Source organism: Maniola hyperantus, chromosome 2 (assembly GCF_902806685.2).
Source record: "Maniola hyperantus chromosome 2, iAphHyp1.2, whole genome shotgun sequence".
Classification (NCBI taxonomy): Eukaryota; Metazoa; Arthropoda; class Insecta; order Lepidoptera; family Nymphalidae; genus Maniola; species Maniola hyperantus.
The window spans coordinates 9,624-81,712 of record NC_048537.1 but is presented as its reverse complement, the minus strand read 5'-3'; the positions used below and the strand labels follow the sequence as shown (position 1 = coordinate 81,712).

Sequence of the window (72,089 nt, the reverse complement as noted above, 5' to 3'; positions counted from 1 at the left end):
ACCTGCGGTGAACAGTTCCCCAGCGTTTCCGTCAGTTTAGCCGGTCCGTGAAAAGCCCCGGACGGGCGCAGTGGAAACTCGCCCTAAGCAACGAATTGAACGGCGCAATGGACACAAGTATCCGATATTTGCGTTCTGATCTCTCGCCTGACATTACACATTGTGCTGTTACATGTAATCGCTTTAGTTGCTTTTCGCAGGAACTTTCCCAGAGAAACGCGTAAAGCGACGCGACCTGCGCGTGCTGCGCGACATCTTCTGGGGTTAGGTTTTCACTCGTGTCCAGATTCCAGTGTGTGACGTCACGTACTTCCTTAACAATAAAACATCACTATTCATCACTACCCACATTATAAATCGGAAAGTGTGTTTGTTTGTCCTTCAATCACGTCACAACGGATCAATGTAAGTTTTTGCACGGATATAGTTAAAGATATAAATATAGTTAAGGTTAGTTAATACTTTTTATTTCTGAAAATCAAAGAGTTTCCATTGGATTTTTAATACCTAAGGGCCTACAAATTTGCCGCGAAGTGGCCGCGTAGAGGCAGCGAGGCTGCAGCGCTGTAAATGCGCTGCGCTGATTACGAATCTACTACCTCGTCGAAGGGATGAATATAGCAAAAAAATGTTCCAGAAAACTCAGTACTCAACATGTCTAGACTGAATGTGACAAAACATATGAGGTATTATCTTTCAAATAATAATTCACATGCAGACGAGAAATAGCTTCTCCTGAATTTTACGCAGACAAAGCTGCGTGAAGAGCTTGTAATGTCATGAAACTAGTCATCAAAAGATAAAGCGGAAAAATAAATAAAATCGAGTGTAACTGTGATACGAGAGCTTTTCATAATTAATCCTGTTATTTTTCCGCTCCCTCCTCCCGCGCCCGACCCGGTCCGGCCCCCGCCCGGCCCCCGCCCGGCCCCCGCCCGGCCCCCGCCCGGCCCCCGCCCGGCCCCCGCCCGGCCCGGCTCGGTCCCCGCCCGGCCCGGAGCCGGCATGTAGCGGATCTTTGTCCCGATCCAATATTCTCTTTGAGCTGATGTAACGTATAATGTCGGATGAATGTTAAATTCCATGTTATTACATTCTCCTACTTTCATTTACGATTTTATTGAGTCGGCCACGTTTAACATCGTCATAATATAATGTCCTCGCTAGACGCTAGGCGTTCGATAGGCGTCCCCTAGGCGGGACGCAGGTAGACGAATTACTACTTTATAAGTCATACAGATAAAAATGTCTGAGTAAAGCTTATTCTTTGTTACAAGTACACAAATCCATTTGTATACACAAACAAGTTAACTTGGCAACAAAAGTAATAAAGCTGACATAAAGCAACGAACGTGAAACAATGGCGATATATCACAATTATATGATTTGCTGAACAAAGCAGTAAACATGAGACACTGCAGCACGCGGGTTGTATACTGCCGCGCTTTGTGTATGGACTGAGAGCCAGCACCCCAGCACCCCAGGACGTTTCTCTGCATATTGTCCCCAACACTCGGACGAACGATCAGCGAATCGATAAAAATTAATAACATAAGATTTTTATTGGCGATAACGATCAGCCTTAAGCGCGTGCCAGACCTTCTTTATTTTAAAAAAGCCGAAAGTTTCTCTGCGGACTGTCACCAACAGAGCAAGGAACGATCAGTGACTGTGAAGTTTGGATCGTGGTGGCTTTGGGAGATAACAGATAATAAAGGTGTCAAAAATCTTGCGTCAAAGCACAAAATTGGAATAATACCTATTGCAAATCACGTCATGCAGCCAGACACTTAGTATAGTGGCCACCCCCTACCATTACCTGTTATCTCCAACCTTCATAGTCGCTGATCGTTCCTCCCAGTGTTGGAGACAATACGCAGATAAACTTTCAGCGTTTATAAAATAACGAAGGTCTGGCATACGCGGGCTCTCTCTCTACAGGTACACCGGTTTATTGCTTGTTTGCACTGACAGTAGTGGAGATTAAAGCCCATTTATTTTCACCTAGCATTTATTTCTGAGGCAGTCATGCTCAGAGTTCGCGACAAAACGTAGACATGAGGAGATCCGTGGAGGAAGCAAAATGATGGACACGGCTCAACGAGTCGCTGTGCTGGAGTGGCGACCAGCAGATACACAGCATACCAACGAGTCGCTGTGCTGGAGTGGCGACCAGCAGATACACAGCATACCAACGAGTCGCTGTGCTGGAGTGGCGACCAGCAGATACACAGCATACCAACGAGTCGCTGTGCTGGAGTGGCGACCAGCAGATACACAGCATACCAACGAGTCGCTGTGCTGGAGTGGCGACCAGCAGATACACAGCATACCAACGAGTCGCTGTGCTGGAGTGGCGACCAGCAGATACACAGCATACCAACGAGTCGCTGTGCTGGAGTGGCGACCAGCAGATACACAGCATACCAACGAGTCGCTGTGCTGGAGTGGCGACCAGCAGATACACAGCATACCAACGAGTCGCTGTGCTGGAGTGGCGACCAGCAGATACACAGCATACCAACGAGTCGCTGTGCTGGAGTGGCGACCAGCAGATACACAGCATACCAACGAGTCGCTGTGCTGGAGTGGCGACCAGCAGATACACAGCATACCAACGAGTCGCTGTGCTGGAGTGGCGACCAGCAGATACACAGCATACCAACGAGTCGCTGTGCTGGAGTGGCGACCAGCAGATACACAGCATACCAACGAGTCGCTGTGCTGGAGTGGCGACCAGCAGATACACAGCATACCAACGAGTCGCTGTGCTGGAGTGGCGACCAGCAGATACACAGCATACCAACGAGTCGCTGTGCTGGAGTGGCGACCAGCAGATACACAGCATACCAACGAGTCGCTGTGCTGGAGTGGCGACCAGCAGATACACAGCATACCAACGAGTCGCTGTGCTGGAGTGGCGACCAGCAGATACACAGCATACCAACGAGTCGCTGTGCTGGAGTGGCGACCAGCAGATACACAGCATACCAACGAGTCGCTGTGCTGGAGTGGCGACCAGCAGATACACAGCATACCAACGAGTCGCTGTGCTGGAGTGGCGACCAGCAGATACACAGCATACCAACGAGTCGCTGTGCTGGAGTGGCGACCAGCAGATACACAGCATACCAACGAGTCGCTGTGCTGGAGTGGCGACCAGCAGATACACAGCATACCAACGAGTCGCTGTGCTGGAGTGGCGACCAGCAGATACACAGCATACCAACGAGTCGCTGTGCTGGAGTGGCGACCAGCAGATACACAGCATACCAACGAGTCGCTGTGCTGGAGTGGCGACCAGCAGATACACAGCATACCAACGAGTCGCTGTGCTGGAGTGGCGACCAGCAGATACACAGCATACCAACGAGTCGCTGTGCTGGAGTGGCGACCAGCAGATACACAGCATACCAACGAGTCGCTGTGCTGGAGTGGCGACCAGCAGATACACAGCATACCAACGAGTCGCTGTGCTGGAGTGGCGACCAGCAGATACACAGCATACCAACGAGTCGCTGTGCTGGAGTGGCGACCAGCAGATACACAGCATACCAACGAGTCGCTGTGCTGGAGTGGCGACCAGCAGATACACAGCATACCAACGAGTCGCTGTGCTGGAGTGGCGACCAGCAGATACACAGCATACCAACGAGTCGCTGTTCTGGAGTGGCGACCAGCAGATACACAGCATACCAACGAGTCGCTGTGCTGGAGTGGCGACCAGCAGATACACAGCATACCAACGAGTCGCTGTGCTGGAGTGGCGACCAGCAGATACACAGCATACCAACAGCTCGAAGAACCTTGAAAGACATTTGTCTCTTCGTTTCTCAATCGAACCGCTACGGCACGGAGAACCGCTACGGCACGGAGAACCGCTACGGCACGGAGAACCGCTACGGCACGGAGAACCGCTACGGCACGGAGAACCGCTACGGCACGGAGAACGCCGCGTCGTTCCGGCATCGAACCGCTACGGCACGGAGAACGCCGCGTCGTTCCGGCATCGAACCGCTACGGCACGGAGAACGCCGCGTCGTTCCGGCGTCAGTTTTCCTCTACACTTTTAATATGGGCACCTTTAAGTCAAATTAAAAAATATATAAGTAACTAGCTTATGCCCGCGACTTCGTTTGCGTGGACCACACAAATTTCAAACTCCTATTTTACCACGTTAGGGATCGAATTTTCAAAAATTATTTCTTATCCGATGTCTACTCCATAATAGCAGTTATTTGCATGTCAAATTTCAGCTCGATCCGTCCAGTGATTTGAGCTGTGCGTTAATACCTCAGTCAGTCAGTCAGTCAGCTTTTCCTTTTATATAATATAGACTATTTTAAAATTTATATCAATGTAGTTGGAGCAATACAGTCGAATAGATAGTCGACCTACCGAAGTACGTCGCAACTTGCACGTGTGGAGAATGTAACTGTTATCCCGCAGACACAATCGCGCGTGGGCCGGGTTGGGCCATTGTTTATTTACACACGGACGCCGCAGTGGACGTGTCTATATATTTAATGTTCCCTTTGTCAGGCGGGTGTCGGGTGTCGGGTGTCGGGTGTCGGGTGTCGGGTGTCGGGTGTCGGGCCGACGCAGTAAAGTGTCAGGTATCACTTCACCTACTTTTCAATCAAACATCTTCTTTACCGTCGCATGCTCTCAATTTTTTATCAGGGTTTGCTTTTATTTCAAGTTTGTATTCGATATGCGCGGTGATAGCTTCGATTAAGAGCTTCGGGAGGTCGGGGGTTCGATCCCGGGCGCGTCGCGCGTCGCGCGTCGCGCGTCGCGCGTCGCGCCACGCTTCATCCCATGCGGAGTGGTCTCTGACGCTGAGGTAGGTATATGCACTTAGTTATATACATATTTACATCAAGGGATGAGTCAGCACAATCTTTGACCACTTAATAACAAAATTCTCTTATTGACATCATCATCATCATCATGATCATTCTATCAACGATTCACTATTGGGAACAAGTATCCTCTCAGAATGATAAGGGTTTCGGTCATAGTCCGCCACTCTGACCAAGTGTGGATTGGCAGACTTCACACACCTTTGACAACATTATGCAGAACTCTCACGGCATGCAGGTTTCCTCACGATGTTTTCCTTCACCGTTACAGGTAATTAGTTTGCTTAAAAAGACTTATATTTATACTTTAAAAAAAACTGGTATAATATTATGTACTATGAAATACAACCCATTGGTGTTGAATATAATTCAGTAGGTCGATTTCGTAAGACCTGCATCAATCACTATTACAATCTCAATTGTTGTGATTGGCTTAATTTGTGCGATTCTTGTTGCAACAAGGCATTGCAGCCAATAGTGAGCGAGCGTCAACCAATCAGAGGTGATTGCGATCGTGACATTGTAGCTGTCATTGTACCGCAATTGAGCAGCTGGACATCATTATCAGTGTCTGATACGAGCCAATACAGCTAAGAGGTAACTTAACAGATGGTTGGGCGTTAGTTTCAACGGGAACTTCGTTACCCTGATGCGTCCCAAGCACCCAGCCCTTCATCCAGCACCCAGCCCTTCATCCAGCAGCCAGCCCTTCATCCAGCACCCAGCCCTTCATCCAGCAGCCAGCCCTTCATCCAGCACCCAGCCCTTCATCCAGCAGCCAAGCGAAACACGTAGAGTTACTCACATGTATATTCCGCTCTGTTCTATGAGATGACACAATATATCTCGCTCCAAACAGCCGCGACCTTAATATAATCCCCATGTGTCGCCGATATCGATAGCGTCTTATCGTAAGCCGTGATTACATCACACATTACGATACTAATCAATTCAATTGTAATACATTGTTGTACATCTCTGCATTGTATATAGGTACCTGTGTCATTGTTGAGAGTCACGACCCTTTCCATTGACAGAGGACTCTCCGTCACTCGCTCCATACAAACCTAATTTCGTTCACATTTGAATTTATAGAATAGACTATTCTTTAAAGAAAAACTAAAACCATTAAAACTACAAGAAATTTGGAGCTAACGTACAAGAACAGATAAGTTTTAAAGAAAATTTTAACCACAAGAAAATGAGACAAAAATTTGTTCAGACAAGTTTTTCGCGTTCAAGTGCGAGTCGGACTCAGGTCTGACTCGCACTTGACCGCTTTTTTTAAAAGTAAAGACGTATCTAAATAATTAATACACTCGTGTCTTTGAATTCCTCGCTACGCTCAGGATTCTATTTTTGGCCCATAGAATTCTTCGCTGGCTCGGAATTGAATACAAACTTCGGCACCAAAATAAAGCCCTGCAGCCTTGCATGACAAATAACAATTTCCCTGGACTAGTGCTCTTTCCGGGGAGCAGGCCGCTGACCCGCGGGGGTCGGCGCCTGCATCTCGAGACTAACGGAGAGCCTCTTAGCACTGGAGAGTCCCGACCCTCTTCCGAAGCCCTCTCGACCTCGTTGCCTGCCGCCTGCCGCCTGCCGCCTGCCGCCTGCCGCCTGCCGCCTGCCGCCTGCGACACACGACACACGACACACGACATTGGCTGTCGACGAGCCGCCGCTATCACTTTACATGTTTTACTTTAACGTTAAGTGGCGGCTTCGGATTTACTGAAGCTCTTGACTCAGGAACAAATCCATACTTATCAACTAAACATTGTGTAGGGGGTAGGTACCTAGAAACACACTAGTCGAGGCTATTAAGTATACAACTATTGATGAAGTTCAGCTGTTCTCGAGTTTTTGTGAGACTGACAATTAATTAATCATTCATTTTTACCCTAGTGTCAATGATGCGTCGAAGCAATCAGTTGAGCTTTCAGTTGGTTTGTTAGCAAGTCGACCCATTCGCAACTCGTCCCGTTTAATATTAATTACATTCGCAACTCGTCCCGTTTAATATTAATTACATTCGCAACTCGTCCCGTTTAATATTAATTACATTCGCAACTCGTCCCGTTTACTATTAATTACATTCGCAACTCGTCCCGTTTACTATTAATTACATTCGCAACTCGTCCCGTTTACTATTAATTACATTCGAAACTCGTCCCGTTTAATATTAATTACATTCGCAACTCGTCCCGTTTAATATTAATTACATTCGCAACTCGTCCCGTTTACTATTAATTACATTCGCAACTCGTCCTGTTCTTAGCTCCAGGCTATATGTCTAAATAAAATAATGTTAATTTGAGAAAACTTCAATATATCTCAATATAATAATAGAGCTACATCAATATAACATTCAGAAGAACAGCATCCACGCAACACCCGCTATAGTACACCTTCCTGTTATACTTGTATAGTGTATAGTGAAACTCCAATCCGACTTGAAATCGCCAATCTGACACTCGGCTGACACGAATTGCTACTGATACAGTAGAGAAGGAGTACAGGAGGGAGGGAGGGAGGGAGGGAGGGAGAAAGGAATTTATTTAGCAGAACGATTGCCAATTACAATAATTGAGCGATCCGGAGTCCGGACTGCTCCGCGTGGAGGGCCGCCAGGAGGGGGTCCTATTGTGCCAGCCACAGCGGACAGTCCCATATTTGAAACGCATACTAAGATTATAGTTCACAAGTGATTAAGACGGTATTTTCTATTCGGGATCCGGAGTTCAATCCCGGCCCTGTATCTCTAACCGTAGTCAAGAGTGAATAGGCATCTTCTAGACAAGCGCGCTCCATCTTAGGCTGCATCATCACTTGCCACCAGGTCTGATTGCAGCCAAACGCTAAACTATAAATTTAAAAAAACTTCGGAGTTATGTGCTTTCTGTCCTTCATCGAGATGCTGACGGCGTGGTCGCCGCCGCCGATACCGGCGTGTACAGACAACAATGAGAGGCGCACATCGAGCCGGGCTGATTTCATCTCGAGAGGAGCCTGTCGAGTGCCGACACGAGGACCACTTCACTTGCTCGACGACGACGAGACGAGACCAACAGTGAGAGCTCGTCATTAGTACTTAATAATAATGATTCAAGATTTAAAATCTGTAGAAATATATAAATGCAAATAATACCTAATTACCTCCCGCCTGCTCGTTTGCTCGCCATTTTTATTTTTAAAAAAATATGGGCCTAGTAGGAGAGCTCAGAGTCACTCAGCGGGCGATGGAGAGAACTATGTGCGGAGTTTTTCTATGTGATCAAATCAGAAATGACGAGATCCGTAGGAGAACTTGGGTTGGGTTTTACCATCTTTTATATTTAGGTATAAAGTGACATTTGTGACGATCATGGCTCTAAAACAATCTGCATTTCAAATATTATTGTACTTTCAATTAAGAGAAACTAATTACCACGATTCTTCTCCTCTCCGTGTAATTGCTCATTAAATTCCTTGCGCCGTAAACACAGGACTGGGTCCGAGCTCCGTGACGTCATTACATCTCACGCCGACAGCCGAGGTGGGTTTTGGTAGATTGTCGACTCGTCTGCAGCGGCCTCAGCCCGTTGGCCAAGATTATTAATTGTCCTTTGTATAATTACAACTTAAATAAAAGTGTATTATGTAGCCACAAGGACTTAGCTAGGAATTGATTTCGTATGAAAGTTCGTCATTTTCAAGCTATATTTTTGAAAATTGGCGTTTTTCCCAAATCCTCCAAACTCCTCCCCCCTCCTTCACTGATTTTCAAAAATTCCACTCGAGCGAAATCGGGGCGGGCCAGCTGGTTACATACAAAATTCAAGTGAGAAGCTCACATTCGAGTATTGTGAGAATGATTAGCTAAATACTTACTAAGTAAAAGTTGAGAGAAACAAAACAGGAAGGCATATTTGCTGAAGACCGGCAAACTTACAAACTTGGAATCTACAGCCGAGGCTGAATTGAGCAAGTTGACACGTTGGCAGGTTGGCAGGTTGGCAGGTTGGCAGGTTGGCAGGTTGGCAGGTTGGCAGGTCGAGTAGTATGGACGTTAAATTGGGGAACATCTCGGCGACCGGAAGAAACTCGTCCGAATGGCCGAGTTGCCCCTTGGACGTGGGATTGGCAGAGGTGGCGGGGGGTGCGCGGGGGGGGGGGGGGCGTCCACAACTCGCTCTACAGACCTCTCTACTAAAGTAGGTATATACTTGCGTTTCCTGAAATAATGTCCTTTAATATTGTGACGTTGTAAATTTTGAACTACTAACTAGCGTCTCGCTTTTAATAAAAATCTATTTTGTTCAAAGTATGTTGGTGCCACCTAGCATCAAGGTGCAGAACTACGCGTGGGTCGATGTTCAGAGTTCATTCGAGCCACAATAGATGGCGTTTGCTTCGTTGTCAATTGTCGTAAAAATAAAACAAAATAATTAAAATAAAACCATAATATCATTTGTTTATTGTTAAGTCATTAACAAAACGGTTCTTATAATATATCCTTAGGTTCCGCAAATATTCAAAAATGAATTGGCTTTATGATCAAACTAGCTGAGAGCGGCCACACTGGGGTTGCGTCTGGCAACACCGATTGGTGAGATTTAGAATTTTTCTGGAGTCAACATGTGAAGACGAATTTTTTCGTTCCAGGAAAATCTCATTCTTTTTCGCCCATGGCTTCGCCTGGGAAAATACAATTGTTATAAATTTAGTCATCCTAACGTATTTCAATATTTCATCAGTTATGTTCCAGTTATTTTACTTTCCCAAATAAATGAGGAAAATGGGTTGTGGGAGGATTCCTGAAAACCATTGGTGGCCAGGAGTTCAATAGGGATATTTTGCGTTTTCGTTTCCAATTTTGCGTTTTCGTTATTTTTCAGTATTTATTTCTTTTCGTTTCTTTTGCGTTTTGCAATTTACATTTTACGGTTTTGCACATTCACGTTGGCAACTTAATTTCTGTGGATAAGACTTGGTGAAAATCTTTGTAATGAAACATTTCGGTTGTGAAGAATCAAATAAATTGAGTTTTGGATCTTGGCCGATGCCGTCCAGCTACATTGCAGTCTTCGCACCTACAAGTAAGCAAATGTTTGTATCCTGGAACAGTTTAGTGAACCTTCTTAGTGTATGGGTACAGTAAGAACCCTGTCTTTACTACTGAGCTTTTATTTTGAAACAATTTTATGAATTTTACTGTGTCATTGTCTATTCCATGCCAATGGCATCTTAAATTTAAAACATAGATTTTATGTACTATCTACCTAAGGCATTCTAATGTATCTAAATTAAGTCTTGGCATTAAGCTAGAATAACTAAGCATTATTAGCCATCATTATGTATTAAGCGACCCCGGTAAAAGTTACATTAAAAACAATTTTGCCTAACATCTAGCAGATTTCATTTATAACACCTCATATACATTACAAGGGAGTCGACGGCTAGCTTCTATTCTTTACTAGGTAGATAGATCAAGTAAAGTAAATTTTTTTTTTTTTCCTCTAATCTTTGTAAGGTGGTAGATTATTCCGTATCCGGGTATATTTCCATTCCGCCCAATTTACCACCCTTACAAATGGCGCCCGAACGTTTTTTTTATATAGTTATTTCAGTATATTTTGAGAAATTTTGTGAATTTTATGAAATGTACTCCGCTGATTGTACAATTTTCTAAGTAGTGACACATTGCAAAGAGTACAACTTTGTTGCCTGTTTACTTTTGTAATTGTAAAGGTTGTAACACACTGTGTACTCATAAAGGTGATACTGCACCTTACAATCATTTATTCAATTTTGGGAAGTTTTATTTTGTTATATTTTGTTTACTATAGTAATAATATGTGCTTGTATTATTAACAATATTTTGGAATAGGAACATAATTGATAAAATAGGTTAGGATAGACTTAAGAATATTGTTTTTGTTGTGTATTTTGCTTGTGTATATTTAATAGTTTAAATAACTTCTTTTGTGTTTGTGTTTAACCAATTTGTATAAGGCTAAACATAGACAGTTACACAAGCTCGATATTTTGTTAAATGTGTTTTGACTTAACACAATGGAACAGACTTTTGCCCAGTTTCATTCACTTTTGAAGGACGAATTGTGTTATGAGGTATCCATTCGTTCCGAAACTCCAGCGCCTACAGTGCTAGGTTTAAAGAAACAGTTAAAACAATTAATTCAGGAAATTCCTTCTGAATCAATTTTAGAGACGGATTTCACTTCTGAAAGTGAGTTAGGGGTTATTACTAAAAAACTTCAAGACTTAGAAGATTTATTTTATCGATCGATTTTAACTTGAATTTAAACTTAACTTGAATGTTCAAATCCGGGCACGCACCTCTAACTTTACGAAGTTCTCTGCAATTAAATATCACGGCGAAGGAAACCATTGTGAACAAATTTCCATGTTCTCAAAGGTGTGTGAAGTCTGTCGATCCACACTTGGCCTGCGTGGTAGACTATGTCCAGACCCGCTGTCATTCTGAGAGGGGAGCCGTGCTCAGTAGTGAGCCGGCGACACGTTGATGATGATGGTTGAGGTAAGTTAGCTTTTATAATATTTTTTTTATAATTTTTTTTTATAATTTTATAATTTTTTTGTTTCTGCAAAGTAAGAAAATGAGGCCGCTATAACAAGACTTGTGCGAGTCCGACTCGCACTTGGCCGGTTTTTATCTTCCTCAGTAAACGTGTTTTCACGGAACAAAATGAAAATTTCATACTGGTTGATATACTTAAGGATCCTCTTTTTGAAAACTCTTCAAATAGTGAATAGGTATCTCCTTGGCAAGCTCGCACTATCTACGCTGCACCATTCCCTCGCGCCTCGCCAGCTGGCGGATGTGGCAGCATGCCAGCATGCAGCATGCCAGCATGCAGCATCTCTGCGGTCTGCAGTGTGCAGTGCACGGCACCTTAGCCTCGCGCTGTGCGGAGACAGTTGGCGTCATCCGTCCCCGCGCCGAGTTGCAACGCTGAATAGTGCATTGTGTTCACCATCACGCAGAGATACAGCCACGAGTCTGTGTGGCCCGCAGACTGCGGACCGCATTCACTTGGTGCACAAAAAGATAAAGTATAACTTTTTTTTTTCAAACTAAAATTGCAACGCGGCGGTGGCAACTGTTACCCGCGCCTTCTGTGAGCTTTGTGCCACCTCGACTATACCAAATTATAAGATAAATTAAAACAGTAAAATAAATAGTGGTTTTAAGCAAAATTATGTTGACCAAATGAAATAGAGTAAGTACCGTGGCATTAACTCGTTGGACGGATTCGGAAGGTCGGTAAGTACCGTGGCATTAACTCGTTGGACGGATTCGGAAGGTCGGTAAGTACCGTGGCATTAACTCGTTGGACGGATTCGGAAGGTCGGTAAGTACCGTGGCATTAACTCGTTGGACGGATTCGGAAGGTCGGTAAGTACCGTGGCATTAACTCGTTGGACGGATTCGGAAGGTCGGTAAGTACCGTGGCATTAACTCGTTGGACGGATTCGGAAGGTCGGTAAGTACCGTGGCATTAACTCGTTGGACGGATTCGGAAGGTCGGTAAGTACCGTGGCATTAACTCGTTGGACGGATTCGGAAGGTCGGTAAGTACCGTGGCATTAACTCGTTGGACGGATTCGGAAGGTCGGTAAGTACCGTGGCATTAACTCGTTGGACGGATTCGGAAGGTCGGTAAGTACCGTGGCATTAACTCGTTGGACGGATTCGGAAGGTCGGTAAGTACCGTGGCATTAACTCGTTGGACGGATTCGGAAGGTCGGTAAGTACCGTGGCATTAACTCGTTGGACGGATTCGGAAGGTCGGTAAGTACCGTGGCATTAACTCGTTGGACGGATTCGGAAGGTCGGGGGTTCCATCGGGGCGCGTATCTCTAACTTATTAAAGTTTTAAGCAATTGAGTAAATATCGCTTCGTTTAACGGCGATGGAAATCATCACGAGGAAAGTTGCATACCTGAGAGTTCTCCATAATAATCTCAAAGGTGTGTGAAGTCTGCCAATTCCCAAGTAACAATATTCAGAATGTCCACCCAGCAGTTGCCTGGGTGTTGCAGCGAGTCATAAATAACCTCTGCAGGTATTGCAGCTAGTCATAAATAACCTCTGCAGGTATTGCAGCTAGTCATAAATAACCTCTGCAGGTATTGCAGCTAGTCATAAATAACCTCTGCAGGTATTGCAGCTAGTCATAAATAACCTCTGCAGGTATTGCAGCGAGTCATAAATAACCTCTGCAGGTATTGCAGCGAGTCATAAATAACCTCTGCAGGTATTGCAGCGAGTCATAAATAACCTCTGCAGGTATTGCAGCGAGTCATAAATAACCTCTGCAGGTATTGCAGCGAGTCATAAATAACCTCTGCAGGTATTGCAGCGAGTCATAAATAACCTCTGCAGGTATTTCGAAGTAAGGCATTACTTATGTGAATGAGAGCAAATGTAGCAAATCAGTCTGGTTTGCTACAGGTTGGCAACCTCCGTCGCCTGCAGCTGTGTGTGGTTGCCGTTATATGCCACCTATACAACCTCCGCCGCCTGCAGCTGTGTGTGGTTGCCGTTATATACCACCTATACAACCTCCGCCGCCTGCAGCTGTGTGTGGTTGCCGTTATATACCACCTATACAACCTCCGCCGCCTGCAGCTGTGTGTGGTTGCCGTTATATACCACCTATACAACCTCCGTCGCCTGCAGCTGTGTGTGGTTGCCGTTATATACCACCTATACAACCTCCGCCGCCTGCAGCTGTGTGTGGTTGCCGTTATATACCACCTATACAACCTCCGCCGCCTGCAGCTGTGTGTGGTTGCCGTTATATACCACCTATACAACCTCCGTCGCCTGCAGCTGTGTGTGGTTGCCGTTATATACCACCTATACAACCTCCGCCGCCTGCAGCTGTGTGTGGTTGCCGTTATATACCACCTATACAACCTCCGCCGCCTGCAGCTGTGTGTGGTTGCCGTTATATACCACCTATAATTTGATTGTTTTTGTGTTTGAGTGTTTTGATAATTATTAGATATTGTTTTTTAAAATTGATTTAATTAAATTCTAAAGCTTTACAGTGAAATGAGTAAGTAGGAGTTACAAAACCCTGCGTGCGATATAAGTTTACAATGTTAGCGCGCAGTCTGTTCAGCGGTTTAGGTTCACAACGTAGCGAGCTGCGCCGACTTGTGTGTGAACAGTTGCGGCGCTTCTTTGATGTTATCCTCCTGTTACACCGCGCCCAGATGGGACGACTGCGCCGCACAGTTCCACGCGGTGTTGGCGAGCTACTGGGTGTCAATACATCACCTCCACAACTATTTATCGCGAATATTTTATCAATCATCTTTTAAATATTATGCATGCATGATTATGATTATGATTTACGCGTATATTTTAAATAATTGGCTGCATCCAGTTTACATGCGAACTTTTAAGCGTGGTAACATATCTAGGGAAATGGAGTAGCATCATAAATGCTCGCGCGCTACATGCTTCTCTGGACGCGACATGCGCGGCAACGAATCGCGCCGAACTCGCCCCGTTCTGGACTCGGCCTAACAGCCGCTCGGCGCCTTTCAACACCGCACAACTCCACGCTTCTCTGGACGCGACATGCGCGGCAACGAATCGCGCCGAACTCGCCCCGTTCTGGACTCGGCCTAACAGCCGCTCGGCGCCCTTCAACACCGCACAACTCCACGCTTCTCTGGACGCGACATGCGCGGCAACGAATCGCGCCGAACTCGCCCCGTTCTGGACTCGGCCTAACAGCCGCTCGGCGCCCTTCAACACCGCACAACTCCACGCTTCTCTGGACGCGACATGCGCGGCAACGAATCGCGCCGAACTCGCCCCGTTCTGGACTCGGCCTAACAGCCGCTCGGCGCCCTTCAACACCGCACAACTCCACGCTTCTCTGGACGCGACATGCGCGGCAACGAATCGCGCCGAACTCGCCCCGTTCTGGACTCGGCCTAACAGCCGCTCGGCGCCCTTCAACACCGCACAACTCCACGCTTCTCTGGACGCGACATGCGCGGCAACGAATCGCGCCGAACTCACCCCGTTCTGGACTCGGCCTAACAGCCGCTCGGCGCCCTTCAACACCGCACAACTCTCCACTCTAGCGTAGTTGTGCACAATACATTTCTACTTCATACCAACTACTAATATGATTTCGTTTTATTTCATATAGGAACGTAGTTCTAAATTCTCTATTTTAATATGTACCTACCTATATGAAAAACAGTAAAGCGGTGATCGTTTCGTGAAGGTAGGGGGTTTGATCCCGGGTACCACTAACTATTCAGAACGATGTGTGTTGTAAGCACCGACATATTATATTGCACCTACGTGGTTTTAAGTAATTAAATATCACTTGTTTAATGGTGAAAGAAAATATCGTGAGGAAACCCGTATGCCTGAGAGTTCTTTATAATGTTCTCAGAGGTATCTGAAATTTGCAAATCCGAACTTGGCCAGCATTCTTCTCATTTTGAGAGAAGGCCTGTGCTCAGTAGTGTGCCAGGGAAGGGGCGATCATGATGATAATGATGCTTTAAATTTCCAATGGCCAAAATGGGTTCTCAAACTACTACCCATAATACCCCAAAAAAAAAAAAAAAAAAAAAAAAAAAAAAAAAAAAAAAAAAAAAAAAAAAAAAAAAAAAAAAAAAAAAAAAAATTATAAATGCGAAAGTGTGTATGTTTGTTAATTTATCATACAATTACGCCAAAAAAAAGCAAAGATTTGACGAGGTATAGCTAGAGTGACATAGGTTAATTTTTATCCTGGAAAATCAAAGAGTTCCCCCGGGATTTTCAAAAACCACCCAAAGTCACGGGCATCAAATAATATTACAATGAAACAAAATATTGAATTGATTGAATACATCGTACATTGAGTGTTGAAGTGCAACATGAATAATACATTCTGTAAAAGCTGAGCACTTATGTACATCGCACAACGGAATATAAGCCTCCTACATAATATATTTATTGTTGAGTAGGTTTCCGGCGGCGCGGCCTGCTGAGTTGAGAGGCGCGTCATTTCATCAGCACTGAACCCCACATATCTCAGTGAGTGTTGAGTGGCTGTGTACTCTACACAATACACTGTGTACTCATGTCTTGAAATACTATTCGCAGTATACGATGCGGCATTCAATTCAACAAACTCTACCAAATACTGAATAAAACCAAACCAAACCAGTTTCATTTATGCCTATGCCATGCCCTCGGTTTCGTCCGCTGTAATCACTACCCATATTGTAAATGCAAAAGTGTGTTTGTTTGTTTGTTGGTATTTTCTTCAATCGCGTCGCAACGGACGTGTATATCCAATGACCGAGAGAGTGACAACTTTTATCCCGAAAAATAAAAAAGTTCCCATTCGGGATTTTAAAACTTAATTCTACGCAGACGTGATAAAATTATGGTTATCCATTGGGCTTTTAGAGTTTAAAAAATATCAGCAACCACACGGATCAAATTTCATAACATTACTCAGAAAAGTTTAAATAAATTAAACATATAGTTTAATTTTCCAAATCGTATTTGTATCGTATTAAAAAATGGCAATAACCGAATTAAATTTTGAACAAAATAATACAACGTTCATAGACTGTAAGATGCTGCGGTAAAATCTTAGCACACACCCTCATGCCTTGTACGTTTAGGTACACAATGTAGCATAGACAGAGAGTTACGGATATTGCATGTGTGTACAGAAAGTCGACGCGTGTCGTATCGTGCGATCTAAAGCTCCGCGCGCCGATACCGACACCGACACCGACACCGACACCGACACCGACACCGACACCGACACCGACACCGACACCGACACCGACACCGACACCGACACCGACACCGACACCGACACCGACACCGACACCGACACCGACACCGACACCTCATCCATTAGCAAACAAAGCGGTCGCCGGGAAACGACACGAAGCGCCGACATACAGTTCCCCGAGCGAGTGACTAGGGCGAGTTGAGTGGCGCGAGTACACTTGCTGCGGAGGGCCGCCGGGAGGTGCCGGGAGGGTACAGCTTTGTATGCTGGAACTGAATGCCCAACCCGACAGCTTTAAGGTTCCAAATATATAAAAGGAAAAGGTGACTGACTGACTGATCTATCAACGCACAGCTCTAAGTTTTGGACGGATCGAGCTGAAATTTGGCATGCAGATAGCTATTACGACGTAGACATCCGCTAAGAAAGGGGTTTTTGAAAATTCAACTCCTAAGGGGGTGAAATACGGGTTTGTGTAGTCGCAAGAGTAAGTGGTGGTAAGTACCACCAGATGAGGTCCCAGTGAAAAGGTAACTTAAATTTGAATAAAAAAATAGGGCTCGCGTTAGATCGAATATATAAATCGTTAATCAAAGCTTTGAGAAGTCAGGACCGTTTATTGTTTGTGTATCGCTTCTTGCTATTCAGAAGTTATCAAGATAAATAATGTTTATAATACTTCTATTGAACAACAATGAATAAACATTAAATATTCTTTCACAAAGGTTTACAAAACATGATCTTATAATTAGCGGAAGTAATAAAAACCGGCCAAGTGCGAGTCAGGCTCGCGTAACGAGGGTTCCGTATTACAGTCGTATTTTTTTGACATTTTGCAGGATAATTCACTATTATGCATAAAAATAAATAAAAATCTGTTTTAGAAAGTTCAGGTGAAGACCTTTCATATGAGATCTCACTTGATATAGTTATCTTACTTCGAAAATTGAAAATACTATCAGTTCATGACCACAATTTAATTTTTTTGTGTGATATAACCACAAATTCACGGTTTTCAGATTTTCCCCGAACATCAGCTATAGGACCTACCTACCTGGCAAATTTCATGATTCTAGATCAACGGGATGTACCCTGTAGGTTTCTTGACAGACAGACAGACAACAAAGTGATTCTATAAGGGTTCCGTTTTTCCTTTTGAGGTACGGAACCCTAAAAATGGTGGAAATATTGACGATTACTTATTTCTCGGAAGTTGCGTATTTCCTTATTGACTGCGAGAAGCTTTACACGGCCCGGGGGCAGTCCGGGGGCAGTCCGGGGGCAGTCCGGGGGGCTCTTTTTATTCAAGTTTCGCAAGTTGGAAACGTTTGGAGCTCCTCATATAATAACATTATACAAAGCTCGAATCCTTCGCGCTTCTTAATGTGACTTTGAATGGCACCCAACAATACTACTTTATTCTTGAAGCGATAAAATAATTTATGCATTTGACTTGGATTTTTTGATTATAACTGATATGTAGTTTAAGGTAAAAAGTAACAGAATATCAAATGGTTCATATATATGTATAACACAATTAAATAAACATGAAGTGCAACGCACACCGGCAGAGGCAAGGCGCAAGTCTAAGCACGCTTGTGCACGGCGCGCCTCCTCCGTTCGTTGTTTTCAATATTATGCCAAATATACCCGGACTACGAGTATGTTAACGTGTTGTGAGTTGTCCCATATTAAAACTAAAAAATCTTTTCATTTACGTTAATCTATGTCTACGCGTGAAAGCCTTCCACCAGACCTGTCTTGTTGGGAATCATTTATTTTTACTAACCCAAATCGAATTCCTGAATTGAACTCGGGAGTACATTCTCACAGAACGACAGATCAGCGGCAGAGAGCCAAAAGTCATCATGAGTATATTTTTCTTTACAAAACTGATTAAAAAGCCTTGGAGGACTCTGTCCTCGCCGGAGTGAGCCGAGTGAGCCGAGTGAGCCGAGTGAGCCGAGTGAGCCGAGTGAGCCGAGTGAGCCGAGTGAGCCGAGTGAGCCGAGTGAGCCGAGTGAGCCGAGTGAGCCGAGTGAGCCGAGTGAGCCGAGTGAGCCGAGTGAGCCGAGTGAGCCGAGTGAGCCGAGTGAGCCGAGTGAGCCGAGTGAGCCGAGTGAGCCGAGTGAGCCGAGTGAGCCGAGTGAGCCGAGTGAGCCGAGTGAGCCGAGTGAGCCGAGTGAGCCGAGTGAGCCGAGTGAGCCGAGTGAGCCGAGTGAGCCGAGTGAGGCCGGGAGCGACGACCCGCGAGCTGGAACGACGTAACGAAGTGTCGTCGGATGCTGGATGTATCCCTTTTGCTGTGAGATGAATCTGTGCGCGAGCGGAGCACAATGCGCCCAATCTCGAACGACGAGACGAGTCGCGGCGCAGAGCAATGCGCTACAGAAATTACTGTTATTAGTACTATTAATTTTAATTTATTGGTGTGACACGTGTCGGTAGTCAAGTCAATACACAAAAGGTACGATGAGAACTAGTAGGAAGTAATTGTTCAATTTTATTTTTCAGGGTAAAATAATCGCGATAAAAATGAAATTTTTAAGCGTAACCTCCTGTTATTGTATATCAACCCAAAGCAAATCAACACATGTTCATGGCGAGGAAGTATAATGTGAGCCAATTTAAAGTTGAGCAGTTTGGGTGTGATGTCCACGCAGCGCTGCAGCTGGCTGCTGCAACAGAACTTGGAGAGTGTTGTCTCCTTAACTGTACTAAATTAATATACCGTACTAGATGATGTCTGCGACTTCGTCCGCATGAATTTAGGTTTTTGAAAATCCCGTGAGTACTCTTTAATTTTCCGGGATCAAAAGCCTATGTCCTTTGCCAGGATGCAAGCTATCACTATATCGAATTTCATCAAAATCGGTTAAACGGATGGGCCGTTAAAAGCTAGCAGATAGACAGACAGACAGACGGACAGACAGACAGACTTTCGCATTTATAATATTAGTATGGATTAGTTGTTTTATAATTAAGTACTTTGTAAATCACTTCTAACAATGTTTACTTATACAGGCAAAGTAAACGTAGTTGAGTCAGCATTGTGCGGTGCGCTACTCTGTGGCTCCGTGTCATCTCGCTGCAGGGTTCATTTTCTTTTCATCAAGGTATCTTCACGCTCGGCGGACACGTCTCCGCGACCCTCCCCCGCCGCCCGCCCACCGCGCCCCTCCCACGCCCCACCGTCCCTCTCAATTTAAAACTGTTTTAATTTTTTCTCTGTCTCCATTTAAAGAAAGCTTTCGCCGAGTCATCGGCTCCTCGGACATTTGCATGGCGCGGCCAATGGCGCGTCCTGCTGCGCGATAATGCCAGAGATGTTGTTTCGAATATATCTTTATAAAAGGATAACTTGTTTTATTATATTCCCGTTATTTTGAAATGTTATGGCCATGCTAGATTTATGTGTTTTTAAATTTACTTTCTACTCTATATCAATAGAATAGCGTAAAAAGTCATTGATTTAATTCAGATTTATTAGAACAAACTTGGAAAATTATGTTTTGGAAAGTAAACAACGGTTTTATTCAACTTCAGATTAGTGCTGTGGACCTGTGCTCACTTATCCACCACGAATAGTAATTCGTAGCTTATAGTAGTAGCAGCAGTATAATAGTAGTCGCTCTGCTACAAGCTACAAGCTACAAGCTACAAGCTACAAGCTCTACGAACTGACATTAGAGCCGTGATACTCGTCAAAACCAAACTTTAGAGCAAAAGCACTCGCTTATGCGTTTTCCGAGAATTATGCACAATTCGTTTACTTAGTTAAATTTTATCACTTTAAATAGATTAATATAGATTCATCATTAATATAAAAGGAAGATTATAGTTCAGACTGCACTGTTAGGCAGTTGAACTGTACACTGCACTGTTACTTGTTAGGCAGTTGAGCAGTACAGTGGAGGCGGCGAGATGCAATCGCCGCCAAAAGCTTTGTGTCCTCAACAGAACGCTTACGTAAAGTTTTGTCTGAATCGTTGTGTTGTACTCGCGGCGGAGTCGGTCCGACGATCGCGTGTCACGTGTCACATTCTGTGTCTTATGTTTATTTTTCTGTCCTTTGTCTCAACTCATAACGTTTTAAAATCCAGTAGGGATTCTGATATCTTAAACTTCGAATTATTTGGGAAGAATCAATAATCAGGAATGGTTATAGCTAGACTGAAATGTGCAAATTGTAAAATGGAATCGTTCCCACAGGGACCATGATTGTTGGACTTAGTCATTATTATAATTATTGTACTTCAAGTTGAGTAAAATGGTAGACTTGGGGTAAAGTTTCATAAAAATAAAGCCCAAGACAATACTTTACTAAGTATAAGTAGCTAGTTAACCACTACATAGCTTTTGCCCGCGACTTTGCCATCTTGAGCCCTGGTCGAGTTGTATTTCAGATTTTAGTTCATTGATATTGCAACAAGTCCAAGTCTAAAAATGTTCTGTCGAAGTTTTTCGAGTTTGTACGTTCGTGTGCACTCACAAATAAAAACAAACAATACACCTCTAGAAGTGACTCATATTATTTACTGTTGTTAAACTATATAGTTATGGTGTTGTCAACACCATTAAGACAGTAAGAGAATATGAGTTATTGGATACACTGGAAAGGACACGAAGTATTCGATATCAGCTCATTAAATGACTCCTCTCAATTTGTCTAGGAGTGTGCTCATACCCCCCCCCCCCCCCCCCCCCCACCCCGCACTCTCTTGCCTCTCACCCCCCGCTTCCTGCGTTTCTCCCGGGCACATAAACTGCCTGCGATTAGCTAACGGCACTGTTGTTCGACATCCGATACCCATTCTTTAGACGATTCATTGAAACAAAACAAAAACGAAACGCCCCGCGATACTTTGAACCTCCATTGAAGCTGCGATAATTAGACCTTCTCTATTAGGAATTACTTAGGATTCACATTTATATCTATATTTACATAAGGAAAAGCTGACTCACTGACTGTCTGATGTGTCGACGCACAGCGCAAACCACCGCGGATCGAGCTGAAGTTGGCATGCAGATAGCTATAATATTGTATATATGCATTATATTATATTTAGGTGCAAAGGAAACATCTTCAGGGTGGACTATTAATTTCGAAAAATGCACCAGAAGAAACTTTAAAAAAAAATTAAATTTGCATTACAAAAGCGTCCTTCGCCTCCTATACAACAGACTCAAACAACTGCCGAAAATCCTGTGACGGCCTAAGTACTTGAATAAACATTTTTTTCGGATTTTGACTCTTAAGAGGGACTCTCCGTCACCCGTTCCGTACAAACGTAGTTCGATTCTCATTTGAATACTAATCAATCTAACTCGATGTAGACACTTTCTAGAAATTTTAACCTTTGCCTGCAGTTTGCCAGTTTTTTTTATAGTTTTAAAATTACTCAAGTTAAAAAATTTGAGACCGTGTAACTTTGAAACTGAATATTTATCGGATTTGTAGGAAACTACCCTAGAATAGTAGAGGGGGATTCCAACATCAATGGAAACTACAGACAAAGATAGTATTTCCTACAACGTATCTACAATTAATGTCATTGAGTTAGTATTCAAGTGAGAGACAAAGTACGTTGGTTCGGAGCGCACTGCGAATGAACCTGAAATTTTTCTATTTTTGAATCTCAGAACTACCGATAGTTGGAAAAATACAAAATAAATAAGGTACCTATATATCAAGTAGTTAGGTTTGTTTGTAAGGACACTTTAAAAACTACAAATCTACAATCGGCAGTAGTGATTCTATCACAACATTAAAATGCAAGTTATCTCTCTGACCCAAAGTACCGAAAACGGAATGTGAGCCGTAGCTCCGTAGCATCCCTTGTACAGAGTGAAGCTACGAGCTAGCAGGCAGCAGGTACGGCTCACAGGACGTAGGCTCTCGCGGCCGGCTCAGTCCGTAGTCGAGCGTAGATACGCGCGGACGTGGCTGCGGGCTTCCGGGCCAAAGTTGCGAAGGCTTTCGCGCTGTTTGCGAAAAAAGTGTGACTTTACGTGAAAGTGTAAACAGTATTGTGTCACTGAGTTTGTGTTTAATGTTCGACAACTTTACATAGGTAAGTTTAGTCATTTTTTAAGTTCAAGTTTGTAAAAGTTTTACTTTTAAGTTTTGAACCACTGAAATTTATATTTTTACAATTATAACTAAGATATATTTAGAGTAGTGTATCAAGAACGCTGTGACAGTCTCTTGGTAAGACATAAAGTAAATTCTATTCTAATCACATTCAGTAAAACTTACCGCAGATTTTAATCTTTACCAAATAATATTACTTAGTACTTATAATATAAATGTTTACAAGCAGTCTAATTAATGCATCTCAACCATATTATCTCAACACACCAGGCAAAGTAAAACAAATCGTAATATCGTTTAAGACAAGAAAGTCACTTAAGTAGTATAAAGTAAAGCACAAAACTGCTGACTACTACTTTAATGCTTTACTACTAAACTACTAGTACTAGTAGTATAAAGTGTAGCACGAATTGATATTTAAACGTACTAAACTAATATCAAGTTTTTACAATAGAAAAAGTGACGTTCATAAAAGATTCTTACGTACTAACACTTAAAATTCACTAGTAGGTACTAAACCAGAAAAGTCAATTAGGATTTAGGATTAAAATAAAACCACCACTTACATTTTTAAATAAATCTTGTAATGTAAAGTTAAACTCAGTGACACAAAAGCTTTAGTCAGCGAGACCGACACTTCCATGACTTATGTGATTCATTCCATCGGCTCTGGACCCGGCCATGAAACGGAACGGCTTAGTGGGAAATCGATTCCATTTTACGATTAACTTACAAATTTCGAAAACTGCGAAATTTTTTGTTATTTAAAAATACGTATAAAATTGAATATTTTCTTCGGAAAATAAAATAGTTGATAAAATTATTCAAAACTAGATGATGCCCGCATGGATATAGGTTTTTTTAGGGTTTCATACCTCAAAAGAAAAAACGGAACCCTTATAGGATCACTTTGTTGTCTGTCTGTCTGTCTGTCAAGAAACCTACAGGGTACTTCTCGTTGACCTAGAATCATGAAAGTTGGCAGGTAGGTAGATCTTATAGCTGACATTTGGGGAAAAATCTGAAAACCGTGAATTTGTGGTTACATCACACAAAAAAAATTAAATTGTGGTCATGAACTAAAATTAGTATTTTCAATTTTCTAAGTAAGATAACTGTATCAAGTGGAGTATCAAATGAAAGGTTTTCACCTGTGCATTCTAAAACAGATTTTTATTTATTTTATGTATCATAGTTTTTGAATTGTGCTGCAAAATGTCGAAAAAATACGACTGTAGAACGGAACAGAGCCTGACTCGCACTTTGCCGGTTTTCTAATCCCGTGGGAACTCTAGAATTTTCCGGGATAAAAAGTAGCCCATGTACGTCCACGGGGTTTAAGCTAACTCTGTACCAAATTTCATCAAAATCGGTTGAATGGTTGGGCCGTGAAAAACTAGCAGACAGATAGACAGACACACTTTCGCATATTTTATAATATTAAGTATGGATAGGATAACTTGCTGAAAAGTAATTTTATTTAAGTTTATCTATATCCTGTTACTTATTCATAATATAGTGTAACATTACATTCTAGTTCCCCCGGGGCGGGGGTTTGAAAACCTAAATCCACGCGGACGAAGTCGCGGGCATCAGCTAGTTACATAATATCTAAAAGTTTCGTAATTCGATCCCATTCCTTGCCGCTGACGTTATTAACCAAGTCGCTACGAACTCCCGTAGCGCCGCTACACACATTCGTAACTCCACTACGACGCTACGGTAAAGCTACGACGCTAACTCAATAACACAAGTTATTTCATTTCTCACCGGTTCTTTACCACAATGTGATGACATCCCTGGCGCAGTGGTAAGCGCTGTGGTTTTATTAGTGGGAGGTCCCGGGTTCGATTCCCGGCGGAGGTTAGGAATGTTATAATTTCTAAATTTCTGGTCTAGTTACCACTCTACCAGCAAAGACGTGCCGCCAAGCGATTTAGCGTTCCGGTACGATGACGTGTAGAAACCAAAGGGGCATAGGTTTAATAAAAACTGCCCTTCCAGGTTAGCCCGCTTCCATCTTAGACTGTATCATCACTTACCACCAGGTGAGATTGCAGACAAAGCTAACTTTTATTTGAATAACAAAAAATTATACATCGCTGTTATATTGAAAGCGGCCATTGAGCAAATTCATACTTCCATACTAATATTATAAATGCGAAAGTGTGTCGGTCTGTCTGCTAGCTTTTCACGGCCCAACAGTTCAACCGATTTTGATGAAATTCGGTACAGAGTTAGCTTACATCCCGGGGAAGGACATGGGCTTTATATCTCGCAAAATTCAAGAGTTACCGCGGGATTTTTAAAAATGTAGATCCACGCGCACGAAGTCGCGGGCATCAGCTAGTGTTGTATAAGTGTGATATATAAGTGTGATATATAAGTGTGATATATAAGTGTGATATATAAGTGTGATATATAAGTGTGATAGTATCACCATCTCTCAATGTCATTATGAGCTGCTCAAAAAGAAGTAAACAATGTTACCACAAAATTAGCTATGGAGGGTAAGTAGATCGGAACGCAAATTAGTTTACAAAGTATCGCAGCATCAGTTGCATGAGGCGAGATGAGATGAGAGGGAAGTGGCAGCAGAGTGCAAGTAGTGCAAGTAGTGCAAGTAGTGCAAGTTGCCGGGAACTGACGACAGAGGCAGATGGCGCCTCGGCGCCTCCACTCAATTATAATATTCCCCAACAACCATCGCTTACCCATTTTTACTCAGACCTCATTAAAATAGTAAATATATAAAGTAGGAGTTAGTTTATTAATTATTCCTTACACAATTTTGGAAGGATTATTATAATTATCAGTGATTATAATTTTACTGACTCGCTTCTGCTCGCGACTTTGTCCGCGTGGACTACATAAATTTCAAATCCCCATTTAACCCACTTAGGGGTGGAATTTTAAAAAATCCTTTCTTAGTGGATACCTACTCTGTATAAAGAACACACCCTTCAAATTTCATGTCTCTAGGACCAGCAGATTAGTCTGTGCGTTGATATATAAGTCAGTCAGTCAGTCAGGACTTTTAATTTTATATAACAACTAGCTTACGCTCGCGCCTTCGTCCGCGTGGACTTCACAAATTTCAAACCCCTATTTAACCCTCTTAAGGGTTGAATTTTCAAAAATCCTTTCTTTGCGGATGCCTACGTCATAACAGCTATCAGCATGCCAAATTTCAGCCTGATTAGTCCAGTAGTTTGAGCTGTGCGTTGATAGATCAGTCACTCAGTCAGTCAGACACCTTTTCCTTTTATATATGTATTTAGATATAAAATATAAAAAAAGTACAGATGATTTTTGGAGCGGTGATAGCAAAGTAGCTGAGACTTCGACCCGCTCGCTGTGCGAGAGGTTGGGGGTTCGATCCTGGACACGCACTTTTGCGGCTTCTTTTGCGTGTAATTTTGTTTGAAATCGTAATAGGTTGAACAATGAACAACAGTACCTAGGCTGTAAGCACTTCCCATTTGTGGCGTCAATTGAAACAGGCAAAAACTGCATTTTGTAGAGATTATAAAGAGAACATTTGTTTATAGTATAATACAAATGTATAAATATTAAACATCAAAGTTACGTGAATTCAATGAGGCTAATTGTGCTGACACAACACAAGTTGCCGGTGTTGCTAGCGGGCGCCGGGCGCCGAGCGCCGGGCGCCGGGCGCCGGGCGCCGGGCGCCGGGCGGCTCTCAGTTTCACGATCGAGTGCTCCTCCTCCTTCCCACTTCCCGCACGGGGCTTCCCGCTTGCTTGCACTGAGCGCCGCACACAGGAGGCTCGGGTTACACTACACTAATTGTGCTGACACAACACAAGTTGCCGGTGTTGCTAGCGGGCGCCGGGCGGCTCTCAGTTTCACGATCGAGTGCTCCTCCTCCTTCCCACTTCCCGCACGGGGCTTCCCGCTTGCTTGCACTGAGCGCCGCACACAGGAGGCTCGGGTTACACTACACTAATTGTGCTGACACAACACAAGTTGCCGGTGTTGCTAGCGGGCGCCGGGCGGCTCTCAGTTTCACGATCGAGTGCTCCTCCTCCTTCCCACTTCCCGCACGGGGCTTCCCGCTTGCTTGCACTGAGCGCCGCACACAGGAGGCTCGGGTTACACTACACTAATTGTGCTGACACAACACAAGTTGCCGGTGTTGCTAGCGGGCGCCGGGCGGCTCTCAGTTTCACGATCGAGTGCTCCTCCTCCTTCCCACTTCCCGCACGGGGCTTCCCGCTTGCTTGCACTGAGCGCCGCACACAGGAGGCTCGGGTTACACTACACTAATTGTGCTGACACAACACAAGTTGCCGGTGTTGCTAGCGGGCGCCGGGCGGCTCTCAGTTTCACGATCGAGTGCTCCTCCTCCTTCCCACTTCCCGCACGGGGCTCCCCGCTTGCTTGCACTGAGCGCCGCACACAGGAGGCTCGGGTTACACTACACTAATTGTGCTGACACAACACAAGTTGCCGGTGTTGCTAGCGGGCGCCGGGCGGCTCTCAGTTTCACGATCGAGTGCTCCTCCTCCTTCCCACTTCCCGCACGGGGCTTCCCGCTTGCTTGCACTGAGCGCCGCACACAGGAGGCTCGGGTTACACTACACTAATTGTGCTGACACAACACAAGTTGCCGGTGTTGCTAGCGGGCGCCGGGCGGCTCTCAGTTTCACGATCGAATGCTCCTCCTCCTTCCCACTTCCCGCACGGGGCTTCCCGCTTGCTTGCACTGAGCGCCGCACACAGGAGGCTCGGGTTACACTACACTAATTGTGCTGACACAACACAAGTTGCCGGTGTTGCTAGCGGGCGCCGGGTGCCGGGTGCCGGGCGGCTCTCAGTTTCACGATCGAGTGCTCCTCCTCCTTCCCACTTCCCGCACGGGGCTCCCCGCTTGCTTGCACTGAGCGCCGCACACAGGAGGCTCGGGTTACACTACACTAATTGTGCTGACACAACACAAGTTGCCGGTGTTGCTAGCGGGCGCCGGGTGCCGGGTGCCGGGCGGCTCTCAGTTTCACGATCGAGTGCTCCTCCTCCTTCCCACTTCCCGCACGGGGCTCCCCGCTTGCTTGCACTGAGCGCCGCACACAGGAGGCTCGGGTTACACTACACTAATTGTGCTGACACAACACAAGTTGCCGGTGTTGCTAGCGGGCGCCGGGTGCCGGGTGCCGGGCGGCTCTCAGTTTCACGATCGAGTGCTCCTCCTCCTTCCCACTTCCCGCACGGGGCTCCCCGCTTGCTTGCACTGAGCGCCGCACACAGGAGGCTCGGGTTACACTACACTAATTGTGCTGACACAACACAAGTTGCCGGTGTTGCTAGCGGGCGCCGGGCGGCTCTCAGTTTCACGATCGAGTGCTCCTCCTCCTTCCCACTTCCCGCACGGGGCTTCCCGCTTGCTTGCACTGAGCGCCGCACACAGGAGGCTCGGGTTACACTACACTAATTGTGCTGACACAACACAAGTTGCCGGTGTTGCTAGCGGGCGCCGGGCGGCTCTCAGTTTCACGATCGAGTGCTCCTCCTCCTTCCCACTTCCCGCACGGGGCTTCCCGCTTGCTTGCACTGAGCGCCGCACACAGGAGGCTCGGGTTACACTACACTAATTGTGCTGACACAACACAAGTTGCCGGTGTTGCTAGCGGGCGCCGGGCGGCTCTCAGTTTCACGATCGAGTGCTCCTCCTCCTTCCCACTTCCCGCACGGGGCTTCCCGCTTGCTTGCACTGAGCGCCGCACACAGGAGGCTCGGGTTACACTACACTAATTGTGCTGACACAACACAAGTTGCCGGTGTTGCTAGCGGGCGCCGGGCGGCTCTCAGTTTCACGATCGAGTGCTCCTCCTCCTTCCCACTTCCCGCACGGGGCTTCCCGCTTGCTTGCACTGAGCGCCGCACACAGGAGGCTCGGGTTACACTACACTAATTGTGCTGACACAACACAAGTTGCCGGTGTTGCTAGCGGGCGCCGGGCGGCTCTCAGTTTCACGATCGAGTGCTCCTCCTCCTTCCCACTTCCCGCACGGGGCTTCCCGCTTGCTTGCACTGAGCGCCGCACACAGGAGGCTCGGGTTACACTACACTAATTGTGCTGACACAACACAAGTTGCCGGTGTTGCTAGCGGGCGCCGGGTGCCGGGTGCCGGGCGGCTCTCAGTTTCACGATCGAGTGCTCCTCCTCCTTCCCACTTCCCGCACGGGGCTCCCCGCTTGCTTGCACTGAGCGCCGCACACAGGAGGCTCGGGTTACACTACACTAATTGTGCTGACACAACACAAGTTGCCGGTGTTGCTAGCGGGCGCCGGGTGCCGGGTGCCGGGCGGCTCTCAGTTTCACGATCGAGTGCTCCTCCTCCTTCCCACTTCCCGCACGGGGCTCCCCGCTTGCTTGCACTGAGCGCCGCACACAGGAGGCTCGGGTTACACTACACTAATTGAACAACTACTTTCACGGTAAATGCACTTTATTGGTCTTCAGCCGAACTACCTTTCAACTAAAAAGAAACCCTACAGTGCCTAATCTAACTTTAAAAGATAATCATGAACATATTTTGTGATTCACTCACGATAGTTAGACGCTAAAGGACTGATCTAAATATATAAAAGGAAAAGGTGACTGACTGACTAACTGACTGACTGACTGATCAACGTATAGCTCAAACTAATGGACGGATCGGCTGAAATTTGGCATGTAGATAGCCATTATGATGTTGGCATCCGCTAAGAAAGGATTTTTGAAAGTTCAACCCCTAAGGGGGTGAAATAGGGTTTTAAAATTTGTGTAGTCCACGCGGACGAAGTCGCGAGTATAAGCTAGTTGGTATATAAGCGTGGCATTATTGAAGAATGAAATGTGTCTAGCTCTCGCCTCGGTAGCGCAGTTCGAGGAGTGTCAGAACATAGAACTATGGCTGGCCCCATAGTTCGAGGAGTGTCAGAACATAGAACTATGGCTGGCCCCATAGTTCGAGGAGTGTCAGAACATAGAACTATGGCTGGCCCCATAGTTCGAGGAGTGTCAGAACATAGAACTATGGCTGGCCCCATAGTTCGAGGAGTGTCAGAACATAGAACTATGGCTGGCCCCATAGTTCGAGGAGTGTCAGAACATAGAACTATGGCTGGCCCCATAGTTCGAGGAGTGTCAGAACATAGAACTATGGCTGGCCCCATAGTTCGAGGAGTGTCAGAACATAGAACTATGGCTGGCCCCATAGTTCGAGGAGTGTCAGAACATAGAACTATGGCTGGCCCCATAGTTCGAGGAGTGTCAGAACATAGAACTATGGCTGGCCCCATAGTTCGAGGAGTGTCAGAACATAGAACTATGGCTGGCCCCATAGTTCGAGGAGTGTCAGAACATAGAACTATGGCTGGCCGCATCTGTGCGAGGGTGCATATACTTTCAGCCGATTTGTTTTCTAACAAGTTTCATACATTTTTTGTGAAGCTGAAACTTGCTGACTATGTGACTGGCTTTTGGCCCCGGCTTCTGTTGCGTGAAACTTTGATCAATAGGTATCTCTTCTAGTGTGTTCATTTTCATCCAAGTATACTATTGTATATTATTTACAATCATTATAAAAAGTAGTGCTTGTCTGTTGATCTTTCGTTACCTACACATTCGTGCACCGCTCATACGATTTTGTACGGTTATTATTGGAACTTAACTATAGAGAATCGGGTACAAGCACAGGTAATACAAACTCAGCTGGTTATACTTAACTTTTTTTCATAATGTGCCAGTATCACTTTTTTTTAATAGATATAGCGAGCAAACGAGCAGGCGGGTCACCTGATGTTAAGTGATTACCGCCGCCCATGAAAAAAACGAGTAAACACTTAAAATTAGTAAATAAACTAACTCTCAGCTACATATAATAGTAGACAAAAAAGAACTATGAATGAAATATTAATAAATGCTTGCCTCTGTACGATCCCATTCTGCGACAGTTCGACACTGGAGTCGGCTAATGAAGTGTACAATACTCGGCGAGAGAGGCAATAGCATCGAGCGCCGGCTGAAAACTTACTTAGCACCGCACCGCACCGCCCCGCACCGCGCCGCACCGCCCCGCACCGCGCCGCACCGCCCCGCACCGCGCCGCACCGCCCCGCACCGCGCCGCACCGCCCCGCACCGCGCCGCACCGCCCCGCACCTCGCCGCACCGCCCCGCACCGCGCCGCACCGCCCCGCACCGCGCCGCACCGCCCCGCACCGCGCCGCACCGCCCCGCACCTCGCCGCCCGGGCAGAGATGACAAGCTCTCCACTCCGCATTGAGCAATTGAAATGAAATGACCCGCATTGTTGTGTCGTGACCTCGTCCTCTGATATTGCCTTTTGTCGCTATTTGCTTTGTCTCTATCGGACTCAAGGCGAGACTGGAGACAAAGCACCGCGGCGGTGACGTCACTCTCGTAAATGCTATAATTACATTGATTGCGAGCCGAGTAAGTGCAACCACATCATCATTATCATCATCTAAACCGACACTGCTGGTATACACCACGACCTTGCGCCGCCGCCATCCAGCGGCTCCCTGAAACTCGTCTGATGTAGTCTGTCCAGCTAGTGGCGGTTCACTCAACGGTGCGCTTTTCGAATTATGTGCCCTGCTCATTTCCACTTCAGCTTCGCAACCTGTTATGTCAGTTACAAGATTTTTAAAAACCTAAATCCCCGCAGATGAAGTCGCAGGTGTCACCTAGTATGCAACATCGCACGAAAGCCCTCACGAGATGACATCAACAAACAATATGAGGCAGAGGATTGTGAGGCATGAGGTTACCTAGCATTGTTCGTAGTTCAGTGCCTCGTGAACCGCTAAGTACTGCCTATAGGAATTAGGAATGCTACACGACCGTCGGACTGCCGGCCGTCGGACTGCCGGCCGTCGGACTGCCGGCCGTCGGACTGCCGCGGCCGGCCGGCAGAGTGCTCGACTGCTCGCATTATGTTCGGGATGCCCCGAACGTGCACTAGTTCTCGCCGGTCGGTGTTCACCACTGCCAGGGTCGTCAGGTGACTCGGTCTCCACTCGGTGAGGAGCAGCGCTCTTGAGCAGGCTGGTGGCCCAGGGAGGTTATAATGAAACACTAGTATCCTGGTATAACCCCTCAGGCCAGTCGCAGGCTGCCTTGCCCTTCCAACTTGTTCGCAGACTGTTACGGAAGGGCCGGCCGGGTCCAGTACCCGCCTATTTATCATTGGCCATGAAATATTATTGTATGGTAGGCAGCGTGCGACTGGGAAGTAAGGGACGCTATATTATTGTATGGTAGGCAGCGTGCGACTGGGAAGTAAGGGACGCTATATTATTGTATGGTAGGCAGCGTGCGACTGGGAAGTAAGGGACGCTATATTATTGTATGGTAGGCAGCGTGCGACTGGGAAGTAAGGGACGCTATATTATTGTATGGTAGGCAGCGTGCGACTGGGAAGTAAGGGACGCTATATTATTGTATGGTAGGCAGCGTGCGACTGGGAAGTAAGGGACGCTATATTATTGTATGGTAGGCAGCGTGCGACTGGGAAGTAAGGGACGCTATATTATTGTATGGTAGGCAGCGTGCGACTGGGAAGTAAGGCACGCTATATTATTGTATGGTAGGCAGCGTGCGACTGGGAAGTAAGGGACGCTATATTATTGTATGGTAGGCAGCGTGCGACTGGGAAGTAAGGGACGCTATATTATTGTATGGTAGGCAGCGTGCGACTGGGAAGTAAGGGACGCTATATTATTGTATGGTAGGCAGCGTGCGACTGGGAAGTAAGGGACGCTATATTATTGTATGGTAGGCAGCGTGCGACTGGGAAGTAAGGGACGCTATATTATTGTATGGTAGGCAGCGTGCGACTGGGAAGTAAGGGACGCTATATTATTGTATGGTAGGCAGCGTGCGACTGGGAAGTAAGGGACGCTATATTATTGTATGGTAGGCAGCGTGCGACTGGGAAGTAAGGGACGCTATATTATTGTATGGTAGGCAGCGTGCGACTGGGAAGTAAGGGACGCTATATTATTTTTACAAATTGCTTTGTTTTACATTTTGCATTTGGGGAATCCCGTTGAGCAGAAATGGGATACCCGTAGGCCCTTCTGTGAAATTGTTACTTACATTGGAAAGTACTTACAAACATTTAAACAATGCATTTCGGGCCTCGGGCAAATACGCGGGTCCCTTCGAAATAGCTACTTACAATAGCGCATCTTTAAATTCACAATACACTATCCTACACAATTTAAAGTTACACGGTTCTTATTATTAGGTGTATAAAGTTCACTATTGCGTAGCACAATCACTCACTCAATAAAGCCACCGCGCGTCGTGCACACATTATGCATTATATTATTACGTAGCTTTATTTAATTCAAATAAATAAATAAATAGTATTTATACAGGATGTGAGTTTATACCATTGATGTTGGAATCCCCCTCTACTACGCCCACATCCGGTGCTGGCTGTAGATGTATGGAAAAACTCTCTTTCAAATTGGTGTTTTCAAAAACTGTGAAATGTGGTACAATCAGCAGCAACGCTAGGTTTGCACCCGCGTCTGTTGCGTCTGTTGCGACGCTTGGAACTTTACCGCGCGCCGGTTCGGTATACAGATTCTATTGAGAAGAGTCGGCAAGAAACTCAACGGTTGCTCATTTCAAATATAAAAGTTACAATATGTAACAACTAACGATGTAGTGCACCATCTCGCGGGCAACTCAACGCTCGGCGGGCCGCTGCCACGCTGCTTGCGCACAAGGGATACATCTGTTCATACTTCCCTCTCTCTGGGCAAAGCTGGTGTCATTAACAGAAAGTGTATGTTGTCGTGCAGGTGCAGCTGCAGGAATGTGACGTCACCGCGTGCCGCCACGATGCTCGCGCTGTTGCTGACGTCACTCAGCCTCACGCTCACAAGTAAGTCGCACTTGCACTAGCCTGTGCCCGCGACTGCACCCGCGTGGACCGAGCGAGTTGCACGCAGGGTTGCTGGGTGCTGGGTGCTGGGTGCTGGGTGCTGGGTGCTGGGTGCTGGGTGCTGGGTCTCGATGGCTTCGTCAGCTCGGGACAATCCTTACTCTGACTATCTTTACTATGTGGTAATATGTACGTACATATTATGTGTAGAGCGTTGAAATTTTCGCAGAATGTATATTTCTATTGCCGCTACAACAACAATTAAAAATAATTTCAAAATCGCCACCATGAAAATTTAAAAATATTGTAAAATGTTAATTCTTATACGGTGGTACAGAACCCTTCGTGTGCACAAGTCCAACTCGCACTTGACCGATGTTTTTAGGTCAAACATTTTTTGGATTTTTCCAACTCCACTTTTGTTGCATGACTTTTAAGTGGCTTAATGTTACTTACGAGTTGTTTGCGAAAAGAATGTTCGCAACTGTATGACGGGGACACGGGGCCACGGGGCTACGGGGACACGGGGCCACGGGGACACAGGGACACGGGATGCCGCGCGCCGCCCGTGGGGCGGGGAGGTACGCGCGGTTAGAGACTGATAGATCAGTACCCGTAGTACAAGATTTTACGTCTCACTAAACCAAACCAAATTCGAGAGTCGAATCTGCTAGATTATACAATAAATATCCATTCAGGCTTTTCTTTTTCGTAAGCGTTCCTCTGTACTATAGTGTAGTTGTGGACCGGCGATATACTTGTGACGTCAGCGTGGCGGGCTCCCAGTTGATAATGATGACAATGTTGATGAAGATGACAATGTTGATGATGATGACAATGTTGATGATGATGACAATGTTGATGATGATGACAATGTTGATGATGATGACAATGTTGATGATGATGACAATGTTGATGATGACAATGTTGATGATGATGACAATGTTGATGATGATGACAATGTTGATGATGATGACAATGTTGATGATGACAATGTTGATGATGATGACAATGTTGATGATGATGACAATGTTGATGATGATGACAATGTTGATGATGATGACAATGTTGATGATGATGACAATGTTGATGATGATGACAATGTTGATGATGATGACAATGTTGATGATGATGATGTTTGTTCCATCAGATGTATGTTCGGACGCGCCGGCTCGCCTCGCGCCGTCGTTCGCCGTGGAGCCGCCGCCGCTGCTGCGCTACGCCGCGTCGGCCGGCGCGCGCGTGCCGTGCCTCGCGCGCGGCGACCCGCTGCCGCGCGTCTCCTGGCTCAACGAGGACGGCACCACGCTCGCTGATATCCCACACATCAGGTACACTCACTTTGCTCACACGTACCTACGGACGCGCCGGCTCGCCTCGCGCCGGCTCGCCTCGCGCCGTCGTTCGCCGTGGAGCCGCCGCCGCTGCTGCGCTACGCCGCGAACCAACGACACTCGCACAAGTTTATACAAGTTCCCAACAAAGGAGCCCGTCACGACGCGAACCAACGACACTCGCACAAGTTTATACAAGTTCCCAACAAAGGAGCCCGTCACGACGCGAACCAACGACACTCGCACAAGTTTATACAACTTCCCAACAAAGGAGCCCGTCACGACGCGAACCAACGACACTCGCACAAGTTTATACAAGTTCCCAACAAAGGAGCCCGTCACGACGCGAACCAACGACACTCGCACAAGTTTATACAACTTCCCAACAAAGGAGCCCGTCACGACGCGAACCAACGACACTCGCACAAGTTTATACAAGTTCCCAACAAAGGAGCCCGTCACGACGCGAACCAACGACACTCGCACAAGTTTATACAAGTTCCCCAACAAAGGAGCCCGTCACGACGCGAACCAACGACACTCGCACAAGTTTATACAAGTTCCCAACAAAGGAGCCCGTCACGACGCGAACCAACGACACTCGCACAAGTTTATACAAGTTCCCAACAAAGGAGCCCGTCACGACGCGAACCAAGGACACTCGCACAAGTTTATACAAGTTCCCAACAAAGGAGCCCGTCACGACGCGAACCAACGACACTCGCACAAGTTTATACAAGTTCCCAACAAAGGAGCCCGTCACGACGCGAACCAACGACACTCGCACAAGTTTATACAACTTCCCAACAAAGGAGCCCGTCACGCCGCGAACCAACGACACTCGCACAAGTTTATACAAGTTCCCAACAAAGGAGCCCGTCACGACGCGAACCAACGACACTCGCACAAGTTTATACAAGTTCCCAACAAAGGAGCCCGTCACGACGCGAACCAACGACACTCGCACAAGTTTATACAAGTTCCCAACAAAGGAGCCCGTCACGACGCGAACCAACGACACTCGCACAAGTTTATACAACTTCCCAACAAAGGAGCCCGTCACGACGCGAACCAACGACACTCGCACAAGTTTATACAAGTTCCCAACAAAGGAGCCCGTCACGACGCGAACCAACGACACTCGCACAAGTTTATACAAGTTCCCAACAAAGGAGCCCGTCACGACGCGAACCAACGACACTCGCACAAGTTTATACAACTTCCCAACAAAGGAGCCCGTCACGACGCGAACCAACGACACTCGCACAAGTTTATACAAGTTCCCAACAAAGGAGCCCGTCACGACGCGAACCAACGACACTCGCACAAGTTTATACAACTTCCCAACAAAGGAGCCCGTCACGACGCGAACCAACGACACTCGCACAAGTTTATACAAGTTCCCAACAAAGGAGCCCGTCACGACGCGAACCAACGACACTCGCACAAGTTTATACAAGTTCCCAACAAAGGAGCCCGTCACGACGCGAACCAACGACACTCGCACAAGTTTATACAAGTTCCCAACAAAGGAGCCCGTCACGACGCGAACCAACGACACTCGCACAAGTTTATACAAGTTCCCAACAAAGGAGCCCGTCACGACGCGAACCAACGACACTCGCACAAGTTTATACAACTTCCCAACAAAGGAGCCCGTCACGACGCGAACCAACGACACTCGCACAAGTTTATACAAGTTCCCAACAAAGGAGCCCGTCACGACGCGAACCAACGACACTCGCACAAGTTTATACAAGTTCCCAACAAAGGAGCCCGTCACGACGCGAACCAACGACACTCGCACAAGTTTATACAACTTCCCAACAAAGGAGCCCGTCACGACGCGAACCAACGACACTCGCACAAGTTTATACAAGTTCCCAACAAAGGAGCCCGTCACGACGCGAACCAACGACACTCGCACAAGTTTATACAACTTCCCAACAAAGGAGCCCGTCACGACGCGAACCAACGACACTCGCACAAGTTTATACAAGTTCCCAACAAAGGAGCCCGTCACGACGCGAACCAACGACACTCGCACAAGTTTATACAAGTTCCCAACAAAGGAGCCCGTCACGACGCGAACCAACGACACTCGCACAAGTTTATACAACTTCCCAACAAAGGAGCCCGTCACGACGCGAACCAACGACACTCGCACAAGTTTATACAACTTCCCAACAAAGGAGCCCGTCACGACGCGAACCAACGACACTCGCACAAGTTTATACAAGTTCCCAACAAAGGAGCCCGTCACGACGCGAACCAACGACACTCGCACAAGTTTATACAAGTTCCCAACAAAGGAGCCCGTCACGACGCGAACCAACGACACTCGCACAAGTTTATACAAGTTCCCAACAAAGGAGCCCGTCACGACGCGAACCAACGACACTCGCACAAGTTTATACAAGTTCCCAACAAAGGAGCCCGTCACGACGCGAACCAACGACACTCGCACAAGTTTATACAAGTTCCCAACAAAGGAGCCCGTCACGACGCGAACCAAGGACACTCGCACAAGTTTATACAAGTTCCCAACAAAGGAGCCCGTCACGACGCGAACCAACGACACTCGCACAAGTTTATACAACTTCCCAACAAAGGAGCCCGTCACGACGCGAACCAACGACACTCGCACAAGTTTATACAAGTTCCCAACAAAGGAGCCCGTCACGACGCGAACCAACGACACTCGCACAAGTTTATACAAGTTCCCAACAAAGGAGCCCGTCACGACGCGAACCAACGACACTCGCACAAGTTTATACAACTTCCCAACAAAGGAGCCCGTCACGACGCGAACCAACGACACTCGCACAAGTTTATACAACTTCCCAACAAAGGAGCCCGTCACGACGCGAACCAACGACACTCGCACAAGTTTATACAAGTTCCCAACAAAGGAGCCCGTCACGACGCGAACCAACGACACTCGCACAAGTTTATACAAGTTCCCAACAAAGGAGCCCGTCACGACGCGAACCAACGACACTCGCACAAGTTTATACAAGTTCCCAACAAAGGAGCCCGTCACGACGCGAACCAACGACACTCGCACAAGTTTATACAACTTCCCAACAAAGGAGCCCGTCACGACGCGAACCAACGACACTCGCACAAGTTTATACAAGTTCCCAACAAAGGAGCCCGTCACGACGCGAACCAACGACACTCGCACAAGTTTCACGATCAACATTCCACAAAGAGACGCAATGAACGTCCAACGTTCGTCTGCAGAACGCGACAGTCGAGATGTGACAAATTACAATAATTCCTCAGCTGGGAACAAATAGTCTAAATGAGATTTCTCAGGGTTCCGTATCTCCAGAGAAAAAAGGAACCCTGACAAGATCACTTTATTGTCACTATATCTGTCTGTCTGTCGTCTCTATCGAGACTCGTCGAGGGAATCAGAACCTATCCTGTTGACCTAGAACCATGACATTTGACAGGTAGCAATGTCTAACTAATGGTTAAATCTCAAAAAAAAATTACGATAGGTACGATCAAAAGGACTCTTGCTACCATAGACATTCCTGCGCTCATTGAGCCGGCAGGGGTTAGTCGAGATGATGGCAACAGACGATGGAGTGACGCTGGCTCCCGGGGAACGGGACGCAACACATTGGCCCCGTGTCATGTCAAGGAGACTATAACGTAACACATTGGCCCCGTGTCATGTCAGGGAGACTATAACGTAACATATTGGCCCCGTGTCATGTCAGGGAGACAGCATCGAGACCGGGAGCCGCAGCAGAAACAGCTGAAAACGGCAAGCGGCGTAAATATGCCTCTCTTATCGAGAGTTATATTTTTGTTCCGTTTGCCGTGGAGACCCTGGGGCCATGGAGTCTTAGTGCTAGAAAAATTACGAGTCATTTCATCGCCCCATCTGGTGACAGGAGGGCTGGCTCATTTGCGCAACGGATCAACCTGGCTGTCCAGCGCGGAAATGCAGCCGGTATTCTTGGCACCATTCCACGCGGGCATAATTTGTACAGTCATTATATAAGACTAGCTTAAAATTTTATTGTAATATTTTCCATTAAAAAAAAATTAAAAAATATATTTGTATTCGTGACCAAATAATTAGTTTACTAAATCACATCAAGATGGCGCTATCAGTCATTAACTTGCAAAGTTTGAGATTCCTTGTACGATGGTGCGGAACCTTCGTGTGCGAGTCCGACTCGCACTTGGCCAGTATTTTTAAGGAATGAAGGGATATTGTAGAGAAATGCGTGTAATTTGTCGCGCTGATAACGAGCTGCAATGTTCGCGCGGACACGGGCGCGCCGCCATCTTGGCGGACGGCTCTCATTTTACAACGAGTCTCATTTATTATTGAAGAAGCTCGACATGAACGGCATTAATTATACTGAAAAATAACATTAATTATACTGAAGAATGACATTAATTATACTGAAGAATAACATTAATTAGACTGTACTTGCAGTTTTTTAATTACTTAAGAAATTGTTTAGTATAGCAGTACAATGAAGCAGTGGCGAGCGCCGAGCGGTTCGAGTCGCGTGGATTTCTGATTTTCAGTAAAATTACAATAAAAGACTTTATTTATTTATTTTATTTATTCAGGTTTCAATGGAATTATTTTCCTTGATTAATTATTTACGTTTAAATGGATCTAATTAAGTAGAAATAGAGAAAATGTATTTTGCATAGTCCTCAACTCCTCACCCTCATAGCAATAGTTATCTAGTAGGTAGGTACCTAGTAATAAATGTATCTCTATCCATATTAATATTATAAATGCGAAAGTGTATCTGTCTGATGTCTGTCTGTCTGTCTGCTAGCCTTTTGGGGCCAATCCGTTCAACAGATTTTGACAAAATTTGGTACAGATATAGCTTGCATCCCGGGGAAGGACATAGGCTACTTTTATCCCGGAAAATCACAGAGTTCCCACAGGTTTTTTAAAAATCTAAATCTGATATGCGCTGTGCACTTAACTCATGTGATGGCACGCAGGAGGGTGTACAGCAACGGCACGCTCGAGCTGTTCCCCGCCGGCACGCGCGGCGGCGACGCGCGTGCCACGCTGCGCTGTCGTGCCGCCAACCCGCACGGCGCGCTCGTGTCGCGCGACGTCGTGCTGCAGCCAGGTTTGTTGCATCAACTACTAAAGTAGAACTTAATCATCAACACGTACTATGCACGTACTTTAATTTAAAGGTTTAAACCGAAAACTTCTTCCTTAATCTTGTACAGCAATACATTAATTTTTCCTTTTCATACTTTCTGTCTGCGGACCTGGTACCTGGTACCTGGTACCTGGTACCTGGTACCTGTGTGCGGGAGCGTGTGCTGTGGACTCGACCATTATAATAGAAAGATCGGCCTCCGAGTGGGTATGATGCTCGAGGCCCGACTGTTCAGACCGTTGCATGAAACTTGTATATAGGTAGTTAGTCTTCGGGGACTAAAACTTCGTTAGCGTGATTCAGCCTTCATACTGAGTGATTGATGATACTTGTGGCGCTATCTAGTGAGATCGTTCTGAGTTGCTTCCTGTCTAAGCTGCTATCGTATCAACATGTGGCGACCGCATACCTACCTACATAATGGAAAAATTGTAATAATTGAAATTCTGTCCACCAGTGGCAGACACGCAATGGGAGGTGTCCCTGTCGGACGCGACGGTCGCGGCGGGTGGTGTCGCGGCGCTGTGGTGTCGCACCGCGCCCGCCGCGCACGCCGCGCACGCCGCGCACGCCGCGCACGCTGCGCCCGCGCTCTTCTACCGCGGCGACCGAGTGCTGCACGTCGACGCGCCGAGCCCCGGTAACAGCTAAGATTAACCGAACCTTCGTGGGCACACTAACAATATTCTCGCACTATGAGAGACAACAGAAAGTACGTCATGAGTCATGACAACAACGTCTCCTATGACTGGACAACGCTAGCTAAACCCTACCTAAGTCCCTACCTAAACCGGCTCTTCCATCCCCATACCGGTCCCAGACCAACTAGCTAACCTAGCACACCACATCCTAGTACTATAACCTCAACCAACTGAAATCACATTAGGTTACAACAACAACCTTGTCTTCCCATATTCATACAAATAAATTATTTCATTTCATTTCAAAGACAATTTATACAAAAAAATATTAAACCTATCAGCATTGAAAACTGAGTTGAATGAATTGTAACGGCATTGGCTACGTTACGGGGACAATTAGGCGAGATCCGGCGTCGCGATAAATCAGGGTTTCTTGTAACAAGGCTTGTGAGTTATGGACGCTCATAAATAGTCGCCGACACGGGAGGCGGCGCGACCAAGTCGCACCGACTACTGGCTACCGACCAAGTCGCACCGACTACTGGCTACCGACCAAGTCGCACCGACTACTGGCTACCGACCAAGTCGCACCGACTACTGGCTACCGACCAAGTCGCACCGACTACTGGCTACCGACCAAGTCGCACCGACTACTGGCTACCGACCAAGTCGCACCGACTACTGGCTACCGACCAAGTCGCACCGACTACTGGCTACCGACCAAGTCGCACCGACTACTGGCTACCGACCAAGTCGCACCGACTACTGGCTACCGACCAAGTCGCACCGACTACTGGCTACCGACCAAGTCGCACCGACTACTGGCTACCGACCCGAGCGTAGCGGAATGGCTAAGCAATTATGTGGACTTTATTAATTTACATATTCGTTTTAAATATAATATTAAACAATCACTATTATCATCATCGATTTAGAATAATTGGTACTAGATTACGACAACTGCTTCAAAAAAGGCCTGATTAATTAATGTGTGCAATAATTGTACCTCCTTATCTCAAATTGATTTCATTTACAAAAACCTATATTCACGTACAAAAAAATGCGTTCTAAGTAGTTCAGTTAACTAAGTATAAATAAATAAAAGTCTCTGCAGTCCAAAGTGTAGAAGTTTCTAAGTGTGCTTACTTTACTGTTAAAACTACAGAAATTCAGGTCAATTCAATACAAATTTGTTTATTGCGAATATGGCCTATGGGTAAACTGTGGAGACGTTACAAAAACATAAAGGTACAGCCAAAGTGCTGCGGCAATGTACAGCCACGTGTTCCTTGTTGCTCTGAGCTTTACAGCGTTGCTCGTTACAATTCTACTTGTTCATATTTTAGGCGCTTTGTGCCAAATATACAAATTTAATACATAATATTAACTTCCAAGATTAGCGATAAACTTTAGCAATGTAATTAATATCGGCGAAACCCGGCGAAAATGAAAGCTCTCGGCATTAAACTTTCACAAATGTGCACAATTTACGAGAAGGGAATATAATAATATTCATAGAGCTCCAGTGTGCGAGCAGAGGGGCAATTACCGCGGCTCGGCGGCTCAGCGGCTCGGCGGCTCAGCGGCTCGGCGGCTCAGCGGCTGGGTGGCGGCCATAGGACAACCCTCCACCTCCCATGGCCCCACCAACCTCTCGGTTTTATGGGCCGAATCGCGGGAGGGCGCCCGTTCGGTACTTGCTCTTGGCATTTTTCCCCGGGGCGCCTTCTTGACTCCCTACAAATTATTTTTGTCTCTTCCTTGTCCCTTATGCTCACTCTCCCCCCTTGGGGGCTAGACGTCACTAACACAGCTGTGATCTCCGCTGCTGCTCCTCCGTGGTGCCGGCCTGGCACCTGCACGCTCCGAGCTGCTTCGCCTCTTATGCCAATGGTGCGCGAATTCCCGTAGCCGGTTGTAGTTCCCCGCCGATGAGACGAGGTCCGTGTAGAAGACCGGCCCCGCTTCCCCGCGTACAATCCCATCCAACATCGTCACTCGCAAGTCCTCATAAAGGGGACACTCCCACAGCACATGGTGCCTATCCTCGTCGCCAAAGCCGCACTCGCACGCCGGGCTCTCGCACAACGTCATCCTATGCAGGCGCGCCCGGAAACAGCCGTGTCCGATGAGGATCTGTGAGGTCTCGTAGTCCGGCGCGACCCAGGTGGCCCCGAGCCTGTCACCCCAAATCTCCGCAGACCACCGCTCCTGCCACATCGCAATCACATCCGACCCGATATCCCGCTTGCGTCTGCTCAACTCCTTCTTGGGCACGGACTGGCGCACCTCTTCGATTCTCCCAACACGGATCAATTCCAGGTCGGCCGGCAACACACCCGCGAGCACCGCTAGCGCAGCGGAGCTGGCGGAGCGATACGCTGACGTGAGTAAGATGAGGGAAGACCTCTGCGCCTTGATGAGCGTCGACCGCACGACGTAAAGCGCCGCCCTCCCCGCCCTCCCCGCCCAGCACGCTGCAGCATACGTTATCGTCGCTACGAATGTTCCACGGTACAGGATGCGCAGCGCAGGATAACGGATGCCCCAGGATGAAGTCGACACACGCGACATCTTCCCGAAGCATCTCGCCGCGCGCTCCCCGATCGACAACGCATGCTGCGCGAAGGACAGACTTGCATCGATAGTCACGCCAAGAACGACCGCCTCCGTCACGTGCCTGATCGAGCTACCACCGAGCTTGATTACTGGGGGTCGCTTCCTGAGCTTGCCCTTTAGCGTCATAGTTTGCGACTTGCTGGGAGCGAATGCGAGCCGGTTGCGACGGCCCCAGTCCTCAATCTGCCGGATGGTATCGGCCGCGGCGGTCTCGATCGCTCTACGCGTATCGGCCTCAATCAGAATCGTGACGTCGTCCGCGTACGCTACGATCTTTACTCCCCCCGGTAGCGGCAACCGAAGCAAGTCGTCAAGGAGGACGTTCCATAAAGTTGGCCCCAGCACTGATCCCTGTGGACACCCCATGGTCGACGTCTTCCACCGCACCTGGTCCCCGATGAATAGGCCAACGCGCCTGTTGTAAAAGTAGCTCGCTAACATGCGGTAGATGTTCGGAGGACAACCTCCCCTCTTGGATTTGAGGAGGATCATAGGCCACCAGGCGTTGTCGAAGGCGCCTGATATATCCAAGAAGATGGCTTGCACGTATTTCGCCTCAGTAGTTTTGGCAGTGCCGAGGACCGCCTGCAGCGCCGATACGGTCGACTTACCCGGAGAACATCCATGCTGGAAGTCCGAGATCCCACTGGTGATCTGCGGTGCGCATATGGGCATGACACGTTCAAGAATTTTCCCAAGAACGGGGAGGAGCGTAATGGGACGGTAAGCCTTCGGGTCAGTGAGAGGCTTGTCATTGCCCTTCGGCAGGACGATGAGCCTCCCATCCTTCCATACATCGGGGAAGATCCCCTCCTGCACACACGAGGCGTACACCCGGTGGAACTCCACAGATGCTGCGCTCCAGACATGCCGTAGCATACGAGCCGTGATCCCGTCGATCCCGGGCGCGGTGTTAGGCAACGACTTAACGATCGCCCACAGAGCGTCAGCAGACGGTGGGGGAGCAGGAGAGCTAGACGGGATGACGACCGCCGCTATTCGGACTTGCCGATGGTACTCCGTGTCCTGAGACGGATCGTCATCAGGGCAGAGAGCACGCATCAGGTTGTCCGCAGCCGCACTCACCCCCTCCGGGTAGCCCTCGGCGAACTTGACTCCGTTGACTATGTTCGGTGGCGGACGGAACCTGCCACTGGCAACCCGATACGCTTGACCAAAAGGGTCAACGTTGCCGGACTCGGCAGCCCGGAGATGGTAGCTATTCTGCTCCTCAACCATCAGCTGCCGGTACTTGCGCCGCTCTGCATGGAATTTCTCCCGCACCATTTCCTCTCGCACACTATAGTACCATTCCTACGCGTTCTCTGCCACTTGCTGCGCAGACTAGCAACGAGTCTCCGCTGCCGGTCGAGTTTGGGGGACCACCACTCGTAGCCAGAGTTACGACGGTTTTCCTTCACCCCCAAGCACTCGTGTGCAGTGCGCACCACTATTTCGGTGAACTGACGAGCTAGGACCGACGCCGGTTCGTTGGAACCCAGATATCCCATACGACTACCGATCGCAGCACGAAAGCGGCCCCAGTCAACCCCACTTACCCGAAACTTCGGCGGCTCACATACCGCCGGCTCGGCGCACCCTGCAGCTCTTCGCGGACAGGATACCACAATGTCATATGTAATGATGCGGTGGTGGCTGCTGGACGCAGAGTCATGCACGTGCCAGTTATGTGCGAAGAGGTTCCTTGTCGTTAGGGTCACGTCGATGTTAGACTCACCGTTGGGCCCGCTGAAGGTGTAAGGTTGGCCCGGCTGGTTGTTAATGATGAGTCCCATGGAGAAAATGAATTCTTCGGCGCTTCGGCGTCTGTGGTCAACCGCGTGGCCCCTGCCAGTATAGTGTCGTGGCGCACTGTACCACGCCGGTGAGTGTGCGTTGATGTCTGCTCCTATCAATACCCTGCGTCCGCTCTCAAGGCTATTCAAAACCCTCTCTAAGTGCAGGAGGTGGCCGTCGATTGGCTGGCAATATTGGAAGTACGCGGAAACGATCACGTACTCTTCCGCTCCGGCTCCGGTTGCGATGGTAGCGACCACACAGTACTCGTTGGAGAGGTGCTGCAAGGCGACCACGCCGAGGCTCCGCGAGGCGACGTAGATTCCAGCTTTAGGGGTCTCCCCGAATTGAACGAGCGCCAGCCCGGACTTCGCCTGGGAGTACTGTTCTTGGACAAGAACAATATCCAAGCGCAGTCCTCTAGCTAGGGCTGGCAGTTCCTGGGTGGCCGTCGCTGACCCGCCCAGGTTGAGTTGTCCAATCCGAAGAGTATTAGGGGCGGCCATAGTTGGTGGTTGGTTCTCTGTATTACTGTATAGCTTCATTCGAATAGAGTTCATAATAAAGAGGCGAACTGAAGTTGGCCACAGTTCACCTTGCGGTACCCGCACCCACTGTCAGTGTCAGCTTCGTTCTCGCACATGTATGATCGTGGTCTCGTTCCGCAGAGGCGCGCTACATCGTGGCGGGCGGCGCGCTGCTGCTGCGCGACGTGGCGGCGACAGACGCGGGCGCCTACAGCTGCCTGGCGCGGCACGACCTCACCGCCAACACCAAGCGCTCCCGCCCCGCGCTCCTCAGCGTGCTGCGTCAGTATCGCCTCACACCCAACCTCTACCCCTGCGTCCACACCTGACGACCCACTATTGATTGACGATGCGTGATCCGAGAGTGATCCGGCTTTACGAACTTGCGCTCCGACATGCTCTGCCAATCCACCCCAGCTCACCGACTGCGGACCGGCCGCGCCGAGCAGCGCACACCAACGCGTGCATTTACACACGGACCGAGTAACTAACTGAGCGAGAATACTCTCCCACGCGCTAATCATATATCATAATTAATTCACAGTTGTAACATGGAAGTTGTTAGTCGGGTTGTGTCCGACGTTAGTTACTTTATGCATCCCCCACCGTTGAATGAAGTTACGTGTAAAATGAAATATAACTGAGAGGTGTGTGGTGTGGTTGCAGCCAGCTCGTCCGGCTCGGCGCCGCGGCTGGCGGCGGCGGACAGCGAAGTGAGCGTGCGCGCCGGCACCGCACTCTGCTTGCCGTGCGTCGCCTCCGACTACCCGCCGCCGCAGTACACGTACGTATTACAACTGAGAGGTGTGTAGTGTGGTTGCAGCCAGCTCGTCCGGCTCGGCGCCGCGGCTGGCGGCGGCGGACAGCGAAGTGAGCGTGCGCGCTGGCACCGCACTCTGCTTGCCGTGCGTCGCCTCCGACTACCCGCCGCCGCAGTACACGTACGTATTACAACTGAGAGGTGTGTAGTGTGGTTGCAGCCAGCTCGTCCGGCTCGGCGCCGCGGCTGGCGGCGGCGGACAGCGAAGTGAGCGTGCGCGCTGGCACCGCACTCTGCTTGCCGTGCGTCGCCTCCGACTACCCGCCGCCGCAGTACACGTACGTATTACAACTGAGAGGTGTGTAGTGTGGTTGCAGCCAGCTCGTCCGGCTCGGCGCCGCGGCTGGCGGCGGCGGACAGCGAAGTGAGCGTGCGCGCTGGCACCGCACTCTGCTTGCCGTGCGTCGCCTCCGACTACCCGCCGCCGCAGTACACGTACGTATTACAACTGAGAGGTGTGTAGTGTGGTTGCAGCCAGCTCGTCCGGCTCGGCGCCGCGGCTGGCGGCGGCGGACAGCGAAGTGAGCGTGCGCGCTGGCACCGCACTCTGCTTGCCGTGCGTCGCCTCCGACTACCCGCCGCCGCAGTACACGTACGTATTACAACTGACTCGACAAGTGGAAGCTAAATTAGACAAGTCGACATGCAACGGTCGGAGCGAAATCTTCTTGTTGGATTCCACTCTTATCTATTAATTGTATTATTCAAATAAACTTTTACGGGTGCTTTATAAGAGTCAAAACAATTTACTACGATGACGGCAGATGGTACCGCGAGCGCGAGGGGCGGCTGGCGCCCGTGGCGGCGGGCGGCGCGCTGTGGCTGTGGGCGGGCGGCGCGGCGCTGTGCGTGGCGCGCGCGGCGCGGGAGCACAGCGGCGCGTGGCTCTGCAAAGCGTACAACGTATTCGGCGACGCCACGGCGCAGGTGCGCCTCGACGTGCTCGAGCCCTTCGCCGTCACCGTCACGCCGCCGCACGTGGTGAGCATTACTTACATCTTAATAAACTTGAGCGAATTCAAAACCTTGCTATTAGGTTTATATTTGGCTTGCGCAAATATGACCATGTCTCCGAATTTCGTTTAAAGCTCAAGTGGTTACCCATTCGCTTTCGCCGGAATCCGCACATCGTTTCTCTTCTGTACTGTGTATTGTTCAATCCTATGACTCCAACGACTCATATTTGTAATATGTATAAGCAGCTGCTTCTGCTTCGGCGCTCTTAGCGTGTTTCCCGGGACACCTTGACTCCCTACAAATTATTTTCTCTCTATTTCCTTGTGCCTGTCTGTCACTCTCCCCTTTTAGGGGCAGACGCCACGGTTACAGGAGATTCTCGCAGCATGACAAGAAGCCTTCCGTTATTCACTTTTTCTGTTGTTTCCTCCTCGCTAAGAAAATGAACGTTAAAAAGAAGCAGTTGGTGCAGAGTGGCTTGCGCGCAGGTGGCGGAGGTGGGCGGCACGGTGCGGCTCAACTGCAGCTGCAGCGAGCCGCGCGCAGCGCTGAGCTGGTGGCGCGACGGCGCGGCACTGGCGGGCGCGGTGGGTCCAGCGCTGCTGCTGCGCGGCGTGACGCGTGCGCACGCCGGCCTCTACCAGTGCATTGCACGGCACGGCGCGCGCACCGAGCAGGCAGCCGCGGAGGTGCGACTCGGAGGTCAGTGCCTCGCCATCACTTACTTTACATCAATGTAAGGTATCTTTAATCTGATCTTATTACTTATAAACTACGACATTGACTTTCTGAATAAGGAAACTAAAGTTACAATTGAAGTGGTGCGTTCCACTTATGATTCCACCATGTACCGTAAGCTGAAACAGCATTTTTAAACTGGTGCCTTCCCACTATAGACTTGTAATAGGTTTTAAATTATAGTTAGGCTCAGTGCAGAAATTTCCACTGACCTGATTTTGATTAAGCTAAAATTTTAGTACTTTCAGACATTTTAGTGGCAATTCATTTTTGCATAATTTTATAATAGGTACTTTAGTGTTGAAAGTCTAGGTTTTTTGCAATATCAGGTATATTTTACCTAATTATATACTCAGCGAACTCACATTTAGCTAATATTTCAGTAGCTGGTTCAATACAGGGTAACTCATGATTTGGTCGCCGCGGCCGGTTCAAATGAAAAATACAGATATAATAACATACACGCACACTCGTCTGTTGTTAGATTTAGGTGACGAAGGAAACAGAAACGCACAATTAAGTGCGTTTATTTCATCAAGCAAGGGTTGGCTACCAGGTCGGGATGGGATCGAAGTCGGGTCGTGCGCTCTGTTAATTGGGGTGGAGAGTGATTGACGCGTGAGTCTGATTACTGTAGCGGGATGCTGCGGAGCTCCGACCGCGGGGAGCCATCATGTGGCGTGGAAACCTGGCACAGAATCGACCTGAAGGTACAAGCTGGATCAACACACAACGTTAGTTTATTTACTTGTAGGCTCGTCAGTACCAGAAGTATGTTATTATGATCGAGATTGAAGACTAAACCACTAAAAGTAACCTTAGGTAATGGTTAACCGGATACGTCAGGATTACAACCTTTAGATTAACCGAGCCTTCGTGGGCATACTAACATTATTCTTGCACACTACGAGAGATATCACAGACTACCCTCAACTATTAACCTACCGTCAATAATGAGTCATGATAACAATGTCTCTTATGAGACTAGACATCGCTAACTAACACTAGCTAAGTCCCTACCTAGCGACCGGCTCCAACCATCCCCATACCGGCCCCAGACCAACCAGCTAACCTAGCACACCACACTTAGTTCAATTAACTTCAACTACAACAATCACGTTTGTCTAATACAAATTGGAACGATACAAGAAGGACTTACCAGATAAACAGCTATTCAACACACACTATACCATCATTCACACAATCACGTCACTTTCCACAACCTAGTACTGAACCTTTAACAACTGAAACCACATTAGGTCACAACAACAATGATAATAATAAAACCTACAGTACGATACACATAGTATCCACTGAGAAGTGCCCTCGGCAAGAGCCACACGAATAATAATCTCCTCGTACCGCCGCATTCACTTTTATTGTCTCAAAATGACGGTGGGGCGACTACGTAATGTTCAATGAGCAAAGTGTTTACAATTAAAATGGCAGCGCGCCTGCATACTTATACTCTTTATTTGTACCAAAACAACAACAAAAAAATAAGAGAAACAAACAGAAAAAAGGGTTTATCGATATAATATGTGTGTCGATATAATATAGTTATGCGATATCTTCGGCCTTAATTTGGAAAACTTCCACGGACACGTACGAAGCGATTTGCCTCCTCGTTTCTAATTGATTGATTGAACGGCTAGGATACGGAACGTCTTTCCGGCATCAGTTTTCTACTGTAGTAGTACTGTAGGTAGTGTGTATTGTAATGTCCTTAACTGAATATTCTGTGACCAATAAAAAAAATTAAAAAAAAAAATCTAATCTTCTAGGCAAGTGCGCTCCATCTTAGGCTGCATAATCACTTGCCAGCAGGTTTGATTGCAGCCAAGCGCTAGTTTATGTATTTTTTTCTTAAATAAACTATAGAGGTATTTATTACCCTATGAACAGTCCCAATGTACATCGAGAGTGTACTTATTTGAGAGGACACCATACAATCATGGTCGGTACAACCACGACGAGTGTTCCGGGTCCATCACTCCCGACCCAATTAGCGGAACGCGCGACCCAACTCCGGCCCGACTCCGGCCCGACTCCGGCCCGACTCCGGCCCGACAGCTGACACACACAGCTGAGTGCCGACCCTTGTTTGATTAAAATATAAACCACCTCATTGGCTAAATTGTGAGTTTTCGTTACCTTTCTCAGTTAAATCGGGTTTATAATCCGATAGCGAGAAAAAATACTTTTTGTGTGAAGTGACCCAATTTTATTTTTATTTTTTATTGAATCGTTATGGTTTCCGTGTGTGTGACGATAATTTATTTGTGACAAAGAAAAAAGAAGTTAACGTAGTCTGATTAAAAATAAATCGAAAATAATTATCCATACCTACTAATATTATAAATGTGAAAGTGTGTCTGTCTGTATGCTAGCCTTTCAAGGCCCATCCGTATTTAAACCGACTTTAAAGGTTCTCAATTCGCCGGATTCTTTTATTTTTATGTATGTTCGCCGATTATTCGAACCGATTCTTAAAATTCTTTTTTTGTTTGAAAAGGTATATTATATACTTTTTAGGTGGTCCCATATTACTTTGGTGAAGATATTATGGAACTCCTCAACCGATAAGCGTAAATTGCTCGCAATCGGTGTAATAGCTTAGTGAGCAATAGGTCTTGAACCACACATAGCATATTTTAAAACATGGGGCCACTAAAAATTGTAAATAAAAAAAAAATAAAAAAAAAATTGAATTGACCTAACCTAACCGCAAACACAATTTTTTGGGGTCGGTGCAAATGAAGAGCCATTGTGGAGTCTCAAAAAATATGAAGAAGGTATGGACGATCCGCGCAGCTAATTTAAGCTAATTGGCACCGGCTCCAAAAAATATGACTGTCGAACTACATTGACTCCTATATAGATAATGATAATATATTCGGTAATTTAAAATAAATTATTTTTTGTAGGTATTTGTGGTAAGGTATAATTATTGAAGTCGGTTTTTATTTATTTTTTACCCACCCGCATCCCGCACCCCGCGCCCCGCACCCCGCGCCAATCAGCGAGAGCGCTTATCGCGATGTTGTATTGATGGAATGAAATTGACGACAAGTCCATTAGTCAAATGGAGCCCGCGTCAAATGAATACATTCACTCGGTACTCGCCAGCTTTCGATGAGTGATGAATATCGCGACAATACAAATGCCATACACAGATGGTTCAAGCACATTTCATTTAGTTATTACAACGAATGACTTAGGGCCGGTTGTTTCAAACCATTGGTCTTCGTAAGATACGTTCGTTAAAATTTAACAGACGTAGACGAACTTTAACATCTGTTAATTTAAGTGTGTTGCTTCATTGTACAAAAAACTGTTCGTCATTGTTATTTTGGTTGCGAAACTAACCCTAAAAAATAACTTACTTCTCCGTATCCTTTTTTTATTTCATTTTAAGTATATTAAATTATATACATAGTTATTAATATTGCTACTTCGCATTTTAAACACTTTTTCTTTCTTACAAATTCTCTTTCATCTTCAAAAAAACTACCATTAAAAGCTTTGAATTAAATTGATTCCATTATAATTTGTAAATAAAATATTCCGTTTGTAAGAAGTATGAAGTTACGAATTGATTTGACGATCACCAATGGCGCCAGCACTGGTTAACGTAAACGTAACTTTTTAACGAACGTTAGCGCTAATAGATGCTGAATCAACGCTTTTTCTTTACTTACGTTCGTTAGCGCCATATTTAAAGGTTACGTGTCCGTCAAAGTTTGTTGAAACAACCGGCCCTTATTGTATCACTTAAAATGTTAACCTACAGATTAACTTTTTTTTTGAACTAAAATATTTTGCGTTTTGGGAGGATGCCTGACAAGCGAATATTGTTAATGTAATGTACACTAAATTCAATTCAATTCAATTGTTTGCGATATTTGTTGAGGCCGCCAGCTCACCACAAAATAACCCTAATCTCGGAGATGAGCGAAATCAAGCTCGATGAGATACAGCGGTTGGTTGAATTGGGGGTTCTGGACCATCCTCCACTTGGGGCTTCTGGATCCTTTCGACCTGTGAAAAGATAATTTAATGAAACTACTCTAGGACATTTCTAAGAATCTTCGATGCGATTTTGTTAGGCTCACTATACGAAAGAACTCTCTAGATCCTTTTAACCAGTGGAAAGATATATATTTTTTTAAATTATAGCCTTAATGAAAAGTGAAACATTTTACACCACACTTTTAGACCAAAGCACTAGATAAAAACAGACTGGTGTTCGCAATTTGCAGCCCCAATGATCTAAGGACGTATTTGTTAAGCGGCTAGAACAGATGTTCTGCAACTGCTGACCGCAGCCCCTTCAGCCTGTGCGATCATTTGTTGGACGCATTCGAGCACATTACGTGCGATAAGAACGCACTTCAAAATAATTAACTTTGCTTCTAATTATTGTGTTTTGTGTCCTTCTGATAGGATCAAGCGTATCGACTCGAGGTACTTTGGACAACTCTGAATAGTTCCTTCTATATCATTCTTATCTTCGTTTAAACATACCAGAAATGAAATTAAATTAATCAGAGGCACATAGGCTTATCGAGAATTTGCCTTTTATAATAACCTAACTGCAATATTAAATTGATTAGGGCACAATAATTGCTATTGTAACCACTCAATCATAATGCTACCTTAACACAAAAGCATTTAATAGTCTGCGAGTCTCGCGTCGGAACGATACTGGCTTAAAAACCATTGAACACTCGCATTTATACAATCGATGCGAGATGGCTTCCCCGCAACAGATCACGTGACTTCCGTTGAGCAAGGCGTGTGCGCCACAAGTGCGACAACATTCGTGACATTAATTTAAACCGTACTTCGCGGTCAAAGGAGCAATGCTTGTTATGTTGTTGAGTTTTCACAGAGGATAGCTACATTTATCAAAGATCAGGGTATGGTTGTTGCAGACTCTCCGCCGGAGCTGCAGTACACGTTCATCGAGCAGGCGCTGCGCGGCGGCGGCAGCGTGGCGCTGCGCTGCGTAGCGGCCGCGTCGCCGCCGCCGCGTGTCTCCTGGTTGCTGGACGGACACCCACTCGACCACTACCTGCCGCACCACAGGCGAGTTGACTCTCCGCCAGAGCTGCAGTACACGTTCATTGAGCAGGCGCTGCGCGGCGGCGGCAGCGTGGCGCTGCGCTGCGTGGTGGCCGCGTCGCCGCCGCCGCGCGTCTCCTGGCTGCTGGACGGACACCCGCTCGACCACTACCTGCCGCACCACAGGCGAGTTGACTCTCCGCCGGAGCTGCAGTACACTTTTGATTCTTGCAGTCCGAGCTTTTGCAGCGCGTTGTCGTTGAGCGAGAGGTGTCTTTAAGTTTGATCTGTTTGTCAGGTATTCGATAAGCGAGGAAGCGTCGACGCAGGGCGAGGTGGTGTCGACGCTGAACGTGACGGCGACCGCGGCGGGCGACGGCGGCCGCTACTCGTGCCGCGCCAGCAACGCGCTGGGCGCCGTCGAACACTCCGCGCGTCTCAACATATACGGTACTCACCTCCACCTGCCGCTCATCTCATTAATGTCCTCCTTGCCAAGTTTTTGCCATGAAAGTCAACAGAGGCTACCCAATAGTAGATATCATAGTATCATAAGTCGTAGTTACGTCCTCTCAATGTTCATCACATTCTCTGATGGCATGCGTCCGACACGGCGGATACGAGTCAGGCGGAGCATTAACGGCTGTACGTGCCCCGAGCCACGTCACGTACACCGGCTCCGAGACCATTGGTTTGCGTCGTTGTTCACAGGAACCAGAGCCGGTCGGCAGCTGGACCACATAAACTGTTGACAACTGAGAATGTTTTGACTGACAGTAGTATTTTCAGTAACAGCTTACTAGGTTGTTGATTCTTTTACATAAAAACCCGCAAGAGTTGCCGGAAACGTGGTTCGGTGATTGTTGAGGAGCATGTGGTTGTTGTTGTTGAGGAGCGTGTGGTTGTTGTTGTTGAGGAGCGCGTTGTTGTTGTTACAGGCCCGCCGCTGGTGCGGCCCATGAGCGCGGTGCGCGCGGTGGCGGGCGAGAACCTCACGCTGCACTGCCCCTACGCTGGATATCCGATCAGGTCTATAGAGGTGCATTTGATAGGATCATTCCTATATGTAACGATACACGCTTCTTTATTCTATAAACAGCTGTTCTTTCGTTTTTGTATGACTTATGATATTGTAGTAAAATGATCGTAACGTAGGCGAGTCATGTTTCGGGACGGTAACCACACCCCTGTGGCGGTTACCACAATTGCAACTAGATGGCGCTGTTCAATCGATAACATTTCATGACGTAGTCCCGAACAAATGTACTAGTGTTGTAGCCTGAGAGTGGCGTGTTGCGCAGCTCGGTGTCGTGGCGGCGGCGCGGCGCGGCGGCGGCGCTGGCGGGCGCGGGGCGTGCGGCAGCGCGCAGCGCGGTGCTGCAGCTGACGCCCGCGCAGCCGCACGACGCGGGCCACTACGCCTGCACCGTGACCGCGCCCTCCGGGCCCGCCGCCACCAGGGACGTCGAGATACTAGTTAGAAGTTAGTGCACTAGTGTTATAATGTGAAAGTGGTGTGTTGCGCAGCTCAATGTCGTGGCGGCGGCGTGGCGCGGTGGCGGCACTGGCGGGCGCGGGGCGCGCAGTGGTGCGTGACGCGGCGCTGCAGTTAAGGAAAGTACTCTGCGTAAATAGTATTTCACGGATTTGACAGCTGCCTCCCAAATTCCGCCGAAGTTATACACCGAGATATACACCGGGATACGCTCGAAAATTATACATTGTTCGATGAGTTGACAGTGCACGAACTCTAAGTTATTTTTGAGAAACTGAGCGAGCTTATTGCACGCTCCAATGAAAGTAGTCCCATTATCGGAAAATATGGTGGCAGGTTTTCCTCGCCTCGATATGAAACGATTCAGAGCTGCCAGGAACGCCTCCTTTGTAAGATCCGTTACGAGTTCAAGATGTATTGTATTGCGTTTACTGCGAAACATCATCATCATCATGATCAACCCATCACCGGCTCACTACAGAGCGCGGGTCTCCTCTCAAAGTGAGAAGGGTTTATGGACATAGTCTACCACGCTGGCCATGTGCGGATTGGTAGACGTAGATTGTAATACGCAAATGTGTGATTTTGTAAGTCTGCCTCCCCTGCCCTTCCGGTCGAGTATAAGCACTGGCCCGGCATAGTCGACAACTGTGTTAATAAGAGGAGAACATAACTGGTGAGTTCAGAAACCAGGCATTAATCTTTAGACTATATTTTTGGTTGTAAATAAATAAATAAAAACCTTTTATTCAGCCAAATTTACAAATAGGTACAAACAGGTAGGGTGCCGTAGTCCCTGGGTAGTAATAGTAAACTCTTTTACAGACCCCCCGAAAATTTCTCCATTCATGTTCTCATCGGAGCTGACCGAAGGGAGCTCTGCCCAAGTGCTGTGCGGGGTTTCTTCCGGAGACAAGCCCATGTACTTCTCGTGGCTCAAAGACGGCGCTCCTCTGGAGCCAAGCCTGCAGGTACCGTCGGAGCCGATACCAGCTGTGTGAGTGTAGTGAGGAGTATCTGATGTTGACCGCCACGTTTCCGCACAGATAGAGGAAAAGAGCCTGAGCGAGTTCTCGCTGCTGGTGTTCCCCGAGCTGCGTGCGCGCCACAGCGGCACCTACACGTGCCGCGCCACCAACGCCGCCGCCGCCGCCACCTACAGCGCCACGCTCCAAGTCAACGGTACCACACACAGCACGCCGCATGCTGCACGCCGCACACCGCACGTCACACACCGCACACCACCTTACTCTGACCTACTAATCTTGTTTTGAGTTACTATTTACAAAACAAAATGATGCCCCCCCCCCCCCCTCTCCAGGTATCTAAAGTAAACGAAGTGTGACCGGTTAGTTTCCCTGACTATGTTCGTCCAACTACGTCGCGTACGACCTGGTAGCTGGTAGTTCTTCTGTCTTGTGTTCGTTTGTCTTCGTACTATCATGTTTATAACCGTTTGACCCCAGGATTTTCCAGATTTATTTATTTATTTATTGTTATTTCTTTTCAGCCCTTAGAGTTTCCTTACCTCCTTTCGAGTTTATTTCCAGGATTCACCGACATATATATTTTGGATTTTGAATTGCCAGTTTTCCTAAGGTTTATTAGTAAGCCTTATATAACTGTGCTACAGTCGCTCCGTCGTGGGTCACGGAGCCCCTGGACGCGGCCGTGCTGCTGGGCGCGCCGCTGCTACTGCAGTGCGCGGTGCGCGGCCACCCCACGCCCGTCGTCACATGGTACAGGAGGATCGGTATGATTTCATCACACTACTTCTCGTTACTTTCGATTCATGTGAAATCGCAACAACGAGTACACGTCATGTTCAGTAAATGTTTTATTCTTACTTCCAAAAACAGGTGAAATCATAAGTGGAATGGAAAATTCGGATCGATGGGAGGCGACAGGCCCAGAGTGGGGCGCGGACGACAGCGCATCGCTCGCCACGCCCGGTGGTGCCACGGGCAGCGCGACGCTGTCGGCGCGCGGCGCCGCGCGCTCGCACCAGGGTCTGTACCGCTGCACCGCCGACAACGGCGTCGGCGCGCCGCTCGTCAAGCATGTCAACGTCACCGTGCACGGTAGGGCCCCGCGCCCCGCACCTCACGCCCCGCGCCACTCTCGTCACCCTCTCGTAACGAATGATTCACGTCCGCAGAGCCAGCGCACTTCGGCCCCGCGGGTGACGCGCCGCGCAGCGTGTCGAGCGTGCGCGGCCGCAGCGTGGCGCTGGAGTGCCTCGCGCTCGGTGACGCGCCGCTCACCGTGCACTGGACGCATCGGGGCAACAAGCTCGACCTCGACTCTTACAGGTCTTTAGTATTCGCAACGTCAAGATCGGAGATAATCTATTAAAATTCAGATGAATAATGAATCGCTAGACCTCCAGGTTCGTGACGTGCGAGTGGTTGCAGATGGACGATAGCGGAGGAGCGGCGCGGCGGCGGCGTGCGCTCGTCGCTGCGCCTGCGCGGCGTGGAGGCGCGCGACGCGGGCGAGTACCGCTGCCACGCGCGCAACGCGCACGGACGCGCCGACACCGCCATACTGCTCACCGTGGAAGGTGCGCTATGCTCTGTATGCTTAGTACGAGGTTTTATGTCTCACCAAGGTTGATAGTATTCGAGTGTCTTCAAAACACTTCAGCGTTATAGTAAACTGGATCTTAACCGGCCTCGTTGTAAAGCTGAAGTTTGTCTACACATCTACGGCCAGCACTCCAAGCGGAAATGTTGCGATATTAATATCTTTAGTATTGAGTTTTTTATTTCAATTCAAGGATCTTACGATCCATTTTACTTTGAAATTAATGTATTCCGACTCTCAAATACTATCAACGTTGGGGAGACGTAAAATCTTATACTAAGCGTACCGCGCAAACACTAAAGCGTGCTTTAGTTTACGTAAACGTACATGTTTACGTAATTCTATACAAGATATTATTTATTTAACTAAATTTAAATACAAATTTATTAAATAAACTATTAATAAACTTAAATCTAAAAAAAACTAATAATCGTAATTCTTACATAACTATCACCACTATCCTACATATCCAACAACAGCTGAACAACAAAAGGAGTACAACAGTAGATACGTACCTACTGTTGTTTCAATAAATGATTTTGATTTTGGAAGGAGGTTATACTCGTATTTATGGACATAGACTTTTATGGTCTGATAGTCTAGTGGTTGTGCACAGAGGCGCCGGCGGCGCCGCGCGCGCTGCGGCTGGCGGGCGTGGGCGCGCGCGCCGTGCGCGTGGCGTGGCGCGCGCGGCGTGGCGCCGGCGTGCACTTCGGCGCGCTGTGCACGCCGCTGCACGCGCTGCCCGCACGCGACCACACGCCGGAGCTGCTCAACCTCACCGTGGAGGAGCGCGCCGACAACGAGTACAGTACTTACTTCTCATTCATTTGTTGCTTTAAGCCCATGCACGTACAAAATAAACATAAATAGTGTTTTGAGCCCCTGCTTCACCAGCTATGGTAGGATACTAACATTGGGGCCAACAGCCCAATGAGGGGCCCATGAGTGAAGCACCTAAGGATCAGTGAACACTTTGGTCAGATGGCTTGGGGGTTCCGGGTCCTTTGGACCAGTCAGTGGACACAGGGGTAACCCTGCTAGTTATGTGGTCTATCGTGCTGTAGCCTTGCCGAAACCCAGTCTGCTCCAGAGGCTGAAATTCGTCAAGGCCTTCGGGCGAGATGATTCAACCCTCCACCTCCCATGGCCCCACCAACCTCTCAGTTATATGGGCCGAATCGCGGGAGGGCGCCCGTTCAGTACTTGCTCTTGGCATTTTCCCGGGGCGCCTTCTTGACTCCCTACAAATTATTTTTTGTCTCTTCCTTGTCCCTTATGCTCACTCTCCCCCCTTGGGGGCTAGACGTCACTAACACAGCTGTGATCTCCGCTGCTGCTCCTCCGTGGTGCCGGCCTGGCACCTGCACGCTCCGAGCTGCTTCGCCTCTTATGCCAATGGTGCGCGAATTCCCGTAGCCGGTTGTAGTTCCCCGCCGATGAGACGAGGTCCGTGTAGAAGACCGGCCCCGCTTCCCCGCGTACAATCCCATCCAACATCGTCACTCGCAAGTCCTCATAAAGGGGACACTCCCACAGCACATGGTGCCTATCCTCGTCGCCAAAGCCGCACTCGCACGCCGGGCTCTCGCACAACGTCATCCTCATAAAGCGTATCGCTCCGCCAGCTCCGCTGCGCTAGCGGTGCTCGCGGGTGTGTTGCCGGCCGACCTGGAATTGATGCGTGTTGGGAGAATCGAAGAGGTGCGCCAGTCCGTGCCCAAGAAGGAGTTGAGCAGACGCAAGCGGGATATCGGGTCGGATGTGATTGCGATGTGGCAGGAGCGGTGGTCTGCGGAGATTTGGGGTGACAGGCTCGGGGCCACCTGGGTCGCGCCGGACTACGAGACCTCACAGATCCTCATCGGACACGGCTGTTTCCGGGCGCGCTTGCATAGGATGACGTTGTGCGAGAGCCCGGCGTGCGAGTGCGGCTTTGGTGACGAGGATAGGAACCATGTGCTGTGGGAGTGTCCCCTTTATGAGGACTTGCGAGTGACGATGTTGGATGGGATTGTACGCGGGGAAGCGGGGCCGGTCTTCTACACGGACCTCGTCTCATCGGCGGGGAACTACAGCCGGCTACGGGAATTCGCGCACCATTGGCATAAGAGGCGAAGCAGCTCGGAGCGTGCAGGTGCCAGGCCGGCACCACGGAGGAGCAGCAGCGGAGATCACAGCTGTGTTAGTGACGTCTAGCCTCCAAGGGGGGAGAGTGAGCATAAGCGACAAGGAAGAGACAAAAAATAATTTGTAGGGAGTCAAGAAGGCGCCCCGGGAAAATGCCAAGAGCAAGTACCGAACGGGCGCCCTCCCGCGATTCGGCCCATATAACCGAGAGGTTGGTGGGGTCATGGGAGGTAGAGGGTTGGCCCCAGTCCTCAATCTGCCGGATGGTATCGGCCGCGGCGGTCTCGATCGCTCTACGCGTATCGGCCTCAATCAGAATCGTGACGTCGTCCGCGTACGCTACGATCTTTACTCCCCCCGGTAGCGGCAACCGAAGCAAGTCGTCAAGGAGGACGTTCCATAAAGTTGACCCCAGCACTGATCCCTGTGGACACCCCATGGTCGACGTCTTCCACCGCACCTGGTCCCCGATGAATAGGCCAACGCGCCTGTTGTGAAAGGGCGAGATGATTCATAAAACATTACGTATCTGCACAGCATCGACTCGGACGGCTACGCGCTGCTGGCGGCGCGCGTGGCGGGCCTGCGCCCCGCGGCCGCCTACTCGCTGCGCCTGCTGGCCGCCAACCACGTGGGCGCGTCGCCGCACTCCGACGCGCTGCTCTTCACCACGCTCGAGGAAGGTGGGTGTGTTGGTGCTGCACGCTAATGTGTCTGCACAGCATCGACTCGGACGGCTACACGCTGCTGGCGGCGCGCGTGGCGGGCCTGCGCCCCGCGGCCGCCTACTCGCTGCGCCTGCTGGCCACCAACCACGTGGGCGCGTCGCCGCACTCCGACGCGCTGCTCTTCACCACGCTCGAGGAAGGTGGGTGTGTTGGTGCTGCACGCTAATGTGTCTGCACAGCATCGACTCGGACGGCTACACGCTGCTGGCGGCGCGCGTGGCGGGCCTGCGCCCCGCGGGCGCCTACTCGCTGCGCCTGCTGGCCGCCAACCACGTGGGCGCGTCGCCGCACTCCGACGCGCTGCTCTTCACCACGCTCGAGGAAGGTGGGTGTGTTGGTGCTGCACGCTAATGTGTCTGCACAGCATCGACTCGGACGGCTACACGCTGCTGGCGGCGCGCGTGGCGGGCCTGCGCCCCGCGGCCGCCTACTCGCTGCGCCTGCTGGCCGCCAACCACGTGGGCGCGTCGCCGCACTCCGACGCGCTGCTCTTCACCACGCTCGAGGAAGGTGGGTGTGTTGGTGCTGCACGCTAATGTGTCTGCACAGCATCGACTCGGACGGCTACACGCTGCTGGCGGCGCGCGTGGCGGGCCTGCGCCCCGCGGCCGCCTACTCGCTGCGCCTGCTGGCCGCCAACCACGTGGGCGCGTCGCCGCACTCCGACGCGCTGCTCTTCACCACGCTCGAGGAAGGTGGGTGTGTTGGTGCTGCACGCTAATGTGTCTGCACAGCATCGACTCGGACGGCTACACGCTGCTGGCGGCGCGCGTGGCGGGCCTGCGCCCCGCGGCCGCCTACTCGCTGCGCCTGCTGGCCGCCAACCACGTGGGCGCGTCGCCGCACTCCGACGCGCTGCTCTTCACCACGCTCGAGGTGACTGAGACCCAGTCCAACAACGCCTCGATCTCGTGGGACCCTTCAACATAGGGCCCTAGCTACGTAGGCCAGCTCGAGACGCTCCTCCTAGGCACTCTGTCACTACTCTGTGCAGACGGCTGCGTCGAACCCCTGTACCTATGTAATATCACTGTGCACTCACTGTGTGTGCGCCGACCGGCTCCCCGGCTCGACCAGAACCCACTCACAGCGGACGATCGCATCGGCCTCTAACGAACCGCTTGACCAAATGGAAAAGGCTTCTCTCTATCCTCTCCATTCGTCTCACTCTCTCTAAGTTTTCACTTGTAACTACAGATATATTTTGTCCTACAGCACCGACGGGATCTCCTCACTTGTACCGCGTGTGAACTACAGATATATTTTGTCCTACAGCACCGACGGGATCTCCTCAGAACGTGCGAGTGAGAGTTGTCAACTCGGAAGAACTGCTCGTGTCTTGGTCGGTGAGTTAATATTTTACTATTATTTATTGTGGTCTTTTCTTACAAACCTTTGACTAACAAAAGTGAAATCACCAAGTGCTACTACATTGTATGGCAACGCATAACCTTCTACCCCTCCTCGATATATTGCAGAGGGGGGTTGAAACGGAGCCCTGTAACTATAGTTATGTTATATCCTGGAACCCTTGTTACAACGTGCACTCTATGAGAATTGAACGCATTCAAAAGCGCTTCCTGTACCGTGTGAGTCATGCCGCAGGCGCCGGCGCAGGACAGCTGGCACGGCGAGCTGCTGGGCTACGCCGTGTCGTGGCGCGAGGTCGCGCGCGGTGCGGCGGCGGACGGGCCGCGCGAGCACGCGGCGCCGCGCGGCGTGGCCGTGGCGCGCGGCTGGAGCGGCGCCGAGCTGGCGTTGCGCGGCCTGCGCCCCTTCGCGCGCTACGCGCTCACGGCGCGCGCTTTCAACCGCGCGGGCGTGGGCCCGCCGTGCGCCGCCGTGTACGCCGCCACCGTCGACGGAGGTACCTTCCTCGTCAACATGTCGGAGTCGTGTGAACGCAATATAGACGATCTCCAAGTGTGTCACTCCGCAGTGCCGGAGGAGCCCCCGCGCTCGGTGTCGTGCGAGGCGGCGTCGGCGCGCTCGCTGCGCGTGCGCTGGCTGCCGCCGACGCAGGTGCCCGCGCTGCCCGTCCGCGGCTACGACTTGCACTACGCGCCCGTCGACCACTCCGACTGTAAGCGCCTCTCGCATCTCTGCAGACGCGTCGGAGTGTAACGCTAATGGTAGTCGTGGTCCGCAGCGTGGAGCGGCGCGGAGGCGAGCGGCGCGGAGGCGGCGCGCGCGGCGCCGGGCGGCGAGGCGCTGCTGGGCGGGCTGCGCGCCGCCACCGACTACTCGGTGAGCGTGCGCGTGCGCTCGGAGCGCGGCGCCGGGCCCGCGTCGCCGCCCGCGCTGTGCCGCACCAGCGACGACGGTGAGCATCGCGTATCGTGACTAGCCCATGACGTCACAGTGTGCTCCATTCCGAGTATAATGACATATTCCTCCCGTCCCAGTGCCGAGCGCGCCCGAGGCGCTGCGCGCGCTGGCGGCGGGCGCGGACGCCGTGCGCGTGTCGTGGGCGGCGCCAGCGGCGCGCGGCGGCGTGCTCACGCACTACACGCTCTACACCCGGGAACTCGGCAAGTATGAGCTTTGACGACCGCTGCCGTCGCGACGCGCTCGTCGAACGACACTTTAATGGCCTGTGTGACTGAAGGGTGGGCGGCGAGTGGGCCGTGCGCGTGGCGGCGGACGACGACGAGGCGTGGCACGAGGTGCGCGGGCTGCGCGAGCGCGCCGTGTACGAGTTCTGGGTGCGCGCCGCCACCGCCGCCGGCGCGGGCGCGCCCAGCCCCGCCGTCAGCGCCGCGCCGCAGCCGCTCCGTGAGTTGTTCCGATCGTTCATATACGACGGCTTCGCTGGGGAGCCGGTCGCTCGATGTGGACTGATCCGAATGCGTCAGCAGGGGCGGCTCGGATCTCGTCGCTGGGGCGCGAGGTGCGCGCGGCGCCGGGCGCGCGCGTGCGGCTGCGCTGCGCCGCGCTGGGCGCGCCACCCGTCGCGCGCCGCTGGGCGCCGCTTCCGCGCGCGCACACCGTCACCGACACGGGGGACCTCGTCATACACAGTGAGTCCATCACCGACCCCATATCCAGTATCGAGCGACGTACTGGTCGATAACTACACTGTGTCTTTTGGGCGTCAAATAGAGTATATAAATCAGTAAAACTGTGTAAAAATTAAGCTTTTTGAATGTTGTTCAACTTCCATAGTTGAGTGATGCGCGCGATAGGGTGCTCGAAATGATTGATAGCTCAGTTGCACCGCTCGGTGCCTCCGCCAGAGGTGGAGCCGCAGTCGGGCGGCAACTACTCGTGCTGGGCGCGCAACGCGGCCGGCGCCGACGCCGTCACGTACGTGCTGCGCGTGCTACACGCGCCCGCGCCGCCCGCGCCGCCGCGCCTCGTGCGCGCCGAGCCGCACGCACTCGGCCTCGCCTGGGAGCCGCCGCCCGACGACGGCGGCGCCCCCCTGCTCGGTGAGTGCTCGTGGTGCCATGTCCCATGGAACATGATATTGTAAGTGCCTTCGCAAACCAGATCTAAACAAAAGGAATAGAAGTTGGTAGTTTGATTCGCCGGTGTCGGGCAGGGTACACGCTGCTGTGGTGGGCGGAGGGGGAGGCGGAGACGGAGGCGGAGGTGCAGGCGGCGGCGGGCGCGAAGGCGCAGGCGGCGGCGGGCGCGGAGGCGGCGGCGCGGCAGTGGCGCGCGGGCGCTGCGGCGCGCGGCGCGACGCTGCGCGGGCTGGCGTGCGGCGCGCCGTACCGCGTGGCGTTGCGCGCGCACAACGCCGTGGGCGCGTCGCCACGCTCGCGCACGCTCACGCTGCGCACGCGGGGCGACAGTTAGTATGCACGCCTTCATTGTATTTCATTCTTAATAAATTGTTATTCATGATAATATTCCATAATATGTATGTCCAGCCATAATATATTAAAGTACAGTACTAGTTACATGCGACATACAGCTCGTGGGCTCATCGGAGTGAACTAGAGTGTGGGAACTCTTGGTTTGATCCTGAATTGGCATAATGCTATAATATTAGGCTAACGGTGACGTAAAATCAAAGAATAAAAAAAATAAAAAAAATGACTTCCAAAACCACTACAAAGTAAAAAATAACTTTTACACGTGTTGAAGTCGGGCGAGCTTTACGCTTTGATTTCTAGTTTCTGTTTGTTTCGGCCCCTGCCTGTCCCCCCAAGGGAGCCCGGGTCCTGGGGCCCGTGAGCAGGACCGCGTTCGGACAGGCTAGGGGCAGGGTCGCACTAACAACCAAATCGGCTGATCGACCTGTGGAGAAATAGAAACGTGCATAGGCAATATCACTTACCATCTTGTAGATGTCGAGTCTTCTAGAGAATAGACCAGCTCGGATGTCTAGGTAGTGTGAGTAAGTGGCAGTTAAGAGTGTGAATCCTACGACGGCGGGAGGCGAGTGGACGCTCAGCTCCCAACAAATCAGCTGTGCCGGAGCGGTGATCCAGATAGCCCAAATGTACACATAGGGCCATCGGGGAAAACTTCTTCAGCGCACCGCAGATCTGCAGAGGTGCGTTCCAAATGGGGCTCCATGTCAAGGCGGACAACGGAGGAGGAGATAGACCAATAATTGTCCCCGTGGGGCAATCGGGCAGAACTTTCTTGCGGCACCACAATAGCACACGACGGTACTCTATAAGTTCACTCTTCATTGCAATGTCCTTGTTGCCGTCCATATCTTTGTTATTAGGCAATTCGAATAAAACTCGATTTTGTGATCATGAATTCATTTATTAGGGTATTTGCTATATAGGATCTTAGGGCGCGTAAGACATAACTACACCGACGAGGACATGAGCATAATAATTAACAAATAGCCAATCATAAACTACGAGATGGACGCATGCGCAGCAAGCGGTTTCGTACAACAGGTGTGACCACGGTGTGGCTTATATAAGGCAAGGAACCGTTGTCTTGCAGCTCAGTTAGCAGCAGTCAGCGGCGCAGCGCGGAGGTTCCGTCCATACATCGGAGTACTCGTCTCACTAGTCACTACAGCTTCTATATAAGGAACGTGCGATCAAAATGTAGCTCAGTCAGGCGCCAAGCGGCCCGGTGCACGCACGCATCAGTGGAGATGTCCGGATCTGCTACACCGCTCCCCCATCAGCGAAGCGTTTGGGTTGTTTAGAGACTCTTCCGTATCTTGTTATATAAGCGTAGTTTTTAGTTTGTTGTGCTTCTTCTTGATCGGGGTTCTTCATGACGTATGCTGGTTTCAGTCGATCGATAGAAATAGTTATTATCTTGTTTTTCACACAGATCTTGAAAAATTTTGCACTTTGCTCGATGACTTGAAACGGTGTTTAGCCCCCTTAAGTTAACCGATAAAATGTGTCGCGTGCATGTATGCACATTGCGACAATATACAGGAAGATTTTTTTGGTTTTGCACAATTTTTTTTTGGTGGTTCTGTATCGTTAATAAAACACATTTCCATTCCATTCCATTCCATTTTGTACCTTTTTTGAAATATTCCTTTTTCCACACTGAAGTTCTAGATTAAATTCGCGTGATTGTTGCTCCATTTGAGATATCTTATATTCAGTTTCAGATGACTTGGAACGCAATTCTAAGTATTCAGACTCAAGTTTTGATATTCTCTCAGTTCATTTAACATTTAAAACTTTTTGCTCATCATGAAAATTTGACAGAAAGCTTAATGATTTGGTTGCTTCGTAAAATATAATCTGGTTACTGATAGGAAATGGCTCGGTTTAGATGTTGTTTGTGTATAGAGGCCGTGGCGCCGCCGGGCAAGGAGTGCATCTGGGTCAACAGCACCGCGCTGCGCGTCGCGCTGCTGGCGTGGGGCGGCCGCTGCGCCGTCGCGGGCTTCTCGCTGGCGCTGCGGCGCGCGGGCGGCGCCTGGGCCGACCTGCCCGGCCGAGGTGACAGTGCCGAGGTGAGGAATGCATAACTCACGGGGTCAGACAATTGCTGCAATTATTTGGTTGCACAAGACTGTGTCCAAGCCACTTTGTGGGGTAAATTTTTTTCACATGATCCAGAACCCCCAAATTAACCTACCGCAATATTATCTCATCGAGGCTGATCCCTGAGCTCGGGATAATATCCTGGAGCCCGAGATTTGGGATCTTACGTACTTAATACACCAGAAGTGAATTTAAATATTAATCACGAGGCGGACAGGCTTATCGAGCGTTTTTTTAACCTTTTATAATCCATCCACACTCACTCTACTGTACGAATCACACTTATTAATGGGCAATCTCAAAGCCGAAACAAATTTACAAAAACAGTTTCTTTAAAAAGGTTTTCCCCAAAAACGATATTGTACCTTTGACAGCGAAGGAAAATTATATAAAAATTGCGAAATCACGCTACCTGCTTGCCAGCACCAAAAACGGGGGTGCCAGGGTATCGAGGCAGCGCGCGCGCAGTCAAGGCGGGTAAGTTGATAAAAGCGCGTGCGCAAAACAACCTTACTGCAATATTCGATTAGGGCACAATTTCTATTGCAACCACAATCAAAATGGCAACCTAAACACAAAAGCACGAGTCTCGCGTCGGAACGAGACTAGCTCCTAAAAACCACCAACCACCCGTATTTATACAGTTGACTCAAGATGTCGACGCAACAGATCACGTGACGTCCGGTTCGTCAAGTGCGATAACACGTAGGCTGAGGCAGCGGCAGTGGCCCTAACATCGATGTCAATTTATTTTGCGTGTTGCTTTTTGTCATTTTTCGACAGGCAACCGATTTGGAGCCGGGCACGTGGTACGAAGTGCGTGTTCTGGCACACTCGCCGGCGGGTGACACTCCCGCGCTCTACAGAGCCGCCACGCTCACGGAAAATGGAGGTAATTTCATTATGTAACTGTATTTAATTTTAGTAAAAGATGTTTAATTTAATCTTAACATTATTATGTTACTAAATAATTATTTTCATCAAGAAATTATACGTACTTAGTACAAAATATTGACTCGTATCGTTTGTGATTCAGAACGGATCGGCGAACCGACGGAGCTGCCTCTGGAGGCGCGCATGAGTACGGCGGACGGTGCGGCGGACGCGGCGCGCGTGGCGGCGTGGTGGCGCGGCGGCGCGGGTGTGGCGGCGGCGCTGCTGGCGGCCGCGCTGGCGTTGCTGATGGGCGCGGCCGTGGTGCTGGCGTGCCGCGCGCGCCGCGCGCACGCGCCGTGCGACGTGCACGAGCAGCCGCTCTACGTCGCGCAACCAAAGCAGACCAACGGGAAGACGATCACTCCGCCCGATGGTGAGTGCATATACCATTCATATTGTACATAATTATTGTATTAGGTACATTATGGTATATGCATTGGTCGATTCAAAAGTACTTGTATAAGGGCAATTGCATAAAAAATATTTTTTAATTTCCTTTATAATAATTAATGTTTTTTAATGACGTCATCACCTACAACAGACCTGCACGAGATCAGCCCGTACGCCACGTTCAGCATGTCGAGCGCGAGCGCGGGCGGCACGCGCTCGTGCGCGCTGCACCTGCACTCGTTCGCGCGTGAGCCACTCGCGATGGCCGCGCCACCGCCGCGCCCGCACCTGCTCGCGCACCCCAACGGTGAGCCGCACCACTCTTAGCGAGGGCACATAATGTCATCTCCTGCAAAATATCAGCCCGTACGCCACGTTCACGTTCCTACGTCCCCGTCAACGCCGCCAGTTTCCACGCTGCCAGTGTCCACGATGCCTGTGACCAACGCGCCAGTTGTCCACGCTGCCAGTGTACCACGCTGCCAGTGTCCACGCTGCCAGTGTACACGCTGCCCGTGTCCACGGCTGCCAGTGTCCACGCTGCAAGTGTACACGCTGCCAGTGTCCACGCGCCACTGTACACGCTGCCAGTGTCCCACGCTGCCACTGTACACGCTGCCAGTATCCACGCTGCAGTGTCCACGCTGCCAGTGTCCACGCTGCAGTGTCCACACTGCCAGTGTCCACGCTGCCAGTGTCCACACTGCCCGTGTACACGATGCCCGTGTCCACGCAGCCAGTGTCCACGCTGCCAGTGTACACGCTGCCAGTGTCCACGCTGCCACTGTACACGCTGCCAGTATCCACGCTGCCAGTGTCCACGCTGCCAGTGTCCACGCTGCCAGTGTCCACGCTGCCAGTGTCCACACTGCCAGTGTACACGATGCCCGTGTACACGCTGCCAGTGTCCACGCTGCCAGTGTCCACGCTGCCAGTGTCATGCTGCGCTGCAGCGAACATGATATAATAGTAATTGTTGCAGCTAGTAGTTTAAGGATGGGTGCCAAAATATAAAGACTTCGATTATGTTATATTTAACCAACTTCAAATAAAGGTTTTCTTAAAGTATCTTTATCTACCCAAAGCTATGCGTTAGTTTTGCATTTCTTACTTGAGTAGAAAATATTCGAGCCAATACATATATTATTATAATTTCAATATTTTAGCGTTTAAACTACCGTGAGTGATTTCCATTCTAAATAATATCTGTCCCGGCTTACTTGCGTGTGTAGTCGACGTTAGCCCGATTAGTTTCGAACCCATACGGGGTCCTTTTTCAAGGGAGTCCGTACGCGCACGCGCCGCGGTTTTGACTGACGGGACGCGCTTGCCGCTGCGCGTGTGCCGTTTCAATCGTGACAATGGATGGATGCTACCCTCAGCGTGGAAACCGCTTTTTGGCGCTAAGACAAGGGCATCAGTCGTGGGACGGGACACCATTAGCTCCGCGTGCCTGGATTTCGATGACGGTTCCAGTGATGAAGAACAGCAGGAAATGTCGGGAGACGATCGGCAGGTGGGCCCCCCCCCCCCCCCCATCCACCCTGACAACGGGCTCTACTGGCAGCGGCACGCGCGTCCCGCAGTCAAAACCGCGGCGCGTGCGCGAACGGACTCCCTTGAAAAAGGACCCCGTATGGGTTCGAAACTAGTCGGGCTAACATCGACTACACAAGTGAGTAAAGCCGGGACAGATATTATTTACAATTTCAATATTAATTATTTTTGTATTAGCAAAATGTATGTTCTGTTCAAAATTTTAAATTATGAAATTGACTGCCCAAACATTTTACGCTAAATATTTTTTTCTGTGCCCCGTAAAAATTCGCGATTTTCTACGTACAAGGCCTATATTATAAGGGGATGCAGAACACACTTAGGAGAAAACAATGTATTGATTAGAATATATCGCGAACATAATAGTCTTTTTAAAACTGCGAAAAATATGATAATAGATCCTCACTCACTCTCCTTGTAGAAGTACAAAAAAATGCTGCATCAGTATATTGATGCAGCATTATAAACTCGTATGCTTCTTCGTAATTTTTCTTATTTTTCTTGTTTTATGTAATATTTAGTATTTAATATTTAGTACTATTGTAAATTGCAGTGTTTTTTATTTTTTATTGTTTCATATTTGTATTTGTAGCTTTAAGTTTACTGGTAATCCCGCACTTGCAAACTTTTAAAATGCATGCCGGTTTGCCAGTAATTGGATGTACACTCTAAATTTTTTCTCTGTGAATTGTAATTGTTATTTTATAATATGTGTACTATCTGTTGGCAAACCAAAAAAAAAAATAAAAAATAAATAAATGTATCAAACATTACCTATGGCTAGCATTAGCCATACATACCACGGAATTAACGAACTTGATTCGAGTAGGCTCATGTAATATAATATTCAATTAGATATTTTAAGTTTACGGATTGTGGCCAGTTTAGCGACCCAAATAATAATAATAAAAAACAATGTGCCTATATCACAAGTGCCTATATTTCGGAATTGTCACTGCGCAGACTACGGCAGCGCGCGCGACAGCGACTCCGAGTCGAGCGGCTCGCCGTGCGCTGCGTGCGCCGCCGAGCTGTACCGCGTGCCCGCCGCGCACCTGTCTGGTACGTAGCGTCCCGCGCCGCACCGCGCGCCGCCGCGCCGCCTCTCTCACCACCCACCTGTTGCAGACACGCTGCCAGCCGGCGCCGACTCCAGCGCGGACGACGGCTCGGACGCGCGCCGCGAGCCGCCACGGACGCGCGCGCGGCGCCGCGACCCCACGCCCGCCGCCAGGTGATGCTCCCTACACCATACTACCTCCACCATCACTAGTGTGTCATTTCGATGCTGCAACTATAACTGGATATTTCTCTGTTCCCTGAAGCCATCGGTTCTAAGATGGAGAGGCGCTAGTGAGTGTGCTCGTAGCGTACAGCAGTAGCGCGAACCCCCAGCATGGCTTGCAAGCTTCCGATCTTACTGAAGCCATCGGTTCTAAGATGGAGAGGCGCTAGTGAGTGTGCTCGTAGCGTACAGCAGTAGCGCGAACCCCCAGCATGGCTTGCAAGCTTCCGATCTTACTGAAGCCATCGGTTCTAAGATGGAGAGGCGCTAGTGAATTATGAACTCTTGATAAGTAGGTACAGCTCATTTCACAACCAAACACCGGCGAGGGGCTCGCGCCAAACCGCAGGTTTGCTGAAGCTCCACAGTCCACCGAACGAACCAAATCTACCGGCGAGCATTCGCAGCGCCTCCTCGTTCCTCATATCGACCGGTAATCGCCTCCTGCGCAAGTAAAAGACCAGAGCTGTTTCGAGTGAAACGAGCTGTGCGCGTGGGCGGGTAGTGACGTCACTCTGTTGCAGGTACTCGCCCGTGGCGCCGCGGGGCGGGGCACGCGGCGCCGCGACGCCGGGCACGCGGCGCCGCGCGATGTGAACTGTTAGCGTAAAGAAGTGTACATAAACTATTTTGTCCGTTTCGAAGGGACCCAAAGCGTTTTGAAGTGTTTCTATTGCGAATGAATCTGTTCTATTCAATAAACTTGTGATGTTTCCCACCGACGTTTTATTGTATGTAACCACCTCCACCTCCACCTCCATCTCCACCTCCTCGTCCACCTCCACCTACTCTATCCACCGACAAACATTGCTATAGGGCTCCGGCTGTTTCCCGTACTACTCTAAAAGTAGTAAGTAGTTTGTCATATTTTGTCCCATATAAAAAACTAGCTTATGCCCGCGACTTCGTCCGCGTGGACTACACGAATTTTAAACCCCTATTTTACACCCTTAGAAAATATTAACTACAAAACTTCTTTATAGACACTTCAAAACTGACAGACGTTCATACAAAATTCAAACCCCTATAGGGGTTGTATTTTGAAGAATCCTTAGCGGACGCCTACGTTATAATAGCTATCTGCATGCCGAATTTCAGCGTGATCCGTCCAGTAGTTTGAGCTGTGCGTTGATAGATCAGTCAGTCAGTCAGTCAGTCACCTTTTCCTTTTATATATACAGATTATTAAAAAAACTGACTCCCGAAACTAAAACAAAGTAAAAAATAATTTTTTTATACTTAACTTTTTGTAGTGGTTTTGGAAGTCGGTTTTTTAATATATATTTTTATTTTAAGATTTTTAGTGTAAGTAATCATTGCTTGATAGGTACTTAAAAATATCAATTCACCATCAGAAATTCCCGAATCCCCACAGCTTAGGAGTTCAGTACCTTGCAGCATCAGCATTGAGGAGGTGGGATCCGAAGTTCAATGGTGTAGTCTGTTTCGGCCCCTGCCTGTCCCCACAAGGGAGCCCGGGTCCTGGGACCCATGAGCAGGACCGCGTTCGGACAGGCTAGGGGCAGGGTCGCACTAACAACCAAATCGGCTGATCAACCTGTGGAGAAATAGAGACGTGCATATGTTGGAAATATCACTTACCATCTTGTAGATGTTGAGTCTTCTAGAGAATAGACCAGCTCGGATGTCTAGGTAGTGTGAGTAAATGACAGTTATAGTGTAAA

General features: G+C 48.9%; 1 protein-coding gene across 1 annotated transcript; it reads left to right on the top strand.

Annotated features, from left to right (window-relative positions):
* The first annotated feature begins 22,598 nt into the window (after positions 1 to 22,598).
* On the top strand, positions 22,599 to 71,097 carry LOC117988825 (cell adhesion molecule Dscam2-like). Its single transcript, XM_069502113.1, has 37 exons — positions 22,599 to 22,746; positions 33,611 to 33,693; positions 34,844 to 35,024; positions 40,026 to 40,159; positions 40,656 to 40,838; positions 45,924 to 46,064; positions 46,449 to 46,566; positions 47,367 to 47,583; positions 48,048 to 48,261; positions 53,235 to 53,388; positions 53,663 to 53,814; positions 54,303 to 54,393; positions 54,666 to 54,847; positions 55,685 to 55,830; positions 55,906 to 56,041; positions 56,493 to 56,612; positions 56,719 to 56,940; positions 57,018 to 57,171; positions 57,274 to 57,422; positions 58,062 to 58,251; positions 60,113 to 60,258; positions 61,579 to 61,649; positions 61,909 to 62,170; positions 62,243 to 62,386; positions 62,453 to 62,626; positions 62,709 to 62,838; positions 62,912 to 63,078; positions 63,162 to 63,323; positions 63,510 to 63,734; positions 63,848 to 64,102; positions 66,039 to 66,205; positions 67,020 to 67,128; positions 67,273 to 67,545; positions 67,714 to 67,869; positions 70,083 to 70,181; positions 70,248 to 70,353; positions 70,929 to 71,097. Exons 2-37 carry the CDS (start codon positions 33,651 to 33,653, stop codon positions 70,999 to 71,001), a joined length of 5,646 nt encoding a protein of 1,881 aa, XP_069358214.1. The 5' UTR covers positions 22,599 to 22,746; positions 33,611 to 33,650; the 3' UTR covers positions 71,002 to 71,097.
* Positions 71,098 to 72,089: the final 992 nt, after the last annotated feature.

What these genes read in the sequence shown, in the direction of transcription:
- LOC117988825 (XM_069502113.1), top strand. Translation starts at nt 33,651, where the DNA reads ATGCTCGCGCTGTTGCTGACGTCACTCAGCCTCACGCTCACAA. An exon ending in ACTCAGCCTCACGCTCACAA is followed by an intron (nt 33,694 to 34,843) that starts GTAAGTCGCACT and finishes TTGTTCCATCAG; the next exon opens with ATGTATGTTCGGACGCGCCG. An exon ending in CGCCGCCACCGTCGACGGAG is followed by an intron (nt 62,171 to 62,242) that starts GTACCTTCCTCG and finishes GTCACTCCGCAG; the next exon opens with TGCCGGAGGAGCCCCCGCGC.